The following is a 72,089-nucleotide window of genomic DNA, read 5'->3' on the forward strand; positions in this document are numbered from 1 at the left end:
AATAGAGAAGCTAGTGAAGTTAAGAATCCGTTCGAAAAAGATGACTACTACCGGAAAGCCATATATCAATAAGTTGGTCAGCAACAACAACAAGAACTACAAGTGGCTCATGGTAGAAAAGTGATAGAGGATTCAAAGAGAGCATGTTTGGTGAATCAAGAAAATTTTGATTGGGAAAAATACATTTCATCCGACAGCAAAGCATGCTTAATCAATCAGGATGATGAAAGATTACTTGAAGGCTTTAGCTGGGTATGTTTACAGATGAGAAACGAGAGTTTAAAGCTTTCATTGCTAAGATTGTGAAAGAATCAGACATGTTCACTGAGTGGATGAAATCTATTGGAGTTAGTGTGAAGAATGAAGATGAAAAATCTGTTTCATCAGAAGAATGCTCACAGAGTTCAGATGAAAATTTACAAAGTGATGAAAGTTCAGAAAGAGAAGCTATCTTTGATCAAACACCATCTGATTCTAGTTCTTCGGATGATAGTTCTGATAAATCAGTAGAGTTTGATCAATCACCAACTGACGGCAGTAGTGATGATGAAGAAGAAAGACATATTAATATTGCAAAATCTCATCTTTCTCCTGAAAGTTTTCATTTTTATTTTGCAGATCGCTTGGAAAAACTGAAGGAGAGAAGAGCAGCAAAGGAGCAAAAGCAGGTGAAGTCTGAAAGTGTTGCTCAAAAAGATGAGACTGTTCAAAATGAAGAAGTTAAAGTTGTTGCTGAGGAGGTTGGTGAAGCAGAAAGAGTGACCGAAGTTGAAAAAGTTGTTGAATCTGAAAAGATTATTGAAGTAGAAAAGATTGTGGAAGTTATCAAACCTTGCTCAAAGTGTTTAGAACCATGCAAGGAGTGTGCAGCAAAAGATGAAAAGCTGGCTGAGTATGAGAAGATGAAAGAGCAGTTGTTGTTCAATCTCAACTACGTGAAAGAGTCTTATGACGTTTTGAACAAAACAGTAACTGGTCTTCAAAAGACAAACTCTGAAATAGAAAATGCATTGACAATGATGAATGCTACGATGATGACGAAGCAGAAAGCTATTAATTTCTACATCGAAGAAAGTGCAAAGTGGAAGCAAGAGTTGGAGACCGAAAGAATTGAGAATGAGAGAATCAGACGCTTATTGCAGAGTTATTCCAGTTCTGATTATCTTATTGATCGAATTTATCCGACTGTTGCAGGTTTCGAAGCTTTTCAAGATGACAAGCTAAAGAAGAAAGATACTGGTAAGAAACCGACTGTTAGCTATAACAAGTGTCCACCTCCGATCTGGGAAGGATATTCTCCTAGAAAACCAAATGAGGAGCAAGTCGAAAAAGCAGTCAATATAAAGTTAAAAACCGATACAACTGATGCTTTACTAGAAAACATTGACGTCACATTCACATCGTCTGACACTGATCATGAGTCTGAGTTAATAAAAAAGGTGGTCGTCGATCAGGTGTTGGATACGGATGAGGAGTATGAGTCAAAGTCTGAGTCTGGAGGGTTAAGTTCGTCAGTCAACAGTTCAAAACCGATGGTTAAACGGTCTTACAATAAAGATTTTTTGTTATCAAAATCAAATTTGGATGATGAAACATTCGAAGTAGCATATACCTTGAATGATTCTGACAAATTATATTCTGACAAAGAGTTCCCAATAAGAAGTGTCCATCTTGACATGATCAAAAAGGTTTTTAAAATGACAGAAATTAATATTTCTGAAATAAAAGATTTAAATCTTACTGGGAAACCTAAAAAAATACACTTCAAGAGTTCAACAGCGATTAAACAAGAAAAAGGGTTACAATTCTGGTTCTGGTTTTCAAAAGAAACCAAACCATAATGGTAATTTCAAAAAGAAAGGTTTAGGTTTTATTCCACCAGAAAATTATAAAAATGAGAAAAATTCTAAAACAAATACAGAATTTGTTTCAGGTGGAAGTGCTGAGGAAGAACAGAAGAAACCGTTCTGAAAACAATCAAACCAGGAGTTTCTTGCTGAAAAGAAAAAAGAAAGGAACTGGAGTGTTTCATCCAAAAGAGACTAGAACCTGTTTCAAATGCAATGAAGCTGGTCACATTGCATCAACTTGTTCTCAAACGACAAAACCAAAACAGGGAGTTTCCGAAAAACTCAAAGAAAAAGTTGTCGATTTTGAACCACCAACTGAAAAATTCAAAACTTTTGAAAATTCAACTTATGAAGTTGGTGAGAGTTCAAAGAAACATTTTTACAAAAAGAAAGCCAAAGACAACCAAATGTGGGTTGTTAAGAAGGTTGATGAAAAAGTCGGCGATGAACCTGATTCCACAAAATTAGAGGAGCCACAAGTTGAGATTAAAAAGGAAATTTCAGTACCTCCAATGGATGATGAGAACTTTCCACCATTGAGGTCTGAAAATTTTAAATCAAAAGTTGGTAAGGTTGAGATATCGAATCAATTCTATTCTGAAAAGAAAGAATTTGATGTCGATAAAGAATTTAATGGAAGTGTGAAAAAGATTTTTGGAAAAATGGTTGATAGAAAGGTGAAAGGGGTAAAAGAGTTTTATGAAACAAAGAAAGCAACATACACCCTAACGGAAATTGAACTTGATAAGCTATCATCCAAGCTTGCTGAGGCTTGGATGTCTGTGTTTAACATGTAAAAACCGGACTTGCCGGAGATCCCAAGTTTGTAATCGCCGATCAGGAATCGGCATCATTCTTATTAAAGTAGTTTTATGAAAGATTTTAAAATTGTTGAAATTTTTACAGGTTAAGTGTGACTTGCCGGAGCTTCCAGGTTGGTAAGTGTGAAGCAGGAATCGACATCTTGATGATAAAATGATTATGTGTAGATGTGATATTCCTACGAGTTTTTACTTACAAGTGGTACAGAAATTGATTCTAACAAAGTGATTACTCAAGGTCATTAATTTGAACTTGGTGTAATCCTAATATAAGTGGTTGAAAAGCAAGATGATGAACCAGTCCCTAAAAGTGGTAAAAACAAACTTATTTTCCGAAAAAAATCATTTTGATTAAAACAAACGTAAGTATTTTGAAATCAATTTGAGAAAATAGTTTGTTGAAAGGGGGAGATCTGATTGTTTATGTCTAGTGGATGGCAAATTAAGGCGATTTGATATCAGTTGTCATTTTTCTGTATAGTTTGTTTTCAAATTTCTTAAATGTGTTTGCATTTTAGGGGGAGTAAAAATTTCAGAAAATCCAAAAACATTAGAAAATTTGAAAAAGTCAAAAACATGATAAAATAAAAAAGAGTTTTGTTGTGAAAAAGAGGAAATGATAGTACATCAGTGGACTATCACAACATGCTAAAGAAATGGAAAGTTAAAATGTGTTAAACAATCTCACTGATAATATGCCAGTAGGTTTTTGCACATTTAGTAGATTGTGACGAGATATAAACCTAAAATTCAAACTTGCTTATTTTGTGGGTAACAATTTCTTGGATATATGGGTAACCCCCGAAATCTTGTTTGAAAGGTCCCTCTTTCTGAGATACTAGGTCTTTATGCTCAGTGATATCTGGGGTATTATCCCGGGACTTTTGCTGAATGGAAATTCTGACATAGTCCCCGTATAATACTTTCTGCAAATGCTTGAAATATAGCACAACCCTCAGCAAAAATGATGAAACAATAAAATTGATAGTCACTGCTGTTGAAGAAAAGATCCTCTAAAGGGGACACACCAAAAGTCGAACCGTCATCTCTCTGCTGAACGGAAGTTCTGACCTGAGCTCTCACGGTTTCGCATCTAACCCCTTTACAGATATCATCTGTGGTATACTCACCTGTAAGACTGAATATTGGGATCTGGATACGGGAGTATAGTCAAGAAATGGGACACGCGAATAAGTTTAAGTGCTTAAAACTCTAATATCGTATCTTGAAGCAGTTGAACTTTGTGTGAAAATTTAAGTGGACCAATATACTGACAATCTAGGTGAATTGTTTAGAACTTAAAATGAAATGAAGCTTAACGGTGTTGGTGATTTGTCTTAAAAACTGATATGATCCTCTTACACAAACTCACAAAAAATAGTGTTTGTAAATATTTCTTTACTGCATTTCATTATATTCAAAAATTCAAAAAGATTTTTAGTGTGTTTTAGCATAAAGTTTTGGAAAAATTCAAAAAGATTTTTGACAACTAGTGTTGAAAAGCTGATTTTCCAAATTCCAAGTTCTAAACATGATGACATTTTTGTGAAGAGGGGTCTGTGATTGAAAACAAATGTGTTTTAATCAAATCTTCAAGTGGTTCATCAAGATTGTAGTTAATTTTGAGAGGGAGTTTGAATTCCTAAATTTGAAATGTTTAAATATGTGAGGTTTACTTTGAGATAGAGATTGTGCAGGTGTAAGTTTGAGTTAGGTGACAATCCTGAGCTGGATGAGAGCCAGGGCACGATCGTGGAACAACATTAGTAGAGCCAAGTTATTCGATCCTGAGAAGCTTGTGTTTAAAGAGCCAGGGTTCCGATACCTGAGGACTCTGAATTGAAGAATAGAGCTAGGTGATCTTAGGATATGAGTCAGATTACGATCCTGAAGCAGATGATGCTGATGAACTTAAGGAATGCCAACTCATTGTTAGGGGGAGTCTGTTGATGCTGATAGAAAGAGTAAAGCCCAAAGACTGATAAAGACTGAAGATGTGAAGACTCGACACGATAGACTCGTCAACATCTGAGGGGGAGTATGTTAGTGCATGCATCTGTCGACTTCGTCTTGTATCGAGTCTTGTACTAGATAGGTTAGATCAAGGCACGTTGTACGAGAAAATAGGAGAGTTAAGGTTGTATTAATGTTGATTTCGCTTGAAGAGATGATTCCGCTTGAAAGTGTCTTGTGACATTTCAAGCGAAATCAACATGTTTCTTATTCCGCTTGAAGTCATTCCAAGCGGAATCTGATTAGTATATATAGGTGTTGGAGCGAAATCATTGTATTAGTTCCTGACATTCATACCGAGGTGCTGCCGGTTTGAATTCCGAATGTACTAGCTGTTATATCAATCAAAACAGTGGTTAAAGTGAATTGCAAGCTGTATCTAAGTCAGTTTCTTAGTTTCCGCCTCTGAAACTGATCAAAACTCCTCTGATCGACTCGTTCGGGTCACATACACGATCCTACAGTTATGGATTCTCTTGAGCAATCTGATTGGTCTAGTGCCGCGCCCTGATGATTCCGCCATCGGTTGGGATATGACACAACCACCCCCTGTTATGCATTTTCACAATTTCACCCCTACATCTATGTCGCCAACCAAAACACCTCCCTGTAATTTGAGATTGCACATTTTCACCCCTTATAATTCTAAACTAATTATGAAATATCATTTTTACCTCCTTTAGTTTCTAACGTTTCAAGTTCTACCCGTATTTTCATTCTTTTACTTGAAAAATGATTTCCATACATGCTTATTTTTAACCATCAACTTTATCGTAAGTCACTTTTAGATCTTTCCATACCTCAGAAGCTAGGTTATAAGACACATAATTCAAAACCCTAGTAAGCATAATATAATTACATCTTTTTCACCGATATGCAAGAACCTCATTATCATCAGACCTAACATAAGAACCATCTATAAATCCTAGTTTATTTTTGACTTGAAGAGTCAGATTCATAACATTAGACCACACTATATAATTACAAGAGTCCACTGCTATGCAAGAACCTCATTATCATCAGACCTAACATAAGAACCATCTATAAATCCTAGTTTATTTTTGACTTGAAGAGTCAGATTCATAACATTAGACCACACTATATAATTACAAGAGGTTACTAGCATCAAGTTCACTCACAAGAGTTTCATTAATAGGATCACCATCAACTATTGTAACAAATCACAGATAGCACGGATAACACAAGAATCTAAAACACTCAAGCACACACTTGGCGAAGCTACGTCAGTGACAAGACTTCTGGTTCGTTACTCAAAAGGTGCCAGAACAATTATAACGCAGGAGCCAATCGTAGATCTAAACACACAATCAAGCACACAACAAGATACACTAGATAATACGCACACAAACAAGGGGTGACTCTCCCTGTATCAACAATATTGGTACCCCTAACCCGACCAAAAATGTCTAAACAATAATAGAAAAATATAGAATGTAAACCAAAAGGAAATATCTCACCAGAAAGCACCCATGTTAGGGTATTCCTTCCAAGATTTCTAGATCTGTAACCTTCACTTAGGGTTACAAAGTCTAGAACAAGAGAATATGCAAGCACGATACCATGAATCACCAGAAACCCTAAGATAGGATGAATCACCGATTCTTCAACAACTTTACGCTACACAACAGATCGTATCGAAGAGACCTAGAAACCCTAAGTAGAAGCAAGAAGATCAACAAAGCTTAGCTATGATACCATGTGAAAACACGATAATCAAGAACAAAACACGAATTTTTCAATAACACTTATTTACAGACCAAGATTCAACACAAATCTAAGAAAACACTCTAAATCAAATCATCCACTTGATGATCTGATACACTAAATCTGAGACTCAAAATACAACAATCTACGTAACTATAGAAAACACATTCATCAACTAGATGAACACCAACACTCTAAGAACAAAATATTCATTCTAACCTCTCAGACTTAACCAACACGAAAGTTGTTTATCTGCACTCTTGGAAACCCTAGAATCATCCAAGAGTCTTTATATACAAATGCAAATGAGCATGGATCAACGAGGCTTCAAAGCCTAGACAACTACAATCCCAACTACAAGACTCTTCTAGCCCATTCTTATTTAGCTTCCAGACACGTTCAATCCAAGCCAAAATAGACATATTACGCAAAATAGAAACAAAAATAAATTAGTTAGAAATTAAATTAAAATATTAAAAATAACCTTTTATTTTTGACACCATCTAACATAGACCGAAAACCGAGTATGGTGTACACAGTTCCATACCTGACTCTATCCACTGGGTACACAAACAAAATCATATTGGTTTTATACCTTTATGATTTGAAAAAGGTTCTAACTTGTTATACCCGACCCAAAATATCCGGAACCAAAAGTAGAAAAAACCCGATCAACCCGGTTCCATACCTGACCTAGGTATTACCATACCAGGTTTTTGAACTTGTTAACCTTACCCTGCTACACATCACTGATTTCAACCCGAACCCGGTATGGCAAAAACACCCGATTTGTGTACCTCGTTAATATGCAAAACTGGAAAACAAAAATAATAAATATTCGATTTTGTTTAACTTGGGCTTCTATCTTTGTAATCTGAAGTCTGAACTACCGATACACATGGGCCCTGGCCCTATATTGTTTTTCCCTTCCTAGCCATAGCATGTGCTAAAATTAATTAATTATATATCCGAGACTGAAAGAACTCACCCCACCATCCTAACACGGATATTTTTATTGGACCAATAACACGTGATTTTGTATAAAAGCATGAGTAGTTAATTGTATTATTTCTTATTGTTTCACCTTTTTAATCTTTAAATTATTAATATTAATATTAATTACATTCTTGGTATCGGTTGAAGAAGTGAAATCGTACAAAGGTCAAAAGATTTTCTAAACGTTATTTTTTTAACGACCAGCAAAGTCTAGCCATCCGGATAAACCCAATGGCAAAAGAACACCCACGTCTGCGAACACAGACGTTGTTGGTGACGGCCCGTCACAATTTCAAATGAAACTCACAACCCGAACACCTACTGTGGTAAAACCCATTGCTCAACCCAGAGCAGTTTTTCTCTAAACAAGACTTGAACCCATGACCTCCACTTTGGAAGGTCGTGGGCTGCCAATGCACCAGAAGGATATCAGTAGTATGCATGTTTAGTACTTGTTTTCGTTACGTCTTTCTATGTCGGGGACAAAGCAGTACACCATGTTCATAATGGTGTTTCGTTTTCCCTCTGTCGTACGCCAAGTATACACCCAAGTTTGGTAAGGTTGGCGTACTCCTATGCTAGGGGTGGACCTAGGTGAAGCCCAGGGTGGGCGGACGCATCCCTTGAATAAAAAATTAGTGTATTTTTAGGTTAAAAACCCGACCGCACCTTCTGAAAATATGTTTGAATCACTCATTCACACTCCAACAAATAATTTCTGGGTCCGCCACTGCCTATGCCACACACCGTAGCCGTGCACCGGGGTTTCCGTTTGGGAGGTATTTTTTTAAATCAAATTTCCTAGTTTGCTTATTCATGTCCTCACTTAGATGTGCTCATAGCCGTCCCCGAGAATTCTCAAAAAAATCTAGGCATCGGGCGATAAAAAAAATTGGACCCAAAATTGGGTTAAGGGGAAATGAATTAAAAAAAAAATCTTTGTTGTAGAGCCAAGACTTGAACTTGAGATCTTTCTATTATCTTGAAATGGTTTTTCAACTTCACCAACACTCTTTTGCATTATAAGTGGATGCATATATTAAATATATAATTTAGTATATATTTAAAAGCTTATAGAAACTTTTTGGGCCCTTTGAAAATTTGGGACTCGAGCAACGGCACGGGTTAACAGGCCCAAAATCCGGCCCTGGATGTGCTAATTGTGCTAATCAGTGTATACTTCTAGGTTAGAGCTCGGGTGGACGAGCGTATATGCATATATTAGTTGTTAAATTTGGTAACCTGACAAAATATTTCATCACGTATTACATTTTGAAATATCGTATAAAAAGGTTCAATGGAATAACTAGTCTTAGCGGTGCTAATAGGCAATAGCGTTCCTGGGCATGAGACGTAAAATCGTGCTATGTAGCAACCAAACAACAATCAAAACCGGGAAAAGCGTAAAACAAAATCATAAATTTTTAAACCCGAGTGACTCACGTGAAGGAAAACATAGACGGAGTTGTATACCGAGGTGTATTAAAAATTTAAGGGGGTAAAAAAAATGCGAGGTACCAAATGTGACAACCAAACACTATGCTAAGTAACGACCAAACCCGAAAAAAAACGTAAAGAAAAACTCATTTAACTGTTGTCGCAAAGTTATAACAAAACCAAGTTTCATTAAAAATAAAAAATCTTAAAATTTCTTATATACGATAAAAAGGGAAATGAAAAACCCATAAAAGATGAAACAAAAAAAATTATTGTTGCTCATGTCGTTATGAAATTGTAGCTTGACAAATTCCCATTGTTAGTTGGTTGAAAGTTATAATAATATATAATATATATATCCTGGTGAGCAAGATAGAAAGGTTAACTCTTGGTATGCAATTCTACCCTAGATGTAAGTTTCTTCTTTAAAGATAAAAGCCGTTTTGCTCTTTACGTGCTCATTAAAAATTATAGTTTGACAAATTCCCATTGTTGTTGGTTGAAAGTTGAAAAGAAGGAATATGCAAGATAAAGAAGTTTAAAAAGTTGGAATTACAATACAGGCTATGGGCACTAGCAGCTCATTGAGCCCGTTTTAAAACCAATTTTTGATACAGTTGGATAAATTTAATTTTATATATTAAAGAATGAAAAAAGTTACATTTTAAAAACCTCATGTATTATACGGGTTGACCACATGTAATTTTATACACCAAACAATAAAAAAGTTATATCTTTATAAACCCTATGTTATATGGATTGAATAAATCTAATTTATATACTACATAATAAAAAAGTTATATTTTTTAAAAAACCCGTGTATTACACGCTTTGCACAAATGTAATTTTGTGTAGTAATATCTTTAAAAAAATTTAACGGATTTACTCAATATACGATGGATGAGGTGATTGCGGTGATGGTTCTTATAAATGTCACGTAAACATAGTGATTACCGTATTTGAGTTGAGACTTGAACACGGAAATAAAAGTATAGAACCAATAAACATTGACTAATATTTTTGTTTACCCCTTATAAACATTTTTGAAATAAGTTCTATCCTTAACTACTTTAGTTTAATAAGATAAATAAATCATTTAAATTATATTAATTTATATCGAAAGGATTAGTCCAAGCGTTATGTGATGTGTTAACCATATGAAAACACATGTTTTGAGGTATCCGATTGAACACAATATATCCTATAGTTGCATTGCGATTGGATCAAAACGTAACATAAATCGAATTTATATCGTACAATCATAACGTATTATACGCCACCCGACTAACTCGAATTTATATCGTCAAGTCAAAAACTCTTGAGGGGGTCAAAGTGGCATTTACAAAGTTTATAAAAAGTTAAGTGGTTAAAAATTGCATTTCCTGAACTTAAGGGCTAAGAAAGGGTAAAGATAAAATTTGATAAAGTTTAGGGGTAAGAAGGAAACTATAACAAAGTTATAAATATTATAAAATATTATATTATCTCTTATACAAATTGTTTAAATTTATATTAAATTTAATTTTAATTTTTTTAATTGATATTAATTATCTATAAAAATAGATAGATTCAATGAATGACATGTGTACTTTCATTGGTTTCTTTTATTATATAGACTAGGTTAAGGCCCGCGTAATACGCGAGCTTCAACCAAAAACATATTATTTTGATTCAAATCCATCCATCCTAAATAAACATCGTAGAATAAACATTTATTAATAAATTACGTTGGATAAATCTGTAAAGATTTACAACTCATTAAAACGTAACTTAAGTGAACCGAGTGGCCTAATAAATAAGAAAAGCCAACTCATGAGTATTATAGATCTCCATTGAATCCCCAAGCACTAATCTCTTGCTAGTAACTAAGGTACTCCATCATGTTGTAAGTAGATACCTTCTTGGTTGACCCATAAAGATATGCTTAAATTTCCACTCTGCGCCATGTAGATCAAGGGCTAATAAGTCTTGGGTAGGAGTAGCTTGAGTCATGTCCTGAACATATAAATTCAGTAAAACTAAAACATAAATAAAACAAATCATTAATAAAAAAGCAAGTTTACAAATGCAGGTAGGCACTCGGTTGGGTGCTTTCAGAGCACCAAAAACCCACCATGTCTGCTCATATATGAAGTTATGAAGACTTTGCAGAAAGAGTGTATGGTTGGCCTTGCGGAGGTTGGCTAGGCATTCATCGAGACTTGTAGGATCACTTTGCTGCAGAAAATGTGACAAAAAAATATAGATCAAAAACCATGATTTTGTTTTAGTTTTTAAACTTTTAGTGAAATTAAATTAAGCAAATTCTTACATCTGCAGGGAGTAAAGTGATTTGGGCATATATTTCATTTGTATCTTATCCAGCCAACAAAAGTCACAAGATTTGCAATTTTAACTTTCTTAATGAATCAATCATTATAAATTACAATAAACCAAACACAACATAAAAGACTAATTTTGCTTCCACTTTTACAAATTACAATATACCAAACACAACTTTTGAGACATCACAAAGAAAGCATTTGTGGATTTAAATTTTGAATTGCAGAATGCATACAGTGGTACAAATAGAGGACACTCATTCTATCCAAGTTAATAAGTTTAGAAAGTAATCTCTAACAATACTTAAAAAAGATACCTAGAAAATAACCATATTTACCATGACCTGAAAATAGGACGTGTGTTCATGGCATTAGAGAAAGTAACATCGGTGAGGGAGCCATTGAACTCAAGCATCCTAACAGTAACAAAAATTGAGAATCATTTCACATTGCAATAACAAAAGTAGAAATTTGCCATATCATTTTGGATGGTTGTCTAATTTTGAATAGCATGTGTGCTAAAAAAACACTCTACAGTCTACACATGATCATTTGCATCAAGTATAGTGGTCAGGTGAACAAAAGTTTTGAAAAATAAAATAAAAACTCCATAAATCGAATTATTTGGATTTTGTTTCATCATGTATTTGTACAGTCATGATTTAAAGCATGTATTAATTTTTTTATTCGAGATCGGCTTACATCTTTTTTCTGTTTTATTTAATGTCTTTTCATTACAAAAGTATTTTTTGGCAATTAAGGCAAAGCCACATTTTAAGTAATGTTACTAATTATAAAAACAGAAGGATTAGACTTATACGGAGAATTCGAACCTCAGGCGCACCAAAGCTCCCGGTCAATTACATCTTCACTGAAGCCCCTATGACTGCCAAAAAACCTGATTTTTTTTAACAAAACTGCTGGATAGATTAATCCATAGTTCTCAATTGATATTTAGCATGCATAAACAACATGTCGGTTTAAAACTTTGATTTTGAATGAATTCTATATATATTTACCGGTTGTATGGCTTATTGTACATAGATAGATCTATTCATGCTTCGACCACATAAAAGAACAAATCAAAACTCATAATAAACAGATTATTAAATACTTATAACAGAAGAAACATTTCAGGTTCTTTGAAGAAAAATGAGAATGTAAGAAAACACGATCTGTAATAGGCAGCGAGGAGATGAATGTTTAAATAGTGACTGGTAAACTTATCACCTCTAATAATCTGTAATTTGTTCATTGCAGTTTGCATACCAAAATGTGTCTTTTTATAACCCTGACAACCTATCAGGCTCTTCATGAGCAACCCTAAACGGATCAACTTTTTTCATCAGATTAAAAACCATGTGTGAGATTTAAAGTTTTGAACCAACACTTATTTCCTTGAGTAATTTCATACGTATATTTCTGAACAAATGATTGAAAAAAATTAATGCTTCTATAGTTTTTTTAACCATTAAATCCTGAGGCAATGAGATGAATCTCTTATCTATATCTGATAAGAAATTAAGGATCAAGAACTGAAAACAGGTATATTATAGAAGCGCAAATTGATAACCGAATTTAAAACAAAACGAAGAAGAGAACATAAAAGGGTCAAACATCATATACCTTTTTTCATTGAATAAGATAACCATAGAACAGAAGTCTTGGCATCAATATTTAATAAACTTATGAGCCAAGAAGAATTTTTACAATTTGTCAACAATAAGCCTTTTTCGTCGTTAAGACAAAGCATAAATTTAGAATCTGCTAAATCTAAATCACTTTGGGTAACAAAGTTATATGTATTCAGAATACACCAACAAATGTAGTTAAAGAAGAACCCAAAGTGTCGTTAATCAACTAACCTCATCGCCTGTTGGACCATCATCAAGCAAGAGCACCTCCCAATCTCTGCTTTCGGCAGAATCACTATCGGACCAATCACAAAGCCCCACCGAATCAACATCAGAGTATAAAGGCGAAAAACTAACATCATGAACCTTCAAGTTCGATGGAAAAACGAAACCTTTAACTTCCAAACGACACAAAACATGCCAGCATCAAACATCAGACGATTAAAACAAAATCAAACAATAAGAAGATCAAGGAAATCAGACATTACCGTGAATAGTAGGGTATTCGGATTTGAAGATCGATTGAAGATTGTCGCAGAGTATTGAGAGAGATAAAGATCGATTCACTGATGTCATCCAAAGGTGAAAATCAAACTCATATAAACAAAGAACATGATATCGGCTATTAAAACCCTAAGAAAAAAGGAATAACCTAATCGATCTTCAAATCATGTAAAATAACTTCATACATCGTCACATAACAGTCAATACATAAGAAATCAAAGTACAACGAACGATTCAAACATAATCGATCAATAACATGACGAAAGAAAACAAACATTACCGTTAGTGGAAGATTATTGCGTCTTGAAGATCGATTTAACACAGGATTGAGAGAGATAAAGAGGCAGAGGAATTTTGATCTAGGTTTTGTTTAGAATGCGAATGAACTTTGAAGAGAGAAGGTCAACATAATGAATGATGAGAGATGAGAGAGAATGAGAAAGAAAGCGTACAAAAGAAGCTTCTCAATCCTGGTCTTAGAGCAATGCCACATGTCCTATCATTTGAGTTTTGCCACCTCATTGCCTATGTGGATGCTTAGTTGGCTTGCACCATTGGGTGACATGTGTCCCCCAATGGTTTGCTTTATTAGAGACATAGATTACAGACTATTGTATTACACGGGTTGAAAATGAAAACCATATAATTCATAAATCAATAAACACTTATCGATTAAGCATTTGAATACTTCCGACTCATTTGGACACTTCACTTTACAATCACAAATAATTTTTGTGTACGTTTATTAGATAGAAAAGTTGTTATCAAAAACAAATTATACAACTCGTGTTTATTAAATAGAAAAGTTCATTATCAAAAACAAATCGAACAATCCTTAAATATTTTGATTAATTAATATTCGAATAGTATAGTTTCTAGGGGATTTATTTCCTCAGAGGGGTGAAGCTTAATATATTATTATATGTTATATAATAGATAAAGTTTTTTATGCCACGTGTCAATCAATGAGACCACTTATTTTTCACTTTCTCGCTCATTGTATGACGTGGTAAACCCGCTAATTAATATGTTTCTAAGTTGACAATTATTTTCCAAGAAATTCAAGAACTGGGCATTCGTGATGCCATATTATATTGATGGATGTAGTATGTACCCACTTATATACGAATCTTTATTCCCTAAAGTACTTCGTTAGCACCTCAAGCACACCTTTGTCCCGGTTGAAGACAAATCGAGTGTTAGCCGCACCAGAAAAAATAAACCTTTGTCTCTGTTGAAGATAAATCGAGCGTTAGCCGCACCGAAAAAAAAGAGCTATGAGGTTCGTATTCTTAGATCTCTTCTTTAAATTCTTCAATGACATTTTTAATGTTATGTGGTTTATCAGTTAAGTAATATAAGATATTTTTTGTATCCTAATTGGTTATTTAAGATAGGAAATGATATAGGTTAGTGTGCTCCTGTTGTATTTGGTGCAATTCCATCAGCTCCTGTTGTATTATGTGGGCATATAAGTAGTATCACTCAATCAGGTACATAGGTCTACTTATTTATAGCTAATCATTAGCTACTTACGGACTAATTCACTTCTTAGGGTGAAGGGGGTGCTCACCTAATAGGTGAGTCCCCTCTCTTACGCCAAACCAATCCCCGTGTGCCACGTCAAGTCCCCTCTTAAACTCCCCTAACACCCCAATTTGATGGCGCCACTCCCCTCTTAGGTGAATTGGTTTTTTTTTTTTTTAAAAAAAAAAAGGAAAGCTGTGATTGGACCGCCCCTCTCTCTCTCCTCCCTCTCTCTTCGGTGAGCCGCCACCGGTCTCTCTCCTCTCTCTACCTCACCGCATGATCGGCGGTGTTCTTGCCGAGCGGTAAAATTGGTCACCGATGGGGGTCACCGATGACACCCCGTATACCCTTATGAAGTTCTCATTTGTTTATATTTGGTTAGTTTTGCATCAATTGGTGCTCCTCTGCCTCCTGTAGGTAAAAGTTTACTCAAAATGGGTCGATTCGTATAATGTGTTATCTAGAAAGTGGGTAGTAAAACGTAAAGTAGGTAATTGAATGGGTATGGTTGGTTGCGTAATGGATTAAATGGGTAACTTTTAGTAGGGATACAAATGGGTCGACTTGGGTGACCTGTCGAGAATATGTGTTAGTTTTTTTTTTTTTTTTTAATTTGAAACTTTTTTTTAAAGAGAATTGAGTCGATTATCATTCCACACGAAAAAGGGCAATTACAAAGCAATGGCAGGTAGTCGGGCAACAAGTTGCGCCGCCACCCCCTTTTGAATAAATGATGAATAGATAAGATGGTAAAAGTATATTGATTGCTAAAATTGTTATTTGCTAGCTCTTAGTGTTCCAAATATCACATTACATGGGTAAGATATTCTTTTGGTACTTTGATATTTCATTCTTATTCATAATGTGTTGTTGTATTTGATTCTTATTCATTAACTTAGCGAAAACAGAGTTAATTTGCCTCATTTCAATCTACTATGTAATTTGAATCATTATAGTTTGGTTTTTAGGATCTCAACTTACGTATTTAAAATAGAGTAAACTTCCGTTTTGCTCCCTGTGGTTTGGTCACTTTAACGGTTTTGCTCCAAACCTTTAAAAATAGCCATTTTACTCCCTGATGTTTCGGTTTTTTTGGCAGTTTGCTCCCCACCTCTAATTCCATCCAAATTGTTTGTTTTTCTATTTTGCTCCCCACAGGGAGCAAACTGGCAACAAAACCAAAACATCAGGGAGTAAAATGGCTATTTTTAAAGGTTTGGGGCAAAACCGTTAAAGTGACCAAACCACAGGGAGCAAAACGGAAGTTTACTCTTTAAAATATTAAAATGCATGTTTATAAATTCTAGAAGTCATATTTACATGAGATTCTATTATGTATAGGTCGGGGATTTTCAAGGCTATAAGGTACTAAAGAATTATAGCCGCATTAATTGTTGATTATTTGTATAATATGTTTTAACTTCGGAAGTTTGAATGTCATTCTAAAAACTAAAATTTTAATTCAACTTATTTTTTTTTAAGTTTGCAAATTTGAAGGTTGTTTCTATAACTTTTAAAAGATTCAAGGCTTTTACGGTCAATATAATTAATGAGTTTCAATCATTCAATCAATAAATACATACATATTCAATTGTTTTGTAAAATGTTTCAATCTACTTAGATAAGAAAACAATAACGATAGTAATTTTGATTAGTTTTCAATTTTCCCTTTTTAAAAATATACGTTATTGAACTATAATTTTCATATTAAGTGTAGAAATTTCGGTACTTTTTGTAATTATAGTTATTTTTTATAAACCATTACCAAAAAATAAATTAAGAAATATAATTACTTTCCATAACATGGTAACAATATTAGGTAATGATTTTGAGACCCTTTGTCACTCCATGAAGACCTCTAGATAAGGTACCGTATTTATGATATTGTGCATTTGGAAATTGAAATTGCAATTTGGTTAGTGTTTTATTGAATATTGCTGCACGTCTAACAATTTTTGAAGGTTTGTTGCAGAAATTTTCTTTCATGACTTGCATGAAGAAGTGATGACGACTGCTGGCTGCTCATGGCCATGGTCTATTAATAGGCGTTCAACAACTTAAGTCAGAAATCCCTTTAATTGAAATTTGAAAGGGCATTTCTATCCAAAACATCCCATTCAGCCTTAAATGAGTTGATCAATGTCATTTCTTAGTTAGTGGAGCTTTTCTTAAGATAAACTATATCATTAATTTAATATATTTTTATGTACGATTAACATTGAATTATTGAATATATATCCTCACAAATTTTATAAAAAAACCGTTTTAATAAAATTAATAAAATATTAATATCCTTAAAAATAGAGCGACCCGTGGGTACCACGGGTTATAACCTAGTATCGTATAAAAAGGTTCAATGGAATAACTAGTCTTAGCGGTGCTAATAAGCAATAACGTTCCTGGGCATGAGACGTAAAATCGTGCTATGTAGCAACCAAACAACAATCAAAATCGGGAAAAAGCGTAAAACAAAATCATAAATTTTTAAACCTGAGTGACTCACGTGAAGTAAAACATAGACGGAGTTGTATACCGAGGTGTGTTAAAAATTTAAGGGGGTAAAAAAAATGCGAGGTACCAAATGTGACAACCAAACACTATGCTGAGTAACGACCAAACCCGAAAAAAAACGTAAAGAAAAACTCATTTAACTGTTGTTGCAAAGTTATAACAAAACCAAATTTCATTAAAAATTAAAAAATAAAAAATCTTAAAATATCTTATATGTGATAAAAAGGGAAATGAAAAACCCATAAAAGATAAAACAAAAAAAAATATTGTTGCTCATATCGTTATGAAATTGTAGATATAAATAATAAAGGAAATGAAAAACCCATAAAAGATAAAACAAAAAAAGTTATTGTTGCTCATTTCGTTATTGTTATGAAATAATAGATATAAATAATAAGATGCTAAACATGTTATTATCAAAGTTGAGAGAGTGAGATCCTGTGTTAAACTTATTAAAAATTAGGTGTAAATAAAAGTTCTATTTTTTCAATGGCCAACAAATCTTTTAAATGGACTACCCATGAAATTTATCACATTAGGATACACTAGACTTCGAACCGGAAAATTCCCTCACCTAAATGTAAATAAAAATTATTAAATGGAAAAAAACACTGTAGCTAACAACTTATATTTTAGTATATATTATAGTGTAATGTAATTATAATATGGGTAGGGATATGGTAAAAAGTGTCTAAAATGTGAGAAGGGTAAGAAGTGTTTTAAACCATTGGATATTTGATCTAATGGTTGAGATCAATAGGGTATAAAATGTAAATTGTGTTTTAACTAGAAGGACCTTATGTAAAATTAAAGGGCAATAGTGACATTTCCAACGTTTCAAATATGGTAACCGTTTCAAAATCCCCATCAATCTCCTATAAATCAGCGAATTTATGGTAACTGTTTCAAAACCCTCATCAATCTCCTAAAAGATCCGCGAATTTCTCGTACTGAAATAAATTCTTCGATTTCCTTCACAACAACTTTTTATAACACTATAAAGAACAGTATATTACATGATAAAACACTATAGGAAGATATAACACTATCTGTTTACTGTAAGACACTATACATAAATAAAACACTGTTGATGGGGGATAAAACACTATGAAAAGGAACAGTATATTACATGATAAAACACTATAGGAAGATATAACACTATCTGTTTACTGTAAGACACTATAAAGAATAAAACACTATTGATGAGGATAAAACACTATGAAAAGGAACAGTATATTACATTATAAAACACTATAGAAAGATATAACACTATATGTTTACTGTAAGACACTATATAGAATAAAACACTATTGATGGGGGATAAAACACTATGAAAAGGAGATTAAAGATACCTGTACATAATATAACACTATTGACTGGGAAATATAACACTACAACAAGAACTTACCATAAACAATTAAATGTATAGAACAAATCGAATTCGAATCACATCCTTAATATATCGCCTGATATTTTTGGCAGTTATATTTGGAAATCAATTAATTGATAAGAATGGACAATTACTAATATACCCTTTTGAATTAATTAAGATAAGAGGCATTTGTTATTTCCAAATTATTTCTCACACTTCTCACAAAAGTTGGACTTTTTACATGATCCTCTACCATTATAATATAATGTTACACGTAGCAATATACAAACCTTTATTTTTCTTCCAATTTGTAACACCTATAATCAACCACTTAAAAGAAATCATACAGAATCCTTTACTATTTTTCAAAAATCAACCACTTAAAAGAAATCATATAGAATCCTTTACTATTTTTCAAATAATAAATTAGATATAAAAGTAACAATGGTGGTTTTGCCTTCCACATTTTTTCATTTGTTATAAGATAATGTTAATTATTTGTAATAAATTAAAGTTTAAGATGTGTTCTCATTATGTGGAGCCCGGACATTCTCTAGTTACATCATTAGTTATCATTTTTCCAATAAAAAGTTTAAAAATGTGTTATTTAATGATTACATGAAGTGAAAAGAACAATGTTTCATATATATTAAAATAGAGATGTAAATGTAATCTCAAACTATCTTAATTTTAATAATAAAACACATGAATTGCCAATGCCATTAACTCGAGTGTTAGCTTTCTAAATCCATGTTCTTATTACAATTTTCTTTTTCAAATGTGTATGATTTAAAGTTTATAGATATAATAGTATAAAACTAATTTTTCCTCAAATTAGGTGTTTTGTACTTCTGTCCTGTTTTAACCTAACTGAAAACATATCAATAAATAATCTCAGTTTAGTGTCTTAGTTTTTGAAATTTGAGGTATGGTACGTATAATAAGTCCAATATTCATATGGTGGCTTGTTTTTTCTTGTTAGAAACGACCCGTGAACTCAACATGTGCAACCTTTTTCTTTGTCCACTAAAATCTCATCAATATTTGTATCTTAGTTCCTACCTATGCTATGCCACTAGTGTTTGTTCTTTAAATCATCATATATATTTGTACCAAAGGCACACATATTATTATTATTATTATGATTATTATTATTATATTATATTATATTATATTATATTATATTATATTATATTATATTATATTATATTATATTATATTATATTATATTATATTATATTATATTATATTATATTATATTATATTATATTATATTATATGGATAAAGATCAAATAGGAAGTTAATTTTCGCTAGGAAGGATAGGAAGCAATCTCAGCCGTTCATCATATTTTTTAAAATTTTTGGACGCGTGGGCTTTTTCGTCTTTTTACATTATCATATCTTCGTTCTATTTTATAGATTCTGTTACTTCTTTTCTTAGTTCATCACTCTCATAACAGAATTGAAGATTCCATAAACCTAAATCGCCATCGATCGCAAATTCACCTCTTTTCAAACATTAATCTTCTTTCGTTTGTCAATTCGATAACTTCAATGTCTTCGTCAGACTCTGCTGGTATGTTTAGCTTCAATTTTGAGTTATTTTTTTGTTATTTTTGTCCAAATTTCATTGTTTTACGTTTTATAATTCGTGTTTCTGTAATTAATATTTGATATTTCATAAGTTTAATTGTTATTGTTGTATAATTTAACATAATTTGTTTGTTTTGTTTCTTCATCATTTTATTACGTTTTAGTGAAGAGTTGCGTTTTATGATATTAATTAAATTATATACATACAAACTTGTAGTTTAAGATTTATGTAATATAAAGCTATATAAAGCTATAACTGTTATTGTTGTACAATTTTTGTTTGTTCATCATTGGATGCGTTTTACTGAATGTATTGCATTTTATTCTTTTATTCATAATAGTTCATATACAAACCTTAAAGGTCTGTATTTCTAAATTATTATTAACATATTTTGAGATTTAACAGTAAACACATTATTATACAGGTTGTATTGCGTTTTATGATTTTTTATAAAGTGTTTCAGATCACATGATGCATTTTACTGAACGTATTGCTTTTTATGCTTTTATAAACTTTAAAGTTTTGTATTTTTTAAATTTTTATTAACATATTTTTAGTTTTATCAATAAAAACATTATTCTGTAAGAGGTATTGCGTTTTATAGTCTTTTTAATTGTTTCAGATAACATTTCCAAGTAGGAGGAACGTGTATGCATAAACAGTGGAAGAAAGTTTTTCAAACCTAAAGTCAGTGGATCTATTACACCTGCTGTTGGAATGCTTTTTAAGTCATTTGATGAGGCATTTGCATTTTATCAGAGATATGCACTTGCTGCAGGTTTTTCTGCAAGAAAAAATACCTCTTGGAAAAATGTTGGTGGTTTAGTAAAAATAAGATATATTGTCTGTTCAAAAGAAGGATTTCATGTTAGCAAAGAAATAGATTCTGGTTCAGTTGAGAATAGTAAAAAGATTGTTAGACGTAATAGAGGTTCAAAAAGAGTTGGATGCAATGCTCATGTGAAACTAATATTAGAGAACAATAATATGTTTAAAATCTACTACTTTGAAGAAGAACATAATCATATCTTTGTTGAAGATGAAGATATTCATTTCTTGCCGGCTGCCAGAAGTATCGATTATGTGAAAGAAAGTTTTATATCTGGATTGTCTGCAATCAATATTGGACCTGTTAAAGCATTCAATATTATGAAAACAATGTATGGTGGTTTTGGTGAAGTTGGGGCTAGTAAAGTTGATTGTAAGAATTATAGAAGGGATTTGAATCTTTACATCGGAGAGTATGATGCAGAAATGGTAGTTAGGCGTCTTATTAGGAAGAAAGAATGTTGTCCCGGTTTCACATGTGATTATGTTATTGGTGAAGATAGAAGATTGAAAGGGCTTTTTGGGCTGATGAGCAATAAAAAAAAAATTATACAGTGTTTGGTGACATATTTGGTTTTGATGCTACTTATAAATCAAACAAGTAAGTTTTTTTGATTTATTGCGTTATATATTCTATTGCGTTATATATCCTGTTCTAATTTTTCTAATGCTTTTTTAATTTGTTTTTTATTCAGGTATGATTTAGTTTTTGTACCATTTACTGGTATTGATAATCATTTTAGGAATGTCACATTTGGTGGTGCATTACTTGGTTCGGAGACTGCAGATTCGTATAGATGGCTTTTAAGATGCTTTGTTAATGCTTTTGGAAGTGAGCCTAAAGTTGTTGTTACTGATCAAGATGCTGCAATGAAGAGAGCTATTAAGGATGTACTTCCAAGAAGTAGGCATAGGTTATGTATGTGGCATATATGGGAGAAATTGAAGACAAAGGTATTAACTGCGTTTTATGATATAACAAACTGCAATTTTATAATTGTTTTATTATTGCGTTTTATGTATTATACAATAAGATCCTCTAACATTTTTATCAATAGAATTACAAAACAATTGCGTTTTACAATCAATGCATTATGTTTATCATTTTCAATATATTGGTTTTTAAATTATTGCGATTTATGTTTAATGATTTTATAACTTTTTATTCAAGTTGGTCCTGTTTTGTCAGCAAACACTGATTTTAATACAAGAATGACTCATGTTGTTTGGAATGATACTATTATTCCAGAAGATTTTGAAACTGAGTGGCATTCAATAATGTCTACTTTTAGATTGGAAAATCATGAGTGGTTAAAAGACATGTACGATCTTCGATTTGATTGGATTCCTGCTTATTACCATGGAGAGGATTTGGCTGGGCTTATGCGTACTACGTCAAGATGTGAAAGCGAGAATTACTTCTTTGGTCAGATTTGCAATCCAAGATGTACACTTGTTGAAATTTTCACTCATTTTGAGACTGCAATGGATATTCAAAGGCATGAGCATAGGAGGAATGATCATGATACAAGGTATATTGAGTGTAAACCCTGGAGTGACTTTGTATTGGAGAAACAAGCATCAGAAATATATACCCAAACAATTTTTAAGGATATTCAGATTGAAATTGATGCTGCTATTACAAAGTGTATGTCAAAGTCTGTTGATACTGTGGGTGATGTTCAATATTTTGAAATAAAGGATTTCAGACAGCCATGCACTTCTTTTTTCAAGGTATTTTTTTAAATTTATATTGTTTAAATATCTATTGCGTTTTATTTTTCATGTTTTATTGCGTTTTAACATTATATGATCATATGGTTATATCTGTATTATATTTATTATTCATTGCGTTTTATATTACATTTCACTAATTTATATAGCTTTTTAATCTTATTTACAGGTGCAATACAGCAAAGAAGAAGATGGTTTAAGTATAAGTTGTTCTTGCAAACGGTTTGAACAATTTGGTATATTGTGTCGCCATATATTTTACGTATTACGGTATGAGGATATAAGTGAGTTTCCTAGAAGATATGTTCATAGAAGATGGATGAGAGATGTTGTTTCAGTGGGATCAAATCATTCCAATATTCGATTTGATGAAATTGGTAGGAATAGTGAAATTGATAAAGTTTATAGAGAAATCGTTGTTGCAAATGAGTATGTGGTTAATAGGCTGGTTGGTGATTTAGATGATCTGTGTCGTTACAGGGATCATATTAAAAGTTATATTGATAAAGCGGATGAGGTTATGGTTGCTGCGCCGCCTCCTAGTCGCAAAGAAAGATTTGCTGATATTGGAGGGAACATAGAAAAATCAGATTCTATGATTCGTGTCCCGATCAAAGTAAGGACCAAAGGATGCGGTGTACAAAAAAGGATCAAGTCTAATCGTGAGATTGCAATTCAGAAATCATCAAAGATCCAGAAATCGTGCCGTGTATGTGGTGGAAAAGGACATAACAGTCGAACATGTAAAGATAAGGTTTCTTCTAATGCTATAGGTTCTAGCAATGCAATGTAATTATGTATACAAATTCTGTCAAAATCAGATATCAATAAGTAAAAAAAAAAAATTGTCATTGCGTTTTATGATGTATAGGTTTCATCTCTTTTTGTTACTACGTTTTGCGATATCCTTCATAAATATCAGTTTGTTTTGTTTAATTGCGTTTTATGATAACAACAATATATTCTTATTGCGTTTTATACATAGAACAATCATAACAAGAAATGCAAGTGGTTATCATAAACATTGCGTTTTATACATAGAACAATATATTTTAAATTGTTTTTTTGATTATTGCTTTTTATTGTGACACAGATCATATATCAAATTAAACAAGAAATGATGAGTACCCTAAGCTTCCATCAGGGATTTCCAAATCACTTATCAGCTTTTTTTGGTTATTCCGTTATATACATAGAACAATACAATATACTTTAAATGATATTTGTTGATTATTGCGTTTTATTATCATACAGTTCATACATAAAATTAAACAAGAAATGCAATTGGATATAATAAACATTGCGTTATATAGATGATGATAGTTTTTAAACCCACAAACATGATGTTTTCAAACCACAAAATTAAAGAAAAATTACTAGCATGATCAGCTTCATGGATCAAAGTTTGTTTCTTCATCGGATGAGAACCCTAAGCTTCCATCAGGGATTTCCTCATCACTTTCAGATTCAACCCAAAGTTCAACCTGTGAAACTACTGCGTTTTAGAGCTTCTCTGCAAATTTGCTACCAGAGTTGTCGATGATTGGTATTTCAGATAACTGATTCAAAAACTTTAGATCCTCACTGGTAGATATGTCCTTTGGGTCATACATCTCCACTTCACCATCGTCCCAAGTCACTGAAACTTTGAAAGTTTCCTCAATGAACTCCCAAGATGTAACTTGGGCATCTTCAGTTGCAGTTTGATTCGGATCACCATATCTCTTGCGTAGAATTCTGAACAGTGCGGCTGTTTGATTTGTGTAACAAGAAGGTGGTATACCTATTTCGTTCATTCTTTTCAAAACATTTTCATTGCAGTTATGAAGAACAGAAGCAACGGAATGGTATTTTTTTTTCCATCAATGAATTGAAGAACGAAATTGCCTCTTTTAACCCACCAAACTGATAGTTGTGGATTAGCCATTTTAGGGTTTGTGTGTGTTGGGTATTTGGTGTATTTTTGGTGTATGATGAGAGCAATGTGAAAATAGTTTAGGGTTTCTGTTTTTATATATTGGTAGAGGAATTTGAATCAACTGTTTTAATAATAAAAATGATTATTTTTTATTTTTTTCTTTGAATTGAATGTTCAATCATACACAGTATTTGGTATCAGGAATCCAAAAGGCTTTTTAAGGCTTTTGGTCTAATCAACTGTATCAATTTCTATCATACAGTATTCATATATTGTATATTATTTTATTTTTTATAACATTTCGTTTTAGAAGATTATAATATATTATTTTTATTATTGTCCTTATTGTAATTATGTTTTTAATTTGTTTTTTGTGTTATAAAAATTTAAAAAAAAATTGCATTGCGTTATAAATTATATTGCGTTATATGTTGGAAATGAATAATTAGAAAAAACATTGCGTTTTATATTCAAAACATATTAAAATTAAAATTGACAATGTTGAGTTATAGCATACTATTAAAATGTTGCGTTTTATAAATTGTATATATATTTTATAAATTTTTTTTCAAAATAATGTTTAAATAATTTTAAAGGATACATATTGCGTTTTAAAATAACAAACAAATAAGTGCATTTTAAAAATATCATCAAAATATTGCGTTTTATAATAAGTAGCATTTCTAAATCAAAGTAACTAGCAAGATCAAGAAAATAATGAGTTATATTAAAAACATGCTAAATTAAAAAACATTGCGTTTTATAATAAGTAGCATTTCAAGATCAAAGTAAACCAGCAAGAGAAAGCCTGTCTTTAATCCTATCTAACCTAGTGTCATAGGATTGTTTTTTAAGTTTCACACTGAGGTCTCGAAACTTCTTTGAGTCCTCAATAACATAATCTCTTTGTTCGTTGATTTCATGAAATAATATCTTCGCGATGAACTTTCTTCTTAAATCTTCAAGTTGTGCGGTCTGCTTGTTGACTGGTTTTTTGTTTTTACCCCTTGCAGGTTCTTCATACTCCACGTTAAACCCACAATCCCATTTTTCGACCGGTTCTCCATGATAACATTCCATATGACGCATAGTGAATATACCACAGTCAATGCCATTATATTGTGTCCTCCATTTCATCTGCATTCTAGCAGGGGTTATTCCCTTTATATCATCTGCTTTTTCATGTCCAACAGATTTAAGGTAAGCTGCCAAAGCATTCCTCTACAGAAAAAAAAAACAAAACAAAAAGATTAGGTGGTTTATATTTGTGTTTTAAAAGCATAAGTAAGAATACTTACTGTATTTTCAGGCACATCCCCATATTTAGCTTTATTTGTTTCTTTTTTGGCACTGTTGTCAATGATGAATATTTGTTTCTCTTTAAGATTGAAGGAGATCACAAAGAAATGCTGTATATAGAGAATCGGGACAAGGATAATTTTAAAATCCTTTATGCTTTTTAGCTTTGCACCTTGAAGAATTTTTTCTATGTTCATTGTGAATGCTTCTATCATCTTTTCTTTATTTGTTTCTTCCTTAACATTCAAAGGAAAAGCCTGCGTAAAATTAAACAAATTAACATATTATTGCGTTTTATGAAGTTAATAAAACATACAGCTGTGTTTTATGAAGGTAATAAAACATACAACTGCGTTTTATAAAACTTCATTCAAACAAAGTAAGCATTGCGTTTTATTAAAGAAATAAAACTGCAATTGCATTTTACAAAACTTCATTCAATCAAACTTCAAAATACTTCATTATACAAATACAGAAAAATTGAGTTTTATATATCATACCAGCATTCGAATAGTATAGAAAAATCTTGGAGTTTTGTTGTCTTTTGATCTTCTTTTTTCTTCTTCATTCAAAATATATGACCAACAATTGATTACTTATCCGGTGATTTCCAATCCTGGCCTCATTGTTTCAACAGCATATCTATATAGAATTACATGATCTTTAATTTCAAAGAGAGTATCCATGCAAAAAAAAATTAATAATTAAATTATAATTTTTTTTATTTTTGTTTTTTTTTTGTTTTAGTGTATATAAATGAATTTTTACATCATTTCTCCTTCTGCATGGAAAGCATATCCCGATATGTTGTTTTCGTGTGCCGTTCTTGCTTCCTTCATTGCTACTTGTCTTAGATAGTACGGTGAACAAAATACTTCTGGTACATTTTTCTCTCGATCAGGTCGTACCATCCTTGTGATTATTTCTTCTGTTTTGCTTATATCTGTTGTTGGTTGTTCTTGATGAACTGATTTTGCAGGTGTTTTATACGGATCTTCTTGTGGGTTGAGGAATGATGTGTTTTGAATTAGATCACTGATTTGCTTTTTAGTATTATCCTGTTCTTCAATTCTATCAAACATTGTTTGTATTCCAGTAATTTGAACATCTTTTTCAATTGATCTATTTTCAGATTCCGCTTGAATTTCGGTTTGTGCAGCGTGAGGAGTAGCATCAACTTCAACTTTGTGACAACCCAAGCATTCAAGGTCAGTGTCTCGTAATTACGTGATTCCGTTTCTTATCATTTCTCCTTCCATAATTCTTGTGACGATAAAAATTAGTAACACATGTGATTGTAATAAAGATGTTAAATGTATAGCGTGTCTGAGTATATGTACTTGTGCTTGTCTGATTAACAAACCCTAGACATAAGAGATCGGACCTGGCCCAAGCATGGCATGTAGCATCAACTAGTAACCGGCCCAAATATTGTTTCACTTTATGGTTGGTCCCGACCCAAGTTGTTTTGATTTGCAAGATCAACCGGCCCAGCTACTGTTTTAGTTAACACGTAAGGTTGGCCCAAATTATTAATTGCTTAGCTAATATAGGTGGCCCAATTCTTTATCCATTTAACCCCATGTATACGTGAACAAATAGGATCACAAAATAAACAAACCCTATTTTCCTTTCCCCCTAAGTGTTCGACGGCAGCAAATATCATTCGCGCATCATTCCTTCTGGCCGAACCCCTCTTGGTTAGCAGGTGCATATTTGTATTATTTCTTATTGATTGTCCTGAACTCGATTAACTGATTGGTGTGCGTGTGTGTGTGCAATATTCATGTAAGTGTTCATGCATACATTGATTGAAATAATATAAGATAATGATGTAGGCTTGCATGATGTGGAATGGCTAGTAACTGATGTCAATACATGTGTGTAAATGGTGGTCCAATAGAAACAAAATACATAATGCATATCATGTGTGTGTAGCCGATAGTTGTAAATGGGATAGTTTTGTTCTGGGATTAATTTGATTGGTGCATGTGAGCCGCACATGATTATTGGACAGCAACCTTGCATGCTGTTGAGTAGTGGATTGCATGATGTATGGTATATAGGAGTTGTATTGATAATTACATGACATCGAAATGGTAATATGTGGGTACTGTGGGTGTCAAGTAGATAAATGTGACAGACTCAAAGGTCCAATAGGATTGATTCAAATGATTATTAAAGGCTGATATGTAGGGGCATAGAAAAATGGCGGTCATGCATGTGAGTTATGATCAAGCCATGTGTGGTTTGCATTGGACCAAAGTGAAGGTCCAATTAGATTTTCCCATATGTGAACATTGTATGTGAATTCTATTGAAACATGTGGTGTAAATAATAGCTGGGTATTGTTTTGAACTTTGTGCTTAACAACTACTTCAGTTGCTTGTGGGTTTTTGTATGTGTCTTACTGGGTAAATAGTGGGCCGAAACCAGTTGAGAGACCATACTTGGGCCGAGAGGAACTGATAGGTCAAGTGTTTACATTTGAGACAAATGGGCGACCCATGAATGTTTGTGGCAACCATAACTGAAATATTTGCATGTTTTATTATTCGAACTATGCATGATGAGTTAATTGGTTGTGTTTACATGCGTATAAGATGTTTACTGTTGTAAATTGGGTTATATGTACACGTTATGTGAGCAATATATATGGTTGGTGTGAAACATGAATACATCGATTAGCCGTGACTAACTGTATCGATAACTCTTTTAGGGCGTTTATGAACAAACAGTTAAGCGAGTAAATAATCTGACCGAGCAAAACCAAGGTGAGTTCACTACATTCGAGCATGCGTCCCAGTGGTTGGGGACAGTCAGTGGGTATCCCATGGGGGGGATAAGTCCTTGGGTAAAAACGGGTATATTGGTTAATATTCTCACCTATCATCTTTTGTAAGTCCCTCATCGGGTATTAGTTAGTAGCGCTACTTAGGTTTGGCACCCTCACCCCGTGCCTGTAGAGGACGGAGGTGAACTAATGACCCAGTCTGGCCCAGTACTAGATAGGAGTACGTGGGAAGGGCAGTCGTGTATTTCAGGAGCCGTCATTGTTCGGAATTGAGATATTAACAATATTACTTGCATTGATTATTGAACTGTTTTACATACAACGGGTAACAAACGTTTTCTAAAACTGTGAACTCGCCAGCTTTGTCTGATACGTGTGTTACATGCTCGCAGGTCCTTAGGTACTGGGAACACAGGAACTTGCTGGCTGGAGGGCGAGAGTGGTCATGGTTACATTAATGAACTTAGTTATCAGACATTTATTTATTGTGGTTGTTTGAATAGTATTTACAGTATGATACATTAACGCTTCCGCTGAACCTATGGTTTTTGAACAACTTATGTTTGGGATTTCAGTATTCTTAAATGATGGAACTTTATTTCAAACTTGTGATTCAATGTAATTGGTGGCTCATTGCTAGTCGTCACACGCCTCACAGGGACACTCCCTAGGTGGTAATTTGGGGGTGTGACAAACTTCATTTTCATCAACATTTGAAGACAACTGAGAAATTTTCAAATCAAAGGATGGTACCTCATTATCCTGAATTTTCTTTTGATTTGATTTTTTTTCTTCTTCATCTGTCTTTTTGATCATCTCCAACATTAATGATGGAGTTTCTTCGCTAAATGATGATTGTTCCATTGAAGGTTTTTCAATGTGTGTTTGCAGAATAGATGCAGGGTCATTGTTACTGATTTTTTCTGGATTGGAGGACTGGACTACAGCTGTGTTATCCTCATTGCGTTTTGCATCATCATCATCATTGCGTTTTATAATCAATGGAGTTGAAATGATTTGATTTTTAGTGTCTTCATTTTGGCTCAAATTTAGAAATCTTGATGGTGTTTCCATCATAGTTGAATCAATATTAACTTTCTTGTGCTTTTTTGCTTGATGGTTTAATTTTTCCATCAATGACACCCATTCGTTTACTTTGTTATGAAGAGCTTCACTGTTTGGATATTCTTCGACAATCTCATCTATGCGTGATTGGATGTTTTCGAAAATTTCTTCAAATCCTTTTAAATGATCATCCAAAACAGTCACAAGATATTCTTCATGTGATTTTTTATCTTCAATGTTCTTCATATTTTCATCGCCACTTTTTGTTGAATGAATGTCAGAAAGACCTTCACTTTGATTTTGTGATGGCATGAAATTACGCAGTCGGCTTTGACTGTCTACCCACATTTTATCTTTATTTCCTATTGATGGTTTAATGAAGAATTGCCCGCATGATCCTCCACTTTCTGTTTGTGTTTTCTCAGTTTCATTGGTTTTAATTGGGCTGTTTTGAACATTTTCTTGATTCTCTTGATCAATCCAGTCTGTTGCAGCTTTAAGTAATGTGATTGGTTGTTCTTCAGCATCGTCTTCATCATTTTCTTCAGATTCATTTTCAAAAATTTCTTCGTTTTCATTCTCGGATTCAGTTGGATAAACATAAAATTCATCCTTTTCATCTTTCTTTTTTTGTTTATTCTTTTCTGACTTTTTTCTTTTTATCCATTACAAGACATCTCCCCTCATTTTGTGCAGCAATTTCCAATTCATCTTCAAATTCTTGTAATGTTGTAGAGTCAATTTTATCAAGAGAGAACTCTTCAGTGTTTTCAGCATCGTCAAATCCTTGTTTTTTGTAAGCATATAGTATCTGTATGAATCATTGGGTTTTAGAAATATAATCAATTCAAATTTTGTTGCGTTTTAAAATATAAATCATTGTAAACAACTTACAAAACTAATGTTTTGTAACTTTAAATATATTGCGTTTTACAAAAACATTGCGTTTTACACTAGAAAAGAAGTTTTAGTAAGCAAAGAATATACAGAAACAAAAATGAAAGATCATTGCATTTTATAATATACATTGCGTTTTATAAAGTATAGTTTTAAACAAACAAAGAATATAAACAAGCAGCCTAAACAAGCATTCAGCAAATATGTAGCAATAGTGAAAGATCAGATTTCATACCGCTAAGAATGCAATAGGTCCATTGAAGAGCTTCTTATTTCCAGGCCATTGTCTTCTTGTACGCCTAAAACGGTCAGAATATATTCACACCAATTAAAATCCTGGGTTTTTTTTGTCACTTTTCATTGATGGCAAGAATCTTTGATTAACATTACTACTTTGCATTGCCTTTGCCATGATCGTAAAAAATATAACCAAGAAATTTAGTTTGAACAATCTTCCAAGCTCATTTCTTGATTTTAAATAACTAATCAAGTTGTGCGCATACATTCTCTTCAATATATCTTTGCTGAATTGACCGCGCCAGAATTTAATTATAAGATCGGTGTCTTTTGGTCTCAGTTTTTCCTCAATCTCTGTTTTTCCATTTGGTATTTGAAATACCTTTTGGATAAATTCAGCTGTGATCTTAATCTTTTCATCTCCGGTATTTATCTCATCATTTTCAGCATCAAAGTTTTTTACCAGCCAATATCCGAATTTGTGTGGAACTGAATGCAGATTGAATTTTAGTATGCTCTCAAACCCTATTTCTCTAACAGCTCCTTTGCTCTTTTGACAAACCTTCAATATAATCTTTTAGATTATTGACTGCACATCTTATGTTGATTTTTTCCGTCGTAATCGTAATATGGTTGTTGTTCTGGTTGTTCTTTTGTTTTATCTTTCCTCAGTGATCTCTTTGGTTTTGATTCTGCCTTTTCCTTCTTTTGATTTTTTGTCGGGTTAACTCTTGGTTGTGGATCAACAAAATCATCATCTGATACATTGAATTGTGTTAAAAACATATATTTTTTTCATGAAATTTGTTAAATGCGTTTTATGTTACCTGAATTTACTTGTTGTTCGGAAGTATGCAGAACAATAGCTCGACTAGATTTTTTATCATTGGAATCAGAAACTGTCTCTTCTGATGATTCGATCACCACTTTCTTTCTTCTCCTTTTTTGTTTTTTCTCTTGTTTTTTAACTTTAAATAGAATAATGAAACAATGTCAATTAACAAATTTATGATATAACGCATTAGCTAACACTATAAAGATAAAAAGCAGTGATTCCCAGGTTTTAGATAAAACGCAATACTTTAAATCATATTATTTAACACAACAAATTAACATTACATAATCTCATTTTGTTTTTTTATGATAAATTAATATAAAACGCATTAGTGAACAATGTTAATTAACAAATTTATGATAAATCGAATTAGCTAACACTATAAAGATAAAAAGCAGTAATTCACAAGTTTAAGATAAAACGCAATAATTTACATCATATTATTTAACAGGCAATAGTTAACAACACATGTATCTCAGCAAATTCAAAGATAAAACGCAATGTTCTAAAATTCGATTACAATTATCATAATAATAATCTCTTTGTTTCTGAAACTTTATTAAGGTAAAACGCATTAATTCACAAATATAAATCCCATAAGAAACATTAGCATCTTAGATCATAGTTTTAACATAAAACGCAATGTAGTCTCTACTAACAAAAATGTTAAGATAGGGGAAGATATAACTCATTAACTATTTTTCGGAACGAATATGATATATTAGGTCTACTGTACTTCATAAAACGTAACTTGAATTCAGTTAAAGAGCAAAAATAGATAAAATTACCATTGTCTGAAATATCTTTGCGTTTTCTAGTTCCTTGTTGTTTCATTGTTGATTTTCGGCTAATATTTTCTTGTTCATCTATGTTCTCTTCTGCTGATGATGTTTTTTGCTTCTTTGATGATTTAGGGTTTTCAGAGACGGATTTCTTTTGAGTAACTCGAATGTAAACCTTCAAATTATCTCTCGACGACGCCATGAACTTCAATGGAGTATGATTTTCTCAAATTTCTGTATGTGTTTGATCGTTCAATGGAAGTGTAAAACGTAATGCACTATTTTTCGAAGGATTTCTGTGTATATTCAACGGCGGTTATTTTAGAATTTGACGATAATACCCCTTAAAACCCGGAGAGCGTGTTTAAATGACAGTTTTTAATTTGATTTTGATCTAGACTGTAGATTGTGCAATTGGACGGTTATGATTGCTTCCTATCCTTCCTAGCGAAATAAACTTCCTATTTTATCTCCACCCTATATTATATTATATTATACATATGATTTGAAAGTTATGTTTCGTATTTTTAATAGTATATTATATTCTTTTAGTTTTTTAAACGTTTAGTTATAAATGGTAATAATTTTTAAGTGTTTGTTTTTCTATTAGTAGTATTTTATTTATCAGTTAATTTGTTTTTCAGTAATTAACTTGTCTTTGTACTTTTTTTTTAAAATCTACATTCACATCTGTGTTTATTTGATTGCACGTTGTGACGATACGTTACCACAGGCATTGGATCGGTATCAGTTTGGTTCCTTATAGTACCAGTACGATACATGCACTCGATATCATCGACCAATGACGATAAAAACGAACACCAGTACCAACACCGATATTGTTCGAACGATATCGATCTATTCGTATTGTCACGGTACTGGTACTAGTACTGATATTCATTAATAGTTGCAGACAAATTTGTATAAATGAAAAAAAAAATTAATCGGAAACCATAAAATGAATACAGGTATCCATACTAATGATGTTTCGTACGGTACGATAATGATACAATATCAATTTATCAGAAGAAAAAATAAAACAATAAAAATAAGTATCGATAGCGAACCGATTTTGTTCATTCGGTCAACTACGATAGCAGCATGATATACGTTATCCGACAAGGAACCATAAAAATGAACACATATGTGTACCAATGTTGTTCGATTCGGTACAATATGGCAGCGATGCCATGTTAGATTATCAAAAAACAATAAAAATAAATATGGTGTCTATATAGATGTTGTTCAATTTGTTTCTGTTTGTTTTGGAACGATACCAGCACAATATTTGTTTCAATAAAGTTTATATTACAACGTTGAAAAAAAAAAACAAACATGGAACGCAAATCAACCGAACCGATATCAACTGAACAACTTTGGTACCAGGATCGATATTCGTTGTTATTGTTTTCGATCGATATAATGTTTTCTTTCGGTTAATATAGTGAGTGTCGATACCGTAAGGAACCAAGCAAATACCGACTGAATTCTCGCCGCGAAGTGCGAGATAATTTCACTAGTTAGGATAAATAGAAAGTGATTTTATCATCCATAGTACTCAAAACTTAGTTGTGAATATTACTATACAACTGATCGAAGTACAAACGTACGTATCATTAAAGTTGCCTCGCGATTTAAAAAAAAAGGATAGGTGCACGGTATCCTTAGCCGCGGAAGGGATCTCCCTTCCCAGTTCACGACCAGACAACGATCCCTGACGGTAAATACCCTTGCCAACTTGATTGGATTGAAGAGCCTGGAGTACTCAGGAGTCGAACCCGCGACCTCCACGCAATGGGAGGCCTCAAGAGACACTAAATGGGTGTCGGTGGCCACTGAGCCAAGACCCAGTGGTTTGCCTCGTGATTTAGTTTTGTTTATATAAAGTGATGTCGTTTACCATTTTCTTTATTTCAATAATACAATATAACTTTTTATACAATTCTGAACCTATCATTACAACGTGCTTACTTTTCTTATCTACGACTCGATTAAAGTTTTATTTGAATGGGTCAAACATAGATGACTTTTTTTGTTATTTACAATGAAGAACCGAATCAATACCGTCCAAACATAAGTACCGACACCTTATTTGTTTTTTTATGGTTTCTCGACCTGGCGGTATAAAATTGGTTGTAAATGAAGTTGTATTCAGTACATAGTATGTTGTTGGTACCATAACCTATACCGAGTACTGGTACGGTAACAATTTTATGACGAACCAAACCAACACCGGCTGAACAACATTGGTACCAGTATTTGCATTTTTTTTTTGGTTTTCAATACGTAAAACACATGTCGATATCCTCTTGAGCGTATCTTTTTTGGTTGCTATATCGGGTGCCGGTAGCGTACTAGTATTGTAATGAACAGAACCTATACCGATCGAATGCCGGTGTGAAGCGAGGTGAATATCACTAGTTATCTCTATATACAAATTTCATGGGATTGTAAACAATATATTAATCAGACAAAATTGAGGTGTTATTTTAAGTTCTACCACAAGGCTTTATTTACCACCACTTGCTTTAGGCTGCAAACGAATCGAACGAACACGAACAATGTTCGTTAAGGAATAGATGTGTTCAAGAATGGTTCATGAACACTTACCGAAAGAGATTGTATGTTCATGTTCGTTCATTAAGGAAGGAAATGAGCATGTTTACGAACGGTTCACGAACACAAAGAAACACAAATTAAATCGGCGAAAGCGACAGAGACGGGAGTTGGATGGCAGAAGGAGCAGCGTCGGAACTTGAAGCCATAATTGTGGAATGAAGGTCAATATTGTTTGACGATGTGAATATTGAGGAAGGAAAGAAGAACGGTGCATAAACAAGGTGAAAATATGGTTTTGTATTTTAATTGTTAGGGTAATATAAATAAAAACTAAAGAATATAAAAATTTTAGATAAAATAATTTAAAGTACAAAATTTCATGAACATAAACAAACGAACATGAAATTAAAAGTACAAAATTTCATGAAGATAAACAACGAACATGAACGAATGTTTACGAACACGTTACCCAACGTTCACGAATGCAATTAAACAAACGAGACCTTTGTTCATTGGTTTCGATGGTCCATTGGTTTCATTTTAAACTGCTAGACTCTCGATCCTTTCCATCTGGTTCAATTGAAAGGTTCGATCAGAGTTTCAAAACATTGGTTTTTATGTTAACAACTCCTCCCTATCTGTAACGTATTCTCATATCTAGCACTATTATACTTTCAACTTATGTTATGTTTATTTTCAAATCCAGATTTAGTTTGAGGGGGTGTTTGGGATTGAGTTTGGAAATGACTTATTAGCTTTTTGAAAAACTTAAACCACTAGACTCTCGATCCCATTCCATCCGGTTCAATTGAAAGGGTCGATCATAATTTCAAAACATTGGTTTTTGTGTTAACACATCCTCGCTGTCTGTAACGTATTCTCATATCTAGTACTATTATATTTTCAACTGATGTTATGTTTATTTTCAAATCCAGATTTAGGTTTAGGGGGTATTTGGTATTGAGGTTGGAAATGACTTATTAGCTTTTTTGAAAAAGTTAAACCGATAAACTCTGGATCCCTTTCCATCCGGTTCAATTGAAAGGTTTGATCAGAATTTCAAAACATTGGTTTTTGTGCTAAAAACTCCTCACAGTCTGAAACGTATTCTCATATCTAGTACTATTATATTTTCAACTTATGCTATGTTTATTTTCAAATCCAGATTTAGTTTGAGGAGGTGTTTGAGATTGAGTTTGGAACTGATTTATTAACTTATTGGAGCCAATAAGTTAATAAGTCGTTTGGAAAAGTCTCAAATCCTGGCTTTTGAGTTATATAAACACACCCTTTTTACAATAACCCTACCCCTATATATGTTTATATATACACGTACATCAAATAAATATGTGAGTTACATACAAAAAATAATTAAATATGGCATGCAATATAGTAGTTTAAAAAAAAATTCGAAGTTTGTTCAAGGACATACAATGTTCTTGTAAGCGAATGTTTGGTATTGAGCATTTTTGAATGTGTAAGAATGCCTACAATCTTTTTTTGTTGGAAAATATAAATGTATTTGGACGTGAGAGTTTAACCATAAAAGAATAAACTACCTAAATTCAGTGGCGGAGCCTGAAAAAAACCTAAAAGGGTCGAGCTCTCAAAATCCAAATAAGGTGGTCAGACTTTCAAATCAAATATTTTACACCACATTTTTTTTTTCAGAATCTCGGTAAAATTAACATTACAAAGGCAAAAAACAGGGAGTCGGGACACACCTGACCCCTATGAAGCTTCGCCAATGCGGCCCTGCTTGAAATAGCTTTTATGTATGTCATTTTGTATTTTTCAAGCTACAATAATAACTTTTTGAAACATTTTAGATACAAAATCAAGATTAAGCTTTGAGATTTAAATAAAAGTCCACATCTTCAAATCCAACTTGTATTTACTTAACATACCCTGAATCAATTTATTCGAAAAACTAGATATTTATTATTATCAGCTTTTAATAATACTTAATACATAATTTTTTTACAAAACTACAAAGTTATGATTTTTTTTTATTTTTTATTTTGCCAAAGCAACCGGGCCCAACTTATAGCTTAAACACCAATTAAAAGTGTACAATATTGTAGCATGTTATCCAATTAGTCACTTTGTCATTTTCGCTGCCAGAATGCCTTTGGTATGTACTAGGTAGAATAGGATTTGAAACAAAAGTAGCCAGAAAAGGAACAAAATGTTACATGGAAACACAAAGATTTCAAAAACCTCGGAATTCTAAAAATCAAAGGAAATAACTTGAAATTTTAAATAAAATGTTTAAATGAAACTTTCTTTATCCAAAAACATTAGAGCTCGGACAAAAACATATGATTTGTGCCTCTTGGATACGTGCGAGTGCATAAATCTTGGTTTCCCAACATATATGCTCCTACTAGTATATAGTTATGTAACAACACGTATAGGACCGGCTCAAGTGTAAAAACAAATAAAAATACCGCTTAGGACTCTATATATTTAAGGGCCTATCTTTATTTGGATTTGACCATATTGGATTAGAATATTGCTTTTATGTTCGATCATTTCTCTCCGATCATAAATCATCTGTCTCTTAGTCTCTCGAATTTTCTATTTGAACTGCTATCATTAGGTGACTAGTAATGCCGGTTGATTTCTCTACTGTAAAAATGCGGTACAGAAACCAACTAAAGTCTAAAACAGTTGATTCCAACGACTAGACATCTGCGAGCCTGATTGGGTTCTTATTGTCCATTTCGTTGCGATTAAGGTAACAAATGACGCAATTTTTCTTGATTATCTACTACACGTGTATATCAATTTTCGATTAGTAGAATATGGTTATTTAGTTGTTGGCCTTGTCATCATATTAGAAAGTTTTGGGGCAAGGACTTTTTGTCATTTTTTTAGTTTTTCCAAATTGGATTTGAGCAAGTGATTAATTAAATTTTTGATACGAATTGCAAAACATTAGTATACTTGAAAGTTGAAAGGATTTAAATGCAATTCCCTATGCCAAGTTAAAGGAGCTTTGTGTACTTGCAAACATATGTTTGACTATCTTAGTAATTTTGTTTTCATATGATTATTAAATCATTAACACAAACACTTGAATTATGATATTTTGCATGTACATTCACATGTAGATCAACCTACATACAATGAGCACCTTATAATCTAAAAATCTACTACTTTGGAACTGTAAGTTCTCCATCCTAGATTTGAGGCTTTTTGTCACTTCTTACTAGGGATGGAGTTTTTTTTATTACCAAATACCTGTATCGTAACTGTAGCCGTACCGATTTTAGGTATTCGATACATGTATCGGTACCCAGTTTATTTATTTATTATTATTTTTTTTTTGCATTTGTGTTCTCAAGCTTCTTAATTATGGTTCGGTTGGCTTGTAAAAAACTTGTGGTTGTGAAAAGCCATCTCCAAACTTGTTTAGAATACAGACTTAGAGTAGTAAGTTAACTCTAGCACATCCTAAGCTCACTTATAAAATCTTTCCTATATATACATATATGTATGTTAGGATGTGTCAATGTATTTATACGGATGTACAGATATAAGGGGAGGCGGGGTGGCAAGTTAATCCACCATGATAGCCATTTATCACGCGTGGAAAACACAAAACTTCCACCGCCACCTACAAAGTCAACGCGTGATAACATGCATATATTCAAATTCCGTTTTTTTCTTAACGCGTGATAGTTTTATTTTGTGAGGGTAATTGTTGGTTGGGGGGAAATTGTTGGGTGTGGTGATGAGTGATGACCATTGCCACTAAAAAAAGATGTGAGTGATAGAATAATGGTTGACGACATGACGGAACTTGATTGAATGTTCGCGAGTGATGAAATTCTATCACCAGTGACCACCCCACCCCTAAGGGTGTATGGGAAAGAGAGTGGCATTTGATCCCGTGAAGGGGCAGTCTTTTTCAATGGAAGTTCCTCAGCCATAACAAACCAATAAAAATGGTTGAAAATCACAAGTTGATGAAGCCCCCACCTATCAAAGAAACTAATCCAACCAATTTAACATATTATTTTTTTCTCCTTTCCAATAAGTAAATGCAGATGTGCATGTGAAGCCTCAATAATTTCTCATGCAACCACAGTGGGGTCCTTCAACTCTTTAGCCACCCTTTTCTCTTTTGTTCTCATGCCAACCTCCAACCCTTCAAAGATTCTTAACTCAAAAGAAAAAAAAAACCACATTAGTATTGTGTAGAAACATGTCTCTCTATCTCCATATCTTCCTCTTTACACTTCTCATTTTACATGCTCTTCCAGCCACCACCGCCACCGCCACCGCTTCCGCCACGGGTGTTCATGGCTATGGAGATAGGCAAGTTCTCACTTTGAAGAAACTCAAGTGGACACAACAACAAACAACTACAGCAAACTGCTTCCCTCAAAGATCAAGTGAGTATTCAACATCACTTATCTTTTTTGCTTCACCTTGGATTGTGTTTTGAAAGTGATTATGTCTCATTATAGTATTCTTATTATCTTAACCGTTAAAGGGCGAGTTAAATAATTAGCTTTGATAATCTATATATGAATAGCATAGATACAACGATAATGATATGAATTTAAATATCAAACAAGCCGCCTTGCATGAAAAAAATCTCACTTTCAAAAGGTTAAGTTTTAGATTCCAGATCAGGGTACAACTTTGCATGACTAAAATACAAGTTAGGATAAAAGTGTTGCTCTAAAGTTAATAATTGTTGGTATAGAAAAAGAATAAACTAATTCTTAAAACCTTTAAAGGGAAACTCTTTATAGTGATTAGTTGTTAAAGTAGCTTCATTTTCTTGTCCTTACAGGAACAGAAAAGAATGCAATTATATTAGAATTGCATAACAGAGATTATTGCTCTGGACCCAGATCAGATTGGAACCAAAGACTACTAAAAAAACTACTTTCGGATCAAATTCGGGTCCATTCACTACAGTCAAGAATAAAATTCTTGCTTTCTAATGGTTTTAATCAAGAACTTTCACAAGCTCAAATACCTCTAAAGTCTGGAGCCAAGCTCCAGACTCTCAACTACGTCGTAGCCGTTAGATTAGGTGGTCGAAATGTAACTCTAATAGTCGATACTGGGAGTGACCTAACATGGGTCCAGTGTGACCCATGTGGCTCTTGTTATAACCAACAAGAACCCCTCTTTAACCCCATACAGTCACCTTCATATAAACCGGTTTTATGCAAGTCAACAACTTGTCAAGATCTTGCAGATGCCACCGGTAGTTCAGGTGTTTGTGGGTTTAATTCCTCAACGTGTAACTACTATGTTAGCTATGGAGATGGATCATACACACGTGGCGATCTAGCTAACGACAATCTCGTACTTGGTACTACATTAGTCAAAGATTTTGTGTTTGGTTGTGGGAGGGATAATGATGGGTTGTTTGGTGGAGTTTCTGGGCTTATGGGGCTTGGAAGAAGTGCTCTTTCAGTGGTTTCACAAACTTATGGTGTTTTTGAAGGTGTATTTTCCTATTGTTTACCTTCAGTTACTGATGAGGGTTTGGGGTCACTAGTTCTAGGGGATGGAACATCACTTTACAAGAACTTTACACCATTTTCTTATACTAACTTGATATCCAACATAATGATGCCCACTTTTTACTTTCTTAACCTCACTGGAATCAGCATTGGTGGGGTGTCATTACAAGATTCAACTTTTGGTAAAAGTGAAATGCTAATAGATTCAGGAACCGTAATCACACGGCTTAAACCGACGGTCTACAACGCTCTTAAGACCGAGTTTCTAAAACAGTTTTCAGGTTTTCCTAAAGCCCCAGCCTTTTCAATATTGGACACTTGTTTTAACCTATCGGCTTACGAAGAAGTCGAGATACCGACGATGAAAATGCATTTCGGGATGGATGCTACGCTTACTGTTGATGTAACTGGGATTTTTTATTTTGCAAAGGCTGACGCCTCTCAAGTTTGTTTAGCGATCGCGGGGCTGTCGGGTGAAGAGGAGATTGGTATTATTGGGAATTATCAGCAGAAAAACACAAGGGTTGTATACAACACAAAGGCATCTACACTTGGATTTGCTAAAGAAACTTGCAGCTTGGATTAATATTGAAAATGGCACATGCTGATTCATATGTGATTGTTGTGAATATTTCATCATTCAAGAAGTTTTTAAGTATTGAGGTGATGGTATAGATTATATGAATGCATTTTATGATTTATGAGTGTTATAATACAAGTGTTGAATGATATAATTATGATATAGACTATGTATATCGAATTTTGTAAGTAAATAATGGAATAGGTTGTATAACTTGTCTTACCTGATACTGTCATAGATTAATCAAATGCAACTAGCTCAGGAAAAGGGAATCTTGAGAATTGTTGCATATGTAACCAAGTACAAGGATAGGTCCTACCCGGAATTTCTAGGTTCGGGAGCTATGATTCTTTGTTCTTTGGTTGCAGAAACAAACATTTTGGTACATTCCCTGTTAATTGGAGCGTAGCAAAATGAGTTTGAATCCATCTAAACAATATGAATATATATGATCTGAGTTCATTTCAAAAGTGGATAGAAACATGAATGGTAATCTTCTAGCTAGCAGAGAGTGAAAAAATGTAAAAGACAAACGGGATAGAGAGATGTTAGGCCCTAAAGTGTGAGACTGACGCATCAAATTAATACAACGAGCTATGGTTGCGAACTGGGCCTTACCGGGTTAGTTAATATTTGGTTTTGGACCTTTATAGGTCACTTGGGCCAAGTTTTAGGCCATGTGGGCCAAGCAGGCCCAAGGGGAGCCCATGTAGGGAAGTGGGCTTGAGTTAGTATAAAAACAAGTTTCTAACTTGTTTTTAGGTTTGAACTTCTTAGAGCCTCATAGTTTCAGAATTTCCTACAGAGAGTCAGAAAGAGGCGATTGGTGGTGTGTCAAGTTGTACCAGACGTTTTGCTTTCATAGTAATAGAACGTGTGCAAGTTGGAAAGTGATTCGGTATTGTGTTCTTCGTATTTTCAGTTTCTCGTGTTTATTCTTGAATCACATCAAGTTTGGATTCCGCACAAACTTGGTGATTGTTTGATATCATTGAAAGATCCGGTTAAACGGGACTTACAAGTGGTATCAGAGCCTTTAGAACCTATTTCTAGGCTCGGTGTGATATCAAAGATTCAAGAATTTCGTTATTTTTGGTTTGGTGTTCTTCACGTTCTTCGTAGTGTTCCTCGAAATTTTATCAAAAGTTAGTATATTTTGGTGGTGTTTGATCTTTTGAAAGTTGTTACAAGATAAACGGAAATCTTTTGAAATTTTTAAAAGGTATTCATTATTATCTTTCCAAAGTTATCAAATTCCCAAAATTTCGGAAAATTCTGGTTGATATTTTTTTTTTTGAAATTCTTGTTTCCAAATTTAAAAATAAAAGGTAAAAAATTTGGTTGACCAGATCCTTGTTTCAAAACATCATCTGTTCAAGGTCTCGACTCATCTCTACAGGGTCTCGAGTAGCAACCAAATCCAGCCGACACCATTGTCTCGAGTCATCAACTTCATCCTTCACGGTCTCGAGTCCCACTGGTCTCGAGTTGTCTTTATCACAGAGGTTTCGAGTTATCACTTCGTCTCGAGTCATTTCCACTGTTCCGACTCGCAAACATCGATCCGACTCGCAACCTCCATCACTTCCACAGATCTCGAGTTATTTCTTTCACGGTTCCGAGTCGCAACCGAGATCTTGAGTTATCAACATCCATTGTCTCGAGTCAACAGGTCTCGAGTCCCATCTCTCACGATTTCAAGTCACGGTCTCGACTCCTCACCTCACCAGTCTTGACTCATCATTCTATCGTTTATCACCATCTCCGGTCATCTCTTCATCCGACCATCCTTCTTAACTCTGATCTTCATCATATGCACTCGTAACCATCGTTAATCACCTGCACCTTCTCCGGCCGTCTTCATCACCATCCACATCACCATCGTAAACTCCGTTCACTATACATCATCTTCATCTCCGGATATCTTGGCTGTCCTTCTGTTCAGAACTAAAATTGTACATGACCCCAGGAAAGAAAGTCACTTGGAATTAGCTCATTCCTGTTTGAATGTCTGTATGTTGTCCCGATACACACAATTTTGATCTGATTCTGAAATCTTCTCTGAAAAAGTCGTGTACCTCCTCTGCTGCATCCAGATATATGCTGACCTGGAGGTGCTAGGCAACGACAGCTTCTGCTGCATCCAGATACATGCTGACCTAGCTGTACGTTATCACGCTATAGATCAAATACACCCGAAGGAGGCCCTCAAGTGCCCAAAAGAAACCCAAGAAACCTATATCAAACTGAGAAAAACTCATTTGATCTTTATATTATACCATCTCTGCAAATGATCTATTCTGTTCTCTTCTCAACCTATTCCCAGTTAAGATTTCAGAAATCTGGATTGGACTTGTGAAATATGTGGTAGGGAAGATACTTGCATGATAGAGTGTGCTGTTTATATTTCCGGGATTTGATTAGTATTTATTTGGGTGTTCATTGTTAAGAAATCAAAACATGATAAAACAGATTATATGCAGACCTAGACACAGTCAGGATATCATAAAAGATCCCAAAGAGGACAAAAACCCTAAGGAATAAAATCTCAAAATGAGAAAATTCCCAATGCTCAAAGAGCCAAATTCGTACCAAAAAGGTAATTGCCTCGCCCTCGTTGGACAAAATCATTGGTCGCTTTGCTGTACGAAAGTAATGACCTGTCACCAATGGTCTAACGTTGTAAATAAAAAAGGATGACATCAATATACTCACCTGTTACGATGAATCGTTGTGCTTACCTTGATCGCGGGGGTATGCCTTTGAATGGGACACACAGGTATAATAGTATAATATTACCTTAAGCATATCACGAAGTTGAAATATTGAAAGTTGAGCGTTAAAGTTTAAGTGGACAAACATATTGGCAATCGCATAGACCAGTTTGATTAGGCTCGTACTGAAAAGTATTCCTTAGTCTGCCTGAGAACGAATTTTGATCCCATTGCAATTGTAATTGTATATTATGGTAGTTGTTTATATTTTGAGTTTTTATTTGTTTCTAGTTCTTAAAAAAATTAAAAAAATACGAAAAATTCAAAAATAAAAAAATAGTATCTTGCTTTTCTATAAAACCAAAAATCCAAAAATAGAGTGTTTATTTGTTTTCTTAAAAATAAAAAATATAACCGTTCTTGAAGATTTGACTGATCACAAAAATTGAAAGAATTTAAATTGTGAAATCCGAGTATAAGTACATGGATGTACCTAGTGTTCATATGGTACTCTCCCTGTTGCATAAGAAATGTTTGCTTATGAGTTTATGAGCATGTGCAGAACTTGATTTCAATCAAGAACAGGGGTTGCTGAAGATTGAGATGCTGTTAGCTGCTGACAAAGCATGAAGCATCACACCAACAAGATGTACCTGAGTCAGAAGAACCGGATACGAAACGTCGTCTGACAGTGAAAGCACATTTGAAGAAGTACCGTGAACCTGCTTGAAAGACAAAGATTGAAGAAGAAAAGAGCTGCTGAGCATCCTCCTCTCACATTCTTTTTGACAAGATTTTCAAGCAAATGCTGATCGTTATCCTAGTATGAAGCTAACCACAAGAGCTGAAGAAAGAAACCCAGTGCTGAGAGTTCAGAAGTCAAGAACTTCCACAACATCTGCAGCATAGCGACAACCGTAGACTTCGTTGAAGACGTTGCTGAATTCATCTTATGAAGACAATTTGATGGCATCAGTCTAGGGGGAGATTATTAGGCCCTAAAGTGTGAGACTGACGCATCAAATTATACAACGAGCTATGGTTACGAACTAGGCCTTACCGGGTTAGTTAATATTTGGTTTTGGACCTTTATAGGTCACTTGGGCCAAGTTTTAGGCCATGTGGGCCAAGCAGGCCCAAGGGGAGCCCATGTAGGGAAGTGGGCTTGAGTTAGTATAAAAACAAGTTTCTAACTTGTTTTTAGGTTTGAACTTCTTAGAGCCTCATAGTTTCAGAATTTCCTACAGAGAGTCAGAAAGAGGCGATTGGTGGTGTGTCAAGTTGTACCAGACGTTTTGCTTTCATAGTAATAGAACGTGTGCAAGTTGGAAAGTGATTCGGTATTGTGTTCTTCGTATTTTCAGTTTCTCGTGTTTATTCTTGAATCACATCAAGTTTGGATTCCGCACAAACTTGGTGATTGTTTGATATCATTGAAAGATCCGGTTAAACGGGACTTACAAGTGGTATCAGAGCCTTTAGAACCTATTTCTAGGCTCGGTGTGATATCAAAGATTCAAGAATTTCGTTATTTTTGGTTTGGTGTTCTTCACGTTCTTCGTAGTGTTCCTCGAAATTTTATCAAAAGTTAGTATATTTTGGTGGTGTTTGATCTTTTGAAAGTTGTTACAAGATAAACGGAAATCTTTTGAAATTTTTAAAAGGTATTCATTATTATCTTTCCAAAGTTATCAAATTCCCAAAATTTCGGAAAATTCTGGTTGATATTTTTTTTTTTGAAATTCTTGTTTCCAAATTTAAAAATAAAAGGTAAAAAATTTGGTTGACCAGATCCTTGTTTCAAAACATCATCTGTTCAAGGTCTCGACTCATCTCTACAGGGTCTCGAGTAGCAACCAAATCCAGCCGACACCATTGTCTCGAGTCATCAACTTCATCCTTCACGGTCTCGAGTCCCACTGGTCTCGAGTTGTCTTTATCACAGAGGTTTCGAGTTATCACTTCGTCTCGAGTCATTTCCACTGTTCCGACTCGCAAACATCGATCCGACTCGCAACCTCCATCACTTCCACAGATCTCGAGTTATTTCTTTCATGGTTCCGAGTCGCAACCGAGATCTTGAGTTATCAACATCCATTGTCTCGAGTCAACAGGTCTCGAGTCCCATCTCTCACGATTTCGAGTCACGGTCTCGACTCCTCACCTCACCAGTCTTGACTCATCATTCTATCGTTTATCACCATCTTCGGTCATCTCTTCATCCGACCATCCTTCTTAACTCTGATCTTCATCATATGCACTCGTAACCATCGTTAATCACCTGCACCTTCTCCGGCCGTCTTCATCACCATCCACATCACCATCGTAAACTCCGTTCACTATACATCATCTTCATCTCCGGATATCTTGGCTGTCCTTCTGTTCAGAACTAAAATTGTACATGACCCCAGGAAAGAAAGTCACTTGGAATTAGCTCATTCCTGTTTGAATGTCTGTATGTTGTCCCGATACACACAATTTTGATCTGATTCTGAAATCTTCTCTGAAAAAGTCGTGTACCTCCTCTGCTGCATCCAGATATATGCTGACCTGGAGGTGCTAGGCAACGACAGCTTCTGCTGCATCCAGATACATGCTGACCTAGCTGTACGTTATCACGCTATAGATCAAATACACCCGAAGGAGGCCCTCAAGTGCCCAAAAGAAACCCAAGAAACCTATATCAAACTGAGAAAAACTCATTTGATCTTTATATTATACCATCTCTGCAAATGATCTATTCTGTTCTCTTCTCAACCTATTCCCAGTTAAGATTTCAGAAATCTGGATTGGACTTGTGAAATATGTGGTAGGGAAGATACTTGCATGATAGAGTGTGCTGTTTATATTTCCGGGATTTGATTAGTATTTATTTGGGTGTTCATTGTTAAGAAATCAAAACATGATAAAACAGATTATATGCAGACCTAGACACAGTCAGGATATCATAAAAGATCCCAAAGAGGACAAAAACCCTAAGGAATAAAATCTCAAAATGAGAAAATTCCCAATGCTCAAAGAGCCAAATTCGTACCAAAAAGGTAATTGCCTCGCCCTCGTTGGACAAAATCATTGGTCGCTTTGCTGTACGAAAGTAATGACCTGTCACCAATGGTCTAACGTTGTAAATAAAAAAGGATGACATCAATATACTCACCTGTTACGATGAATCGTTGTGCTTACCTTGATCGCGGGGGTATGCCTTTGAATGGGACACACAGGTATAATAGTATAATATTACCTTAAGCATATCACGAAGTTGAAATATTGAAAGTTGAGCGTTAAAGTTTAAGTGGACAAACATATTGGCAATCGCATAGACCAGTTTGATTAGGCTCGTACTGAAAAGTATTCCTTAGTCTGCCTGAGAACGAATTTTGATCCCATTGCAATTGTAATTGTATATTATGGTAGTTGTTTATATTTTGAGTTTTTATTTGTTTCTAGTTCTTAAAAAAATTAAAAAAATACGAAAAATTCAAAAATAAAAAAATAGTATCTTGCTTTTCTATAAAACCAAAAATCCAAAAATAGAGTGTTTATTTGTTTTCTTAAAAATAAAAAATATAACCGTTCTTGAAGATTTGACTGATCACAAAAATTGAAAGAATTTAAATTGTGAAATCCGAGTATAAGTACATGGATGTACCTAGTGTTCATATGGTACTCTCCCTGTTGCATAAGAAATGTTTGCTTATGAGTTTATGAGCATGTGCAGAACTTGATTTCAATCAAGAACAGGGGTTGCTGAAGATTGAGATGCTGTTAGCTGCTGACAAAGCATGAAGCATCACACCAACAAGATGTACCTGAGTCAGAAGAACCGGATACGAAACGTCGTCTGACAGTGAAAGCACATTTGAAGAAGTACCGTGAACCTGCTTGAAAGACAAAGATTGAAGAAGAAAAGAGCTGCTGAGCATCCTCCTCTCACATTCTTTTTGACAAGATTTTCAAGCAAATGCTGATCGTTATCCTAGTATGAAGCTAACCACAAGAGCTGAAGAAAGAAACCCAGTGCTGAGAGTTCAGAAGTCAAGAACTTCCACAACATCTGCAGCATAGCGACAACCGTAGACTTCGTTGAAGACGTTGCTGAATTCATGTTATGAAGACAATTTGATGGCATCAGTCTAGGGGGAGATTATTAGGCCCTAAAGTGTGAGACTGACGCATCAAATTATACAACGAGCTATGGTTACGAACTAGGCCTTACCGGGTTAGTTAATATTTGGTTTTGGACCTTTATAGGTCACTTGGGCCAAGTTTTAGGCCATGTGGGCCAAGCAGGCCCAAGGGGAGCCCATGTAGGGAAGTGGGCTTGAGTTAGTATAAAAACAAGTTTCTAACTTGTTTTTAGGTTTGAACTTCTTAGAGCCTCATAGTTTCAGAATTTCCTACAGAGAGTCAGAAAGAGGCGATTGGTGGTGTGTCAACTTGTACCAGACGTTTTGCTTTCATAGTAATAGAACGTGTGCAAGTTGGAAAGTGATTCGGTATTGTCTTCTTCGTATTTTCAGTTTCTCTTGTTTATTCTTGAATCACATCAAGTTTGGATCCCGCACAAACTTGGTGATTGTTTGATATCATTGAAAGATCCGGTTAAACGGGACTTACAAGAGAAAACTATGAAGTATATTTTGTTAGAAAATAAGGATTATTAGCATCAGATTTACATCATTTCCTTTTCCTAGAAGATTTTGACAGCTAACATATTGCTCATTATGGACCGTTGCTCTCAATCAAATAGCCATTGTATTTCCATATTTAATTTCCTGTATCATCTATTTATTTGCTTGTTTTCTTTTGTAATCAATCATCAAGTAATAAAAATAATTCTCCGAATTCCAATTTAAATTATGGTATCAGAGAGGTGTACACGATCCTAGGGTTAACCCGTTCATCATCTACCTTTTTTTGTTTCAAACCTTTCAATCCCACAAATAGCTACCAAGTCTGACGAACACAACAAGAATGATGATCTTGCATTGCAGATCACCAATCTTCTAAAACATCCCCAACAATCAAAATCAATCCTAGAAACTAAACACACCCGAAAACCTCAAAATCAACCTCATGCTTAACAGTCAAAATTATTCCCTGTGGGCACGGATGACTCGAGTTGCAAATCGGGGAAATAAAAAACCCTTCTGAGCCATCTCTGGGAAATCCGGCACCACCAGAACCAACCAATAATGATACGAACAATGAGAACACGACAATTTAATAGTGTTCTCATGCTTACTTCAAAATATCGAACCCGTTCTCTGGAGTAACCTAACCAACTTTCCATTACAAAATCACTACGGGGCGTGATGGTTGTTACATACATTAGCGAGAAAGATAAATTACAAACCTTCAATCTCGATGTCAAGGAAAACGGGATAAAACGGAATAGTTCACCATTTGAAGATTTTTGGATCATCATGCAAGGTATTTAGGGAGAAATTGACAGGAGAGACCCAAACCCCATGACATGTACTACTTATATAGCAACTCACTACAAAATCTAGTTAGAACAAAAGCTCTTCCAGTTCTTGAACGCCCTTGATCAACAATATGTTATCATAAAGAGAGAGATCCTCTGGTGGGATCCATTACCCTCGGCCATGGGTGCCTACGCGACCGTTCGAAAAGAAATGGCACATCAGGGCATACTAGGAACAACCACCGACAACCTCTCTTCCTGAAGGTCTAGAGTTTCTATTGAAAGGGTGGATTGGTCAGAAGAACCTAAACATTGGATCATCATCCCGGAACGAAAAATCGAAACTAAAGTGCCTTCATTATGGTACGATAAAACATATGAAAGATCAGTGTTTCAAACTTATTGGATACCTTGTGTGGTGAAACAACGGTCACAAAAAGGGGCATAAGGAAAGGGGAAAGCCCGCTACCACCATTGGAAATACCAAAGACATCAGTATTAGCGACGATCAGTAGAAAAGTGGTGGTTTCGGAGATATAGCCTTCGCCGGAGATGGAGGCGCTGATTTGGGTGTCGATGGAGGTAACGGGTTTGAGGAAATATCCTTAGACCCCTCTTTTAATAATCCTGGATTTTTTTTTTACTATAATGTTTTAGAAATGTCTAAACATACCCCTCAAGAATCTGAAATTTGTGATATTAACCAAGACATGACCAAAAATCTTGAAAGTAATACCTTTTTAAAAATTAAACTTCCTCAAAATTCTGTTTTGTACAAAATTAACCAAATAAAGTTGTGGCGGAATCTAGAATCAAAAAGGGTGTTTTAGAACCCCTAGGACAAGCAAAAATGGCCTAAACTTGTTTAAATTTTAGAAAAATCTTGGATATTCGATTGTGGTGCTGCTGACACTATGATGTTGGAACTATTAGACATAGTTTCAAAGTCCAAACCTAGAATCAAACATATCAAATCTGCCAATGGAAGGTGGTTCCCGTTAAGGGAGGAGGAACTATTGAAGCATCTCTAACTTTTCAAGTACATACAATTATCTGTTTTGTGACTGAACCCTTTATGAAACTCACAATACTTATTCGGGTAGGCTTTCGGTCCTGGCTTGAGGGAAGGGGGTCTAGGGAAGGAGTTTTTAACCCTTTTCGTCGCCAATATCTCACTCGGCGTTTTAGTCAAGGGAGTGAAGCTTTCATAATATGGGACTGGCCCTCTCCATCGGGGTTTGTAGGGAGAGTAAGTGGGCATAGACCTGTCATGTTGCATTTTATCATAAGGAAGTCTTTTAGGGTAGAGATTACCTTTTTCCTGAGACCTGGGGTTGGGTTGGCTCTCCAAGGGGCGGCATCTAGTTCCTTAGCTTTGCTGCTGGTATCCTTTCCCCTGACAAAGGCCCTGACCTTGTCCATGAGCCCATCGAAGGTCTCGGGGAACTCCTCTCCTAACTTCTCGCACAACTAAGTATGTTTCAACCCATTAATGAAGTTGCTTATCTTCATCACCTCTGAGACCCCTTTAATGTTCATACTTTCCTTGATGAATCTCTCCATGTATTGGTCTACCCGCTCATTCCCCTTCTGGCGGATGTGCATGATTTCTTTGGGGTTCTTTATCACCTTCCTCTGTTGATTGAAATTCCTAAGGAACTTTTCGCTTAGATCTTCATAGCTATCGATGCTTCCTTCCGGGAGACTATCAAACCAGACACGAGTTCCTTCAGTCAATGCTTGTACGAACATATGGCACCAGGTCGGCATGGACCATCGGCCCACTTGACCAGCTCCTCTGAAGGCATAGAGATGATCTTCTGGATCTTTCGTTCCATCGTATCTATCCAGGTTAACTGGAGGCTTGAGCTTGGGGGGCAAAGGAGCCTCAGCAATCCTCCTGGTTAACTTCGAGACCTCTGCTAGGTCCTTGGGTAGGTATGGTTTGTCTATCACATTGTCACCTTGGTTATCATCGTCCTTACCATCTCCTTTGCTGTCTCCCTTCCCTTTCACTAGTGCAGCCATATCCTCGGGTGTCATCTGTTTAAAGACAGTCATAAAGGCTGCTAGTGGGTCTGGGTTGGTGTTCCCCTCATAGGAGACACTGTTGCCTTCGTCCTGCGGTGTGTCAAAGATGAGTCTTGACCGGAGACTCTCTAGGTTTTCCCGTTTTCCCAAATCTTCCAACTGCTTCCGCAGTTTGTCCTTGTGTTTGGATACAAAATTCGGTGTGATGTCACTCTTTTTGATTGACGACTCAGACCCGTCAACGGCTTCGAATTCATTGGTGAGATGGTCACTTGTTCATCGGTAGTCTGAACCACCTTTGTAACCTTGGAGTTAGGAGATGGTGGAGTTGTCATTCTGAAAGAAAAGACCCTTCACAGCGTGTAGGTTCTTAGTGGGATTTCTCTGTGGATAGAAGTCCCACGGATGGCGTCAATGTCGAGTCACTGAGCTCCGATTCGAGGTCAACGAGTCTCGTAAACACTCCGATGGGCCTTTCTTGTTAACCTACAAAACAAAACACCGGTAGCCTCTCCACGGAGGACCTCGGGAGGGGGGGGGGGATCCGTGACCAAGCTTCGGCGTGAGAATAAGAAAGCTTGCCGGAGAAAATGGAGTTTATTCCAACGAGTTACGGTCGCCGGAATATCCTTGGTGTGAATTCTTAATTGAGAGTATTAAATGTGATCCGGAGAATGTCCGGAGTTAATGAAGTGTGAGTGTGTATTTAGTGTTTGGAGAATTGAATGCTTACCTTCGTTGTGATCTTGTGCTCATCTTATATATAAGAAGTCGTTTATCACCTCGGTAAAGACCTGGACATGATCTAACGGTTTCCTGGCTTCTTGAGGAGACTCACACACGTGTCCAGCTGTCATCGATGTGATGTCATAAGCATTAAATGAAGTCGGCTTCTTCATCAGACTGTGATGTCATAAGCATTAAATTGTCACACCCCGATTTCCACGTGTCACCGGTGGGCCCGGTGTGGGGTACAGTGACGTAGTTGGCATCGTCATAGACAAACAACACAATATAATAATGCACAGCGGAAGCAGAATAGATACATTTCAACTTTTAAATAAATTGCAATAATAAATATCACAGTAGTTGAAACGGATCCACAGGCGGATCAAATACAAATAAGATAAAATATTGTTCAACAGATATTTGTCGTCCGAGCTTGCGAGACTATAGTGGACGCTCTTAGGAAACAGCCAGCCTATTTTCGTATAGTACCTGCACTTAACCTTTTGGGAAAAATACGTCAGTTTACACTGGTAAATACAAATCGACTGACTCATTTTGAAAATGATTGAAAATTGATTTAAATGCACAAGGCATAAATATTTTTTATTAACTTGGGATAATTATATAATATAAACTTGTGAACGATTTACATGCACTCGTATCTTTGGTGGCCCGGGATCTGCTGTCCGGGCTAAGAATTAAATGACACACCACATTAAAGAGTTATACACGCCGAGTGTACGCCTACACCCCGTGCTCTGGTCGTGGCCATCTCGTAAGATAATGCCAAGGATATCCGGGACACGGTCAATAACCCCCTAAAGCCTAAAGTAAGACAAGACTGTTTAAACGAAGTCGCACAAGCTATTCAAGACTGTACACCCATAAGGAGCAGGACTTGTGCGCCCGATCAAGCGGTATTTTAAATACCGTACCCCAAGCCCGTATAGGGAAAATAAGTCAAAATGTATTTACCTGAGCAAGTATGTAACACAAACGGTAAGTGTGGTAGCTTTTACTGGGCCTCCTAATCTGGAACAAAGGTTTATAATTAACCTATTAGATTCCTAACGGGTCTTTTATTTAAGCCTAAGCTTTGACCGGTTAGTTTTAAGAATGATACGGTTTACGCACGATTAAGCGAAAGACCGGATAGAATGTGATTTAGACCCGAAAAGTTTGAATACTTGTATAATATGGGTATACTAAATACATTCTGGATTTTGAAATAAAAATGATAACGTTTGACCCGTTTCGGTCAATTTACGCAAACTAGTTACGTAAACCGAACCGAACGCAAAAAGGGCGATACGGGTAGACAAATGATTCAAATGCAAGTTCCCTGATATAATATGCTTTAAATATGATATAATATCAGTAAGTTATGTTCTATATTGCCCGGAATAATTTTAAACTCAATTTATGCCTTAGAAGGGCATTTTGGTCTTTTTAAAAGATTATAAAAGAGTCAAATTAGAAATCTGAGTTTCGGGTCTGGTTCATACAGTAAATATACCTCATTTAACATATTAGAATAGTAGGGTATGACCCATATATCAAATTTATCATTTAAAATCAAACTATGCACCGTAGGGGTATTTTAGTAAATTCACAAGGGCTAAAAATGCCAAAACTGGAAATATGAGGTCATATACTTATACTTACTGTTATTATATGAAAATATGCTAATTACATCAGTAGGTATAAGTCTTACATGTTTAAAACAAGTATAACGCTTACTATGCGCTTAAAACGCTAAATATGCGATTTAGAGCCGTTTCCGGGTTTATATATGAAAGCTGAGATTTTTATATTTCCAGAAGGCTCAAAATAATTTATTTAACATTTAAAATCAGTAGAAAAAGGTTTCGGGTCAAAAGGATGTGTAAAACTCATTTTATGGCTTAAACGGTCAAAACCGACATAACCCGAAATAACTAGGCGATCTAGGATCCGTTCAGCCAAAAATTAATTAAAAATCATCAAAATTCCCAGAATATTATAACACATCAGTTGGTAAAAAGTTTTATACCAAAACGTGGCCAGAAATAGGTCATATGCGAAAAGGGCCGTTTATGTAAATTAAGAACATAGTTTTACGCTAATGGCCATAACTCAAAATCTGGACCACCAACTGATCCGAAATTTTCGGTGCAAGTTTATATATTAGAAATAAAGATTTCTACTCTTTCACTTTTCCAAAAATCACGTTTTATATCAAAAAGGGCAAAATAGTCAACTTTATGCATAAATCGGAAACATGCATTCGAATCGGCTAAGCATAGACTTAATCAACAAAAATTCCAGAAAGTTTTACCAAAATAAAAATGGTCAAAAATACTCTCCAATACAGATCTCAAACATGCATGTACGAATCCGAATCGATAGTCTACGAATTAGTCGTTTTATAGGACTTTCGGCTCCGATTCGTATTTATACTATAGATTGTCGAGTTGATCGTGGTAAAATACATTCTTATATTCATAATAAAGCTATCTATGAAGATCAAACAGATTGCATGTCATTTATTTTACCATTTAAGCTATTTTTCTCAAAAATCACTTCTGTTGACTTTTTAGAATCACGTTTGACTCGACAATTAGCATGCATGTAGTGGGATTCAGATAATACCCTTTAGAGGGTTTGTTTCCCACATAAATACCAACATATATCAAGTTTCAATTCGAGAAATGACTGATTGAAACTTGTTTAATCAGAAAGTCAAAGCTTATGAACAAACAGTTTGACTTTTAGCAATAATCAAAGCAAGAACGGATCGGAGATCGAATTAGAAGCTTACCAAGGTCCTATTGATGTTAAGCTAACACTAGAAATAGGCCTTGATGTCCAGAAATGCTTCAGAGATGCTTGAGAGCTTTTTCAAGTTTGGAAGTTCTTGTTCACAACACAAGTGTTTAGTAAAATGAGCTTTGGATCAGATTTAAAGCTGAATTGTTGATGTTTGCAAGGGGTTACTGTGGCCTAGGCATGCATGCAATGTTATTGGAGCTTTTGGGAGGTGAAAACAGCTGTTACCCACTTAATTTCGGACCCAAATCGCTGCTGTTAGCGGATTCTGCACCTGGGTTTATTGGCAGCTCCAAAGTTTGCCCAATTGTTGCAGTTTTGGTCCCTGTACTTTGGTTGCGATGATTTGGCCATGAATCTTGACTTGTAAACCCTCGAATCTGGTTTTTAAGAACCCTTGGACATTTACCAACATGGTAATGTCCTCGTTTGATTTTGCGCTCGCCCAAAAAGCCATAAAATTTGACGTTGACGCTTTTAACCCCTCAAGTACGGTTTTGGCCATAACTTTCTCATATGATAACGAAACTTCATGAAATTTTTACCACATATTCTAGTGAGTATATTTTAGCTTTACAAAGCTTCGGGTCTGCCAAAAGATCACTCAGAGGTATAAATTCAACATGTTGACACTTTTAGCCCCTATAGTTACGGTTTTGGCCATAACTTTCTCATACGTTGACGAAACTTCATGAAATTTTAACCACACATTCTAGTGAGTATATTTTAGCTTTACGAAGCTTCGGGTCTGCCAAAAGTTCACTCAGAGGTATAAATTAAACATGTTGACACTTTTGGCCCCTATAGTTTGCAATACTTCACTTTTGTGCAATTTCCGCGTCGTATGATCCATGAACCATCCGTTTAAGGTTATAAACATTATGTAGGGTTATCATAGAGCCTATTTATCCATTGTTGACACTTTGGACCCTTACGTTCCATAGTTTTCACTGTTTGTCACTTTTAGTCCCTCTAAGGTATGTTTTCACATACCGGAACCTTATGACACGTGTCAAGACATTATTGGACGAAATTTTTCGAGGTGTTACATCCTCACCCCCTTAAAAGAAATCTCGTCCCCGAGATTTACTGAAACAAGTGGGGATATTTTTCCTTCATCGTGGATTCCACTTCCCACGTATACTCGGGTCCTCTACGGGCATCCCATTTGACCTTTACAATAGGCACGTGCTTCCTTCGAAGCTTCTTTACCTGTCGATCCTCAATCGACAAAGGTTTTTCCACAAATTTTAGACTTTCGTCTATGTGTATATCTGTATGCGGTATAACCAGTGAATCGTCAGCGAAACACTTCTTCAAATTACAGATATGGAACACATTATGAATAGCACTAAGCTCTTCAGGCAAGTTTAACTTGTAAGCGACTGACCTGACACGTTCGATAATCTCGAAAGGTCCTATATATCTCGGGCTTAGCTTGCCTTTCTTTCCAAATCTCATCACACCCTTCCAGGGCGATACTTTAAGCAATACTTTATCACCTACATCGAAGTGAAAGTCTTTGCGCTTAGGATCCGCGTAACTTTTCTGCCTATCCCTGGCAGCTTTCAAACGATCGCGTATCTGCACGATCTTGTCTGTCGTCTCAAAGACAATGTCTGGTCCAGACAACTGGACATCCCCAACTTCTGCCCAACAAATGGGCGATCTACACTTCCTACCGTATAGGGCCTCAAAAGGCGCAGCCTTTATGCTGGAATGGTAGCTATTGTTGTAGGAGAATTCAATCAGTGGTAGGTTCTTATCCCAACTACCACCTAAGTCGATCGCACATGCTCGAAGCATGTCTTCCAAAGTTTGAATAGTACGCTCACTCTGACCATCAGTCTGAGGATGATAAGCCGTACTAAAATTCAAACGAGTGCCCAACGACTGTTGGAAACTTTTCCAAAAATGCGACGTATATCTAGTATCTCTATCGGAGATAATAGATATAGGTATACCATGTAGCGCTACTATCTTATCGACGTATAATTGAGCTAACATATCTGAGCTATACGTCTCTTTGATGGGTAGAAAATGAGCTGACTTAGTTAGTCTATCTACTATGACCCATATGGTATCATTTCCCTTTTTCGTCTTCGGCAACTTGGTGATAAAATCCATTGTCACCATTTCCCACTTCCATTTGGGAATTTCAGGTTGTTGAAGCAAACCTGACGGCTTCTGATGCTCGGCCTTGACTTGCGCACAAGTCAAGCATTTAGCTACATGCTCAGCTACTGACTTTTTCAAACCAATCCACCAGTAGTTTGTTTTCAAATCCTGGTACATCTTATCAGCTCCAGGATGAACGGAATATTTAGAGCTGTGGGCTTCCTGGAGGATAACATCCCGAAGTCCTCCATAAACTGGAACCCATATTCGTCCGTTTAGTCGTAGCATTCCATCTTTGTCGTGGGATAACTGCTCCTCAGTTACTCCCAACTTTTCTGCAGGATAGTTAGCTTCCAGCACAGCTTCCTTCTGTGCAGCTAACACCCTTTCATTCAAATTATTTCTTATCTCAATGCGCTTGGCATTGATTCTGATTGGCTTCACCCTTTCCTTTCTACTTAAGGCGTCGGCAACCACATTTGCCTTGCCTGGATGGTATCGTATCTCGCAATCATAGTCATTGAGAGTTTCCATCCATCGCCTTTGACGCATGTTCAATTCCTTCTGATTGAACAGATGCTGAAGACTCTTGTGATCCGAATAAATTATGCACTTGGTGCCATACAAGTAATGTCTCCATAGCTTCAATGCAAATACAACCGCACCCAATTCCAAATCGTGGGTCTGTGGGTGGTGTAGTTCTTCTCGTGCACCTTTAGCTGGCGAGAAGCGTAGGCAATGACTTTGCCTTTCTGCATGAGTACGCAACCCATGCCCGTATGTGATGCGTCACAATACACCACAAATTCCTCTATTCCATCAGGCAATGTCAACACTGGCGCATTGCTCAACTTCTTCTTCAAGATATCGAAGGATTCTTGCTGCTTAGGGCCCCAATCGAACTTAATCTTCTTACGGGTCAATGAAGTTAGGGGCGCAGCAATTCTCGAAAAGTTCTCGATAAATCGCCTATAGTATCCTGCCAATCCGAGGGAAACTGCGAATCTCGGTAGGAGTCTTCGGCTCCTGCCAGTTCATGACTGCTTTCTACTTTAGCGGGATCTAACTTGGATACCACGCTCGCTTACAACATGTCCAAGGAATTGGACTTCTCGAAGCCAAAATTCACACTTCGAAAATTTGGCATTAAAAGCTTCTCTTGGTGCAAGAAGTTTGAGAAATACAACGAAGGTGTTTCTCATGATCAGCTTGGCTCTTCGAGTAGATAAGAATGTCATCAATGAAGACGATGACGAACTTATCTAAATAAGGTTTGCAGACGCGATTCATGAGATCCATGAACGCGGCTGGTGCGTTAGTGAGCCCAAACGGCATCACTAGGAACTCGTAATGTCCATAACGAGTCCTAAACGCTGTCTTGTGTACGTCTTCCTCCTTGACCTTCAACTGATGATATCCTGACCTTAGGTCAATCTTGGAGAAATAGCTTGCTCCTTGCAACTGATGGAACAGATCGTCGATCCTGGGTAACGGATATCTATTCTTGATAGTGACCTTGTTAAGCTTCACGATAATCGATGCACAGACGCATCGACCATCCTTCTTTTTAACGAACAAGATTGGCGCTCCCAAGGAGATGAGCTAGGTCTAATAAAACCTTTAGCTAATAGATCAGATCATCCAACTGCGTCCTCAACTCCTTCATCTCCGTTGGTGCCAACCTGTATGGTGCTCTTGCTACAGGTGCAGCGCCTGGTATGATATCTATCCGAAACTCTACTTGCCTATCTGGTGGCAAACCAGGTAGCTCTTCAGGGAAAACCTCAGGATATTCCGAAATAATAGGAATATCTTCAATCTTCGGCTTCGGCTCATCAATGGTAACTTGTGCCATATAAATGACACATCCTTTCTCCATGCACTTGGATGCCTTGAGCATGGACACTTGCTCAGGCAATCCATGCTGGGTATCTCCTTGAATAGTAAGTGACTCACCAGACGGAGTCTTTCACTATCACCTGCTTTCTATTGCACAGAATCTGGGCTTGGTTACTCGACAACCAATCCATGCCTATCACTATGTCGAATCCAGCTAGCTTAAAGGGAAGCAAGGATAACGGGAAAGAATGATTCCTAATGGATATAACACTCCATCTAGAACAGTCGAGGCGGTTTCCAAGGTTCCATCGGCTAATTCCACCTCATATTTCACACTTAAGGTTTTAACAGGAAGGTTCAACAGTTTACAAAACTTATCATCTATAAACGACTTATCGGCTCCTGAATCAAACAAGACTCTAGCAAAAACATCATTTACAAGTAACGTACCGGTAATGACGTTGTCGTCAAGGACTGCTTCCTTAGCGTCCATTCTGAAGACTCTCGCATTAGTCTTCTTCCCATCATCTGCTTTCTTCGCATTCTTTGGGCAGTTGGGCCGAATATGCCCTTTCTCGTTGCAACCGAAACAAGTTGCATCCTTCATTTTCTTGCAATCCACAGCTTTATGATCTGTGGACTTGCAGATCCCACAACGTTTCTCGAAAGACTGGGACTTAGACTCCTGCCTGCATCTCCCAAAATGATGCCTCTTACAAACCTTGCATTTGGGTTTCTCACCCGACTGATCCCCTTTCTTGAACCCCGACCCTTTCCTATGGTCGTTGTTTCCCTTGTGTCGTTTCTCAGATCTTCGTGAGGTGTCATCCTCACGTTTCCTTTTGTTTTCTTCCGAGCTCTTCATAGCTCTAAGTCTGACGACATCTTGAGTGAGGGAGAGGGATAGATCAGCTACGGATCTAAATGTAGTGGGTCTTGAAGCTTTGACGCTTGCCTTTATCTCCGGTGCCAGACCCCCAATAAATCGAGCAATTCTTCGCGGCTCCGGGGTCACCAGATAAGGCACTAACCGAGATAAGGTGTTGAACGTAGTAAGATACTCTTGACAATCGAGGTTCTTCATAACTAAGGATACAAAATCCGATTCAATTCGCTCGACCTCGTGCTGCGGACAGAAGTTCTCTTTGATCAGTGCTACAAACTGATCCCATGTCATGCTATACAGAGCGGTCTTTCCAGTAGCTTGTAGAAGCGACTTCCACCATGCTAACGCGTCTCCCTTGAACGACTGGGATGCGTACTTCACAACATCCCTATCAGCACACCCGCTGATATCAACCACAGTATCCATCTCATCAATCCACGTCATACAATCGACGGCTCCCTTTTCCCCAGTGAAATCTCTGGGCTTGCAAGATACGAAGTATTTGTACGTACAGGACCTGCTGTGCGTATCATGGTTCATCTTAACTTCTTGCTTTGGGATGCTGCTGTGGTTGGAGGAGTGATTATCATCCTCAGCTTTTTTCGGCTCACTCTTTTTAGAAGGTGGCTTACTATGAGCCTCAGAATGAGTCTTGGGCTTTGCGTGCGGTTCTGTTCGGGTCCTACTCCGAGTACCACTAGATTCCCTGAATTGCCTATCCATAGCTTTGGCAACAGCGTTATCTATCAGTGCTTGCAACTCTGCACCGGTAACGTGAATCTTTGCATTATCTGAGTGTTCCCCAGAATGACTGTTGGTCTCCTCTGATTTGGCCATTGTAGCTTTAAGCTACAATAAAGGACAAGGTCTATTTAGAACCTAACAGTATCATCGTTCTAAACGATTTATTAACCATGGTATCAAGAACCTTAGCAGTTAATTTAATAAATTTCATTCAGGCTCTTATTAGCAATCAAGGAATGAAAATATATATATTGGCACCATAGGCCTAGTCACATGGACAATTACTAAATTATAAATTTAGATTTTTACAGGATTATAAATTGTATAATGAAACAAATAATCCTTTACTAGACAGAGAGTCATAAACCACAACTGTCACTATATGACATAGTCATAACCCGTAGGTATCAAGTCATTAATAGACTTGTATACAGATATAATCTGTAGATAATTTATTAAAAAGGGTGGCTTGTGTGATTTTACAGATCACGTTTGGCCAGGAATGTTAACATGTTTTCAGATGTTAACAGGGAGTTGAATCCTTTCAACCAGGTTTTACCATCATGGCCAGGCCTGTTAATAAGGCATTCAAGCTAGGTTATACCTTACTAAGATTCTTATAAAATGGAAAATCAAATAAAAATTGATATTTTCCATTATTTTAATATTAAATTCATGCATATAAATAAAATGAGAAATTCCAATTAACCATTTCAAATTTTAAATAAAGTACTAGTACATCTTTGCCCTAAACGGGACTTTAATTCAAACATCACGAATAACATGCCCGCGCAGGGGCTAAACAACTAACAATCAACGACAAATGAAATAAAACAAACCCACGCAGGGGTTAACAGGACGACATACCCTCGCAGGGGTAGAATAAGGGAAATATACCCACGTAGGGGTAGAGTACGGAAATAGATGTCCACGCAGGGACATGAGTAATGAGATAACAATCAAAGGATTCAATGATCCTTCTTACTCTTACCCTTGAGTAAGTCAAACACCTTCTTGAACATGCCACTGTTGCGTCGGCGATCAGCTCGCATCTCGTGTTGCAACTCACGTCGCATGCTGTTAATCCCATGCAGGATTTCTTGAACCTGCGGCGGCGACATCATAGGCGCCGGCGGCGGTGGCTGGTACTGCTGCGGCTGCGGCGGCTGTGGCTGCTGGTAACCCGGAGGGTAACCAAAAGTAGACTGCCCAGCAGTCTAAGTGTCTCCAAATGGACCACTAGGTGGGAGTGAGCTGTAGTTCACAGCTTGCCAATAAGGGTCTCCTGTGTAATCATAACCCTGAGGGAAAACCTGCTCGAACGGGTTAAACTGAGCTGCGCTGGCATTAGCCGGAATCGGCTCTCCATTGTTCTGCGGCGGTAGAGGCGGGATCGGTACTGAAGTGACCTCCGATACGGGATGCTGAGACTCCCCCGTCTCGGACTCCTCGGGAAGAGGCGTGTAGCGGCTGCTACCAACATGTGGAGGGGTGCCTATGCGAATCCCTCCGCGCGTAGACATGCGCGCATTCCTCCTTGGCCTCTGAGGCGGAGGAGGTAAAACTGGTGGCGGCGGTGGTGACGGAGTGATCACGTCACGCCATAGGGCCTCAGATAGGTCCTGCTGTAGAGGCGGCTGCTGCTGCTGAGAGTGGTGCTGCGAGTGCACCGGCGAACCATGGCGAGACTGGAGCATCGGAGAGTTGTGGCGGCTGGGGGTGTAATACCAATCGTACTGCTTAAATCTCTCCTGAAAGCTGTCCACACCATTGTAGGGTGATCCCCTAAATGGCGACCCATCCGATATCTCGATGGGATGGTTGGGCGTACCTGACGGTGGCAGTGAAGGGTCCGTGTCTTCATCAACTTCCATCTCGTGATCACCAGGAAAGTGGTCCTCCGGTCCTAGTGGGTTATGACCCACTGGCTCATCCACAAAAGCATCAGGGTTATACAGACCCTGGTAAACTGGTGCTGGGTACTGGTGAGGTGACTGATGGAGCGGTATGTAAGATCCATGAGAACCATGGGGCCCATTCTCCGAGTGGGGCCCAAATGATTGGGGTAGTGATGGCGAAGTACTCATAGACACCGAGTGTCTAGCCGGCTCGGCGAATGATCCCCAAAGATCATTGGCTGCAGTGTGGTGCGTAGTTGACGGAGCTCGTCTGTGTGAGGGTCCTGCCTCATGGTCGTGCAATGTAGCGAATCCTCCTCGACCTCTCATTCGTGGCGGCATAATGATCCTGTCAAAAATTAAACAAGTTGCACAACAAATATATAAGACAAAGCAAATAATGAGATTAAAATAAAATAAACGAAATGTTGAACATTTCCTAAGTTCTTTGTCTAGACTCGAAAATCGAGGATTGTGCAATTGTGTAACTGAGATTAAACACGAAGGACTAGTGCTTAATTCACTCAGCGTTGGCTCTGATACCAACCTGTCACACCCCGATTTCCACGTGTCACCGGTGGGCCCGGTGTGGGGTACAGTGACGTAGTTGGCATCGTCATAGACAAACAACACAATATAATAATGCACAGCGGAAGCAGAATAGATACATTTCAACTTTTAAATAAATTGCAATAATAAATATCACAGTAGTTGAAACGGATCCACAGGCGGATCAAATACAAATAAGATAAAATATTGTTCAACAGATATTTGTCGTCCGAGCTTGCGAGACTATAGTGGACGCTCTTAGGAAACAGCCAGCCTATTTTCGTATAGTACCTGCACTTAACCTTTTGGGAAAAATACGTCAGTTTACACTGGTAAATACAAATCGACTGACTCATTTTGAAAATGATTGAAAATTGATTTAAATGCACAAGGCATAAATATTTTTTATTAACTTGGGATAATTATATAATATAAACTTGTGAACGATTTACATGCACTCGTATCTTTGGTGGCCCGGGATCTGCTGTCCAGGCTAAGAATTAAATGACACACCACATTAAAGAGTTATACACGCCGAGTGTACGCCTACACCCCGTGCTCTGGTCGTGGCCATCTCGTAAGATAATGCCAAGGATATCCGGGACACGGTCAATAACCCCCTAAAGCCTAAAGTAAGACAAGACTGTTTAAACAAAGTCGCACAAGCTATTCAAGACTGTACACCCATAAGGAGCAGGACTTGTGCGCCCGATCAAGCGGTATTTTAAATACCGTACCCCAAGCCCGTATAGGGAAAATAAGTCAAAATGTATTTACCTGAGCAAGTATGTAACACAAACGGTAAGTGTGGTAGCTTTTACTGGGCCTCCTAATCTGGAACAAAGGTTTATAATTAACCTATTAGATTCCTAACGGGTCTTTTATTTAAGCCTAAGCTTTGACCGGTTAGTTTTAAGAATGATACGGTTTACGCACGATTAAGCGAAAGACCGGATAGAATGTGATTTAGACCCGAAAAGTTTGAATACTTGTATAATATGGGTATACTAAATACATTCTGGATTTTGAAATAAAAATGATAACGTTTGACCCGTTTCGGTCAATTTACGCAAACTAGTTACGTAAACCGAACCGAACGCAAAAAGGGCGATACGGGTAGACAAATGATTCAAATGCAAGTTCCCTGATATAATATGCTTTAAATATGATATAATATCAGTAAGTTATGTTCTATATTGCCCGGAATAATTTTAAACTCAATTTATGCCTTAGAAGGGCATTTTGGTCTTTTTAAAAGATTATAAAAGAGTCAAATTAGAAATCTGAGTTTCGGGTCTGGTTCATACAGTAAATATACCTCATTTAACATATTAGAACAGTAGGGTATGACCCATATATCAAATTTATCATTTAAAATCAAACTATGCACCGTAGGGGTATTTTAGTAAATTCACAAGGGCTAAAAATGCCAAAACTGGAAATATGAGGTCATATACTTATACTTACTGTTATTATATGAAAATATGCTAATTACATCAGTAGGTATAAGTCTTACATGTTTAAAACAAGTATAACGCTTACTATGCGCTTAAAACGCTAAATATGCGATTTAGAGCCGTTTCCGGGTTTATATATGAAAGCTGAGATTTTTATATTTCCAAAAGGCTCAAAATAATTTATTTAACATTTAAAATCAGTAGAAAAAGGTTTCGGGTCAAAAGGATGTGTAAAACTCATTTTATGGCTTAAACGGTCAAAACCGACATAACCCGAAATAACTAGGCGATCTAGGATCCGTTCAGCCAAAAATTAATTAAAAATCATCAAAATTCCCAGAATATTATAATACATCAGTTGGTAAAAAGTTTTATACCAAAACGTGGCCAGAAATAGGTCATATGCGAAAAGGGCCGTTTATGTAAATTAAGAACATAGTTTTACGCTAATGGCCATAACTCAAAATCTGGACCACCAACTGATCCGAAATTTTCGGTGCAAGTTTATATATTAGAAATAAAGATTTCTACTCTTTCACTTTTCCAAAAATCACGTTTTATATCAAAAAGGGCAAAATAGTCAACTTTATGCATAAATCGGAAACATGCATTCGAATCGGCTAAGCATAGACTTAATCAACAAAAATTCCAGAAAGTTTTACCAAAATAAAAATGGTCAAAAATACTCTCCAATACAGATCTCAAACATGCATGTACGAATCCGAATCGATAGTCTACGAATTAGTCGTTTTATAGGACTTTCGGCTCCGATTCGTATTTATACTATAGATTGTCGAGTTGATCGTGGTAAAATACATTCTTATATTCATAATAAAGCTATCTATGAAGATCAAACAGATTGCATGTCATTTATTTTACCATTTAAGCTATTTTTCTCAAAAATCACTTCTGTTGACTTTTTAGAATCACGTTTGACTCGACAATTAGCATGCATGTAGTGGGATTCAGATAATACCCTTTAGAGGGTTTGTTTCCCACATAAATACCAACATATATCAAGTTTCAATTCGAGAAATGACTGATTGAAACTTGTTTAATCAGAAAGTCAAAGCTTATGAACAAACAGTTTGACTTTTAGCAATAATCAAAGCAAGAACGGATCGGAGATCGAATTAGAAGCTTACCAAGGTCCTATTGATGTTAAGCTAACACTAGAAATAGGCCTTGATGTCCAGAAATGCTTCAGAGATGCTTGAGAGCTTTTTCAAGTTTGGAAGTTCTTGTTCACAACACAAGTGTTTAGTAAAATGAGCTTTGGATCAGATTTAAAGCTGAATTGTTGATGTTTGCAAGGGGTTACTGTGGCCTAGGCATGCATGCAATGTTATTGGAGCTTTTGGGAGGTGAAAACAGCTGTTACCCACTTAATTTCGGACCCAAATCGCTGCTGTTAGCGGATTCTGCACCTGGGTTTATTGGCAGCTCCAAAGTTTGCCCAATTGTTGCAGTTTTGGTCCCTGTACTTTGGTTGCGATGATTTGGCCATGAATCTTGACTTGTAAACCCTCGAATCTGGTTTTTAAGAACCCTTGGACATTTACCAACATGGTAATGTCCTCGTTTGATTTTGCGCTCGCCCAAAAAGCCATAAAATTTGACGTTGACGCTTTTAACCCCTCAAGTACGGTTTTGGCCATAACTTTCTCATATGATAACGAAACTTCATGAAATTTTTACCACATATTCTAGTGAGTATATTTTAGCTTTACAAAGCTTCAGGTCTGCCAAAAGATCACTCAGAGGTATAAATTCAACATGTTGACACTTTTAGCCCCTATAGTTACGGTTTTGGCCATAACTTTCTCATACGTTGACGAAACTTCATGAAATTTTAACCACACATTCTAGTGAGTATATTTTAGCTTTACGAAGCTTCGGGTCTGCCAAAAGTTCACTCAGAGGTATAAATTAAACATGTTGACACTTTTGGCCCCTATAGTTTGCAATACTTCACTTTTGTGCAATTTCCGCGTCGTATGATCCATGAACCATCCGTTTAAGGTTATAAACATTATGTAGGGTTATCATAGAGCCTATTTATCCATTGTTGACACTTTGGACCCTTACGTTCCATAGTTTTCACTGTTTGTCACTTTTAGTCCCTCTAAGGTATGTTTTCACATACCGGAACCTTATGACACGTGTCAAGACATTATTGGACGAAATTTTTCGAGGTGTTACATAAATGAAGTCGGCTTCTTCATCGTACTTCCTCCGACGATCTTTAGTTGCAGGCATTAAATGTCTCTGCAAGAGATACGACAAGCTCTGTTCCCGCTCTTTCTCTTGTTCTCTTTTACAAGAAGCAATAACAATATCTGGGCTTATTGAGAAGCCCAATTAAAGAGGCCCAAGACGAGAAGCCCCAATCCAAAGGGCCTCATCGACAGGCAGAAAGTTTGTTTGTGTTCGTTCGTTTGTTAAACAAACAAACACGAACAAGAAACTTCATTCGTTTAGTTAAACGAACGAACATGTACAGAGGTCACGTTCGTTCATTTATGTTCGTGAACAGTCGGTTACGTGTTCATTTGTGTTTAATAGTTCATTAGTGTTTTTAGTTTTTATATGTTATTTATATACTTCAAACTTTCGATAAATAAAATACTTAATAAGTGTCGGTGTATTATATATTATGTTTGATAGTTCATTAGTGTTTTTAATTTTTATATGTTATTTATATATTTCAAAATTTCAAAAGTGTCGGTGTCCAAAGTGTAAGAAGTGTAAGAAGTGTTTTAAACCATTGGATCTTTGATCTAATGGTTGAGATCAAAAGGGTATTAAAATGTAAATTGTGTTTTAATTAGAAGGGGCTTTTGTAAAATTGAAGGGCAATAGTGTCTTTTCCATTCTTTCAAATATGGTAACCGTTTCAAACACAACCATCAAACTCCTAAAAATCAGCGAATTATATGTAACCGCCATCAATCTCCAAAAAAAAATCAGCGAATTTCTTCATACTTTAAAACATTCCCAGATTTTTAAAACGTAATCGCAGATTCAAGTCATGGTGTTTTATCTGGAGACATTGTTGATGGCGTGGTGTTTTATCTGGAGACATTGTTCGTGGCGTAGTGTTTTATAAATACAAAACATTCCCAGATTTTAAAACACCAAGACTAGGATTCAAGTCATGGTGTTTTATCTGGAGACCTTGTTCATAGTGTGGTGTTTTAAAACATCTATGATTCAAGTCATGGTGTTTTATCATGAGACATTATTCATGGCGTGGTGTTTATCTGGAGACATTGTTCATATCGTGGTGTTTTATCTGGAGACATTGTTCATGGTGTGGTGCTTTATCTGGAGACATTATTCATGCCGTGGTGTTTTATCTGGAGACATTGTTCATGGCGTGGTGTTTTGTCTCCAGATGTTTAAAACACTATGCCATGAACAATGTCACCAGATAAAACACCACGCCATGATTCAAGTCATGGTGTTTTATCTGGAATCCCCAGCAACCTTCTATATAAAACACCATGACCAACATCATAGTCAATTTATCCAGTTGTTTTAAAACACCACGCCATGAATCTGATTATAGATCTATTTATGATAAAGTATGAAGAAATTCGTTGATTTTTTGGAGATTGATGACGGTTACCATATAATTCGCTGGTTACCATATAATTCGCTGATATTTGAATTAAATGACAAAATGTACAATTACAAAACTACCCTTTTGAATTAATTAAGAGGATGGACACTTGTCATTCCAGGAATATTTCTTACACTTCTTACAAATTAAGCACTTTGTACAGGATCCTAAACCATATATTTCAAAATTTCGACAAATAAAATACTTAATAAGTGTCGGTGTATTGTATATTATGTTCATGAATGTTTGTTTGTGTTTGTTCGTTTCCATTTGTGTTCATAAACATTAGTTTGTACCCATTTGTGTGCATCAGCATTCTTTTTCATTCGTTGCCTAAAATTAACAAACAAACACGAACAAGTTCATTTCTTTAACAAACGAACACAAACATAAAATCTCTTTTGGTAAATGTTCATGAACAGTTCGTGAACACATATATTTCTTAACAAACGAACTTGAACAATCTTGTTCGTGTTCGTTCGGTTCGTTTGCAGCCCTAGAGAAAATCAATGTCAACCCACTTTAGGGACCATCCAAATAACAAATGAGCAAATCACAGGGAAAAACATGTAATTTCAGAAAGTCGAAACATGAAAAACTGGCAAACCATAGAGACTATCCGGGCAATTAACTCTTTAGTTTTTTTTTTTTTTTTTTTTTTTTTTTTTTTTTTATAAAATGTATAAATAACAATAAGAGAGGCCATTGAAGAAAAATGCTGGGCCCATGCGAAACATTTCTAGAGTGGGCTGGATGCCTGGATCATAAGAAAATTTCACTCTTAGTGCCCCTTTAAACTCTCTACTGAATGGAGTGACATCTAACATCAAGTATGTCATAAAAAATCAAATGAAAAAGGCTTGAAAATCTTAAATTCTTATGCAACTTAACACAGAACCTTGTATTATTTAATAACAGAAGCAATACAGACCCATGATTTTAATAAAAAAAGCCACAAATTATTACATTCAAATCTCATACAAGAAGGAGCTGAAAAGCTTTATTTGCTCAGCTTCCAGCCCTATGATGATCGACAAGCTGCCATCATTTATCGGGCTTGGTAGCACGAAACATATCCCTTCTAACGGGATCCAAGTAGGCCCAGTGTAGATGGGCCGGCCCCATCCAAAGTCAGCGTCTTGAATTGGGAGCCTAGCCCAACTTGTTATCCGAAGATTCGTGTGTTTATAAGAAACCATAGGCTTTTGATCAAGATGTTGTTCCAGATAATCCACTGCTGATCTTAGATAATCGTTATTCATCGTCACTAACGCATCATGGATTTTACTTGCAGCTTGCCAGGTAGGTTTTAACTGAATTTCGCCTGCTGTCGCTATCGCAGTGGTTGTGAAGACAACATTCCCAAAATAGCCCGGTGGAAGTGGTGGTTCAAAGCGGGCCCGCCCATCTACGGCGATATTGAGTTTGGTGTCCAAATAGTTGGGCAGCCCACGGGCTTTACACACGCACTTCCAAACATGGCCCGAGAGAATTTCAAAAGAGCTGTAGCTGATTGTGTTAGTGTTACCATCAGCTTCCTTTGATTTTGTTTTGAGCATATCAAGTTGGTCGCGTGTTAACTTGAAAACCGAGCAGACGGTTTTGGTTTCATGTGACGAGACATGAAGTGGCACGTTCACTACTGGATCAGAGTGAAATTCGACGTGAACAAAAGTGGGCCGTGGTGGGTCTTGTGCGCGAAGGAGGGTCCGGTCTATGAAAGGTGGGAGAGTGATGTCAAGGCCACGAGCGATACCGGACCATGTGTTTATGAAATGCATTGCGGACAAACCGTCCACGACACGATGGTGCAAGCCAACACCTAGCGAAACCCCACCACATTTGAAGTAAGTTACCTGTACGACCAACAAAGGATAGGAATCAATTCCCAGCGAGTAATCCACCACCGGGACGAGTTTCAAGAACTCAAATTTGGGCGCAAAGTCACCAAAATCATCGATCTCCCCATCGGACTCGGCTTCCAAAAACAACGCACCTTGTCCTTGACAGTTAACCTCAATCCGACCATCTTCACCTCGCTTAAACCGCCCAGCCATCGGGTAAAATGCAACCAACGCCCTGCTCAAAGCGTCCTTCATCACTTTCGTATCAAAGAAGTTGGCAGCACCATTGGGCCGGTAAAAGTACACTAGTTGTATGTGAAAATTCGGGGCCGTGAGATCGAGGCAAGAGTTCCATAGCTTTATCGCCGGTGTCCCCTCCGCGGGTCTCACCATTGTCGATTCTCTTACCACCACCTTCATCTTGATTTTATTTCACGGTTGTCTCGTTGATCCTCCTCAACTTCTATTATATAAAAGAGGTCAAAATCGTGACAAAAACCGAATTGGCGCCGGTCACTCATTGACAAAATGAGACCTTTCTCCGGACAAATCCACACGTATATTCTTTGGATATTAGAATGAGAGGAAAAAAATTTGTTAATTTGTGTGTAATGATGTATAATTTGTAATTTACGATCTATGATCAAATAAATTGCCTTAAAAGTTTATAATTTTATACTATTAATAGAGAGAGTGAATGAATAGTAATTATATTTGTTTTAAAGGTTTTTTTTATATGTGTTTATGTGGTTTTTTATATATTTTATATGACTTTCTTTGGTTTTTTATCGATGCAAATCACGTGTTGGTATTTTGTTTGATCATATCAAGATATTTTTTCTCTATGGGTTGCTGTAACGAGTGTAGGTGGTATAACAAAACAAATCGATGCCGACCAAATTCCCAATATGTTGGTCTATTTTTGGTCATATCATGATTTCTTTTCTATATTGGTTGCTATAACAAGTGTCAGTACCGTAGTTAAACGAACTGATACCCACCCACCGCGCAACGCGAAAATTTCTGACGCAACTCGCGGATTTAATAGCATTTTATACTATTAATAGAGAGAGTAAATGAATAGTAATTATATTTGTTTTAAAGGTTTTTTTTATATGTGTTTATGTGGTTTTTTATATATTTTATATGACTTTCTTTGGTTTTTTATCGACGCAAATCACGTGTTGGTATTTTTTTTGATCATATCAAGATATTTTTTCTCTATGGGTTGCTGTAACGAGTGTAGGTGGTATAACAAAACAAATCGATGCCGACCAAATTCCCAATATGTTGGTCTATTTTTGATCATATCATGATTTCTTTTCTATATTGGTTGCTATAACAAGTGTCAGTACCGTAGTTAAACGAACTGATACCCACCCACCGCGCAACGCGAAAATTTCTGACGCAACTCGCGGATTTAATAGCACTAGTTTTCATTAACATACAAGCTATGTATAACATTTAAAATAAAATATAGTTATGTTAATTTTTTTATCTTTTATGAAACGAGAATTTAGGACCCGCGTGTTGCAGCGGCACCGTAAACCAAAATAAAAATTAGATGTAAAAGCGTTTAACCACGTACGTAAGTACGACGTGGTAACTTGCAAAATGTATTTAAATACAAAAACGAATTTTTAAAAATTTAAAAGAGGATATTGTTATTACTCTTATTATCTGGTTTAATAATAAAAGTGATTAATATAATCTAATAATGATTCAATTCTGTTGGAAAAGTATAAAGGAATTAATGTATAAACTTAAACAAAACAATAAGTGCAAAACAAAATTGTTTTGATAAAAGAAGTTTTTAACTTTAATCATACTCCATGTAATTTCCCTTTTTATATAATAAAATAATAACATATATAATAATATATGTCAATCTTTTCTATACTTTATAGAAAAACCAAAAGAAATCATGAGTACTGTTGTTAAACTTTTTTGCTATTAATAAAAAATAAATCGGTCTTTAAACAGTTATTATTTACAATTTGCATTGACAATATATGCATAAGCTAATAGAGTGAAATGCATTTTTATAAAATGAGACAGGAAGTAGAAAGCCCCTTCCTTTTCTCTCT

At 35.8% G+C, this 72,089-nt stretch overlaps 3 protein-coding genes and 1 long non-coding RNA gene across 16 annotated transcripts; 2 read left to right on the forward strand and 2 right to left on the reverse strand.

Moving 5' to 3' along the window:
• Positions 1 to 10,529: 10,529 nt before the first annotated feature.
• LOC110941593 lies at positions 10,530 to 13,754 on the reverse strand. Of its 13 annotated transcripts, none has more exons than XR_004893370.1 (7): positions 13,582 to 13,754; positions 13,286 to 13,363; positions 13,029 to 13,195; positions 11,997 to 12,080; positions 11,481 to 11,579; positions 10,956 to 11,059; positions 10,530 to 10,837 (listed from the first exon to the last, which is right to left on the reverse strand). It is a non-coding gene; the product is annotated as an uncharacterized LOC110941593 (long non-coding RNA). The 13 variants fall into 13 exon arrangements; XR_004893369.1 differs by having other exon boundaries at positions 11,997 to 12,061; positions 13,582 to 13,753; XR_002594187.2 differs by having other exon boundaries at positions 11,508 to 11,579; positions 11,997 to 12,049; positions 13,582 to 13,752.
• Positions 13,755 to 21,026: 7,272 nt separating this feature from the next.
• Positions 21,027 to 23,664, forward strand: LOC110943803 (protein FAR1-RELATED SEQUENCE 5-like). The gene is made up of 5 exons (XM_022185535.1): positions 21,027 to 21,606; positions 21,693 to 21,738; positions 21,833 to 22,056; positions 22,309 to 22,871; positions 23,041 to 23,664. The coding sequence occupies exons 1-5, from the start codon at positions 21,027 to 21,029 to the stop codon at positions 23,662 to 23,664; spliced, it is 2,037 nt and encodes a 678-aa protein (XP_022041227.1).
• Positions 23,665 to 39,316: 15,652 nt separating this feature from the next.
• On the forward strand, positions 39,317 to 41,525 carry LOC110941592 (aspartyl protease family protein At5g10770). The gene is made up of 2 exons (XM_022183249.2): positions 39,317 to 39,660; positions 40,068 to 41,525. Exons 1-2 carry the CDS (start codon positions 39,471 to 39,473, stop codon positions 41,336 to 41,338), a joined length of 1,461 nt encoding a protein of 486 aa, XP_022038941.1. The 5' UTR covers positions 39,317 to 39,470; the 3' UTR covers positions 41,339 to 41,525.
• Positions 41,526 to 69,040: 27,515 nt separating this feature from the next.
• Positions 69,041 to 70,554, reverse strand: LOC110941973 (shikimate O-hydroxycinnamoyltransferase). The gene has a single exon (XM_022183678.2). It carries the CDS (start codon positions 70,420 to 70,422, stop codon positions 69,127 to 69,129), a length of 1,296 nt encoding a protein of 431 aa, XP_022039370.1. The 5' UTR covers positions 70,423 to 70,554; the 3' UTR covers positions 69,041 to 69,126.
• Between the last annotated feature and the right edge of the window lie 1,535 nt (positions 70,555 to 72,089).

Source organism: Helianthus annuus, chromosome 5 (assembly GCF_002127325.2).
Source record: "Helianthus annuus cultivar XRQ/B chromosome 5, HanXRQr2.0-SUNRISE, whole genome shotgun sequence".
Classification (NCBI taxonomy): domain Eukaryota; kingdom Viridiplantae; phylum Streptophyta; class Magnoliopsida; order Asterales; family Asteraceae; genus Helianthus; species Helianthus annuus.

Bases quoted from the DNA above. Each gene is read 5' to 3' on its own strand.
- LOC110943803 (XM_022185535.1), top strand. From the start codon at position 21,027: ATGCTTTTTAAGTCATTTGATGAGGCATTTGCATTTTATCAGAGATAT. The intron at 21,607-21,692 runs GTTTCACATGTG...AAAATTATACAG, and splicing joins GAAGAAAGAATGTTGTCCCG to TGTTTGGTGACATATTTGGT. The intron at 21,739-21,832 runs GTAAGTTTTTTT...TTTTTTATTCAG, and splicing joins GCTACTTATAAATCAAACAA to GTATGATTTAGTTTTTGTAC.
- LOC110941592 (XM_022183249.2), top strand. From the start codon at position 39,471: ATGTCTCTCTATCTCCATATCTTCCTCTTTACACTTCTCATTTTACAT. The intron at 39,661-40,067 runs GTGAGTATTCAA...TTGTCCTTACAG, and splicing joins CTGCTTCCCTCAAAGATCAA to GAACAGAAAAGAATGCAATT.
- LOC110941973 (XM_022183678.2), bottom strand. From the start codon at position 70,422: ATGAAGGTGGTGGTAAGAGAATCGACAATGGTGAGACCCGCGGAGGGG.